This window comes from Adiantum capillus-veneris, chromosome 5 (assembly GCF_014529385.1).
Source record: "Adiantum capillus-veneris isolate H3 chromosome 5, ASM1452938v2, whole genome shotgun sequence".
Taxonomy (NCBI): domain Eukaryota; kingdom Viridiplantae; phylum Streptophyta; class Polypodiopsida; order Polypodiales; family Pteridaceae; genus Adiantum; species Adiantum capillus-veneris.
The window spans coordinates 81,653,992-81,726,080 of record NC_140935.1 but is presented as its reverse complement, the minus strand read 5'-3'; the positions used below and the strand labels follow the sequence as shown (position 1 = coordinate 81,726,080).

The 72,089-nt window shown below is 44.8% G+C and overlaps 2 protein-coding genes across 10 annotated transcripts; one reads left to right on the top strand and one right to left on the bottom strand.

The window, feature by feature from the left end:
* The first annotated feature begins 19,718 nt into the window (after window positions 1-19,718).
* LOC147457602 (pectinesterase inhibitor 3-like) lies at window positions 19,719-20,910 on the top strand. Its single transcript, XM_086512471.1, has one exon. The coding sequence runs from the start codon at window positions 20,018-20,020 to the stop codon at window positions 20,651-20,653; it is 636 nt and encodes a 211-aa protein (XP_086368597.1). The 5' UTR covers window positions 19,719-20,017; the 3' UTR covers window positions 20,654-20,910.
* Window positions 20,911-25,045: 4,135 nt separating this feature from the next.
* On the bottom strand, window positions 25,046-67,350 carry LOC147457601 (uncharacterized). 9 transcript variants are annotated; one of them, XM_086512467.1, is made up of 6 exons: window positions 67,245-67,350; window positions 66,918-67,019; window positions 65,116-66,840; window positions 50,231-51,063; window positions 49,589-49,723; window positions 25,046-25,324 (listed from the first exon to the last, which is right to left on the bottom strand). In XM_086512467.1, exons 3-6 carry the CDS (start codon window positions 66,778-66,780, stop codon window positions 25,186-25,188), a joined length of 2,772 nt encoding a protein of 923 aa, XP_086368593.1. In that variant the 5' UTR covers window positions 66,781-66,840; window positions 66,918-67,019; window positions 67,245-67,350; the 3' UTR covers window positions 25,046-25,185. The 9 variants fall into 9 exon arrangements, with proteins under 9 accessions (XP_086368593.1, XP_086368594.1, XP_086368595.1 ...); XM_086512468.1 differs by having other exon boundaries at window positions 65,116-66,828; XM_086512469.1 differs by having other exon boundaries at window positions 67,212-67,296.
* Between the last annotated feature and the right edge of the window lie 4,739 nt (window positions 67,351-72,089).

Sequence of the window (72,089 nt, the reverse complement as noted above, 5' to 3'; positions counted from 1 at the left end):
CATTAAGACTTCTAAAATGCTAAGGTTCCAAAATTCAAAGGTTGTGTCCAAAGGTCAAGCATGGGGGGAATTGGATGCTTTGTGTGTGTCCCAAAAGTCTTTATCAATCCCTACATAGCCCGGGGTGAGCCTTGAGAGTAGGGGATGAGAGAGAAACTCACACACACACACAAGCTCCCTTTACACAAAGGGAATGAGGGACACATATCAGCTCCCTAGCCCAGATGCCCACAAGGTGTACCCAATTCCTATTGGATGGCCTTGGAGGTGGACCAATGAGAATTAGGCTAGAGTAAATCTAGTTTAATTAATTTAAAAACACTTAATAAAAGAACCAATGAGAATTAAGCTCTCTAGAAGACTATTGGACAGTCTCCCAAGGGGTCCAATGAGCATTCAGCAGCCCAGTGGCTTGCCTGATTCCTATTGGCCAAGAGGCAAAGGGGTCCAATGAGAGTTTAGTTGCATTTATTATTTACATAAAGCTCTCACAAAGGGGAAAGGGGGACACATGTCAGAAGGCTATCACTTATACTGCTTAATTATCATTGGCTAGCTCTAGGCAGGTCCAATGAGAGTGGAGCATGAGCAAATAGCAAGAGGGGTCGACCAAGAGAGAGAGGGGGGCTGACTTTTGGAAGGCATTATCACACACACACTCACACAATCTCATGTGTGAAGTAAAGAAGACTCTCTCTCCTTCTCAAGCTTTAATGGAAAGCTTACCACCTACTCCAAGCTTGTGAGAAGGGAGGCCTACACCAACAACTCTTGGCTTTGTGATGCAAATCCAACCAAGAGCCAAGCTTCAATGCATGCTCATCTCCTCTACCATGCTAATTACTAAGCTAATCTATGCTAATATGAGTGATTATGTGAGGAGATGTACATCTTTCTCGTAAGACTACTCCTTCTTCCTCTCAATCTACTCTCATACCCCGCTAGCTCTCACCATCTTCGAAGGTGTGTGAGGTCTTGTGTCTGAGACCGGAGAGAATTGATGTTGTGTTTGATAAGTGTTTTGCTTAGTGCATGAAGCTTTCATCTTCATTGCACTAGCTAGTCTTGAAGGAACACAAAGAATTGTATTGTACAATGTCTCTCTTGATGGGAGAAACCATAATACAAAGCCTTTTGGAGGGGGGACCGGCTCCATGTAAATCCGGTCCTCAACTGTTGTCAATAGCTTAATTTCTCTCTCTTTTCAAAGTATTGTTCATGCTATCTAACTAGGTGTTATGCTTTTTGTTGCACTCTCCACCCAAGCACTCTTGTAGTTCTCATTAGGAATCTATTCTAATGAAATGCCCACTATGTTTATGCTAATTTTTGCTACACACAAGTTTTTAGGTCATTAAATGTTACATTGGTATCAGAGCACAAGGTTTCTCTTTTCTTGCTCAAGAAGGGAAGTCCTCAACCTAGCTATAAATGGTTGGTATTATTAATTTCCTGTGAGTAAGTAGAATAGGGATTTTTCATCCTTGAAGTGCGCCTGCCTTCGTGCAGCTAACGGGGCATCACCGTCGAGAGCTATGGTCTTAATAGTGGAGTCCTACGGGGCTTGCCTACAGCTTAACCACTATTGAGCTATTAGAAGCTTGACAGGAGTCGGTGTTGTTTTGGTGTTGAACGACCCTCTCTTCTATTCCTTGCAATTAATGGTATTCGAGCCACGGGTACAGTAGCTTGAGTGCTTTTTCTAAATGGGTAAAGAGGAGTAGCAACTAGGGCTTGAAGTGCCAAAGTACACCTAAAAAGTTTACACCTAAAAGTTGTTAGAATGGCTGACAATAGTAAAGAGAGTGAAATTAATATTGATAACTTTGATTTTGCTAATGAGCAAGTTACTAATGATGCCCCGATGCTTGTTAAATATCTTGTTTCTAGGCTTCAACAAGCCATGGGCAATCCATCTCTCCAAAGTGAAGTACAACGGCAGCTTCGTGCTCATGGGATTCTCCAAGCTCCCCACCATGACAAGAGAACACCTAGGAAGCATCCTTGTGAGACTTCCAAAAGAGGTCTCTCTCCGATTTGGGAAGAAGAAGAGAATCCATACGAAGGGCTCAAGAATTTACTTCTTGATGATGCATCTCCTTCTCAAAGGAGAACTCAAGAGCCTCCAATGAAGGAACGAGAAAGAAGTGAGTCTCCCACCACCTTGACGGAGATGCCTCACGAAGACAGTGGGCTAAACACTCTCCATCACCTCCAAAACGGAGAAGACCATCGCACCCTTCTCCACACCATAATTCAAAGAGGGATGACAAAAAGCAAGAGAAGAGAAAGGCGAGAAAGAGGACACCCTCTTCTCCATCTTCTTCATCCTCTTTCTCTTATGAAAGTGATGGTGAAGACGATGAAGATCAAGACAAGAAAAAGGCGAGAAAGAGGTCACCCTCTTCTCCACCTTCCTCAATTTCTTCACCTCCTAAAGAAAGTGATGGTGCAACCTTTGAACCATCAAAAAGAATAGGCCATAGGAAATCTTATGCCACATGGAAGAGGTCGTCCAAGTTGAAGAAGTTCAAAGAGGGAGGGAAGAGCATCTCTTCCCTTACCTATGATGGCACCTTTGGTGCTACAGACAAAGTCTTGGCCTTTATCCAACAATTTGATGCGGCGTTCGGAGATGAGGGCTTCACGGAGTCCTCTAAGCTACGCCATGTAGCTATGCACTTTCAAAAGTCCGCCAGGCAATGGTGGTCTAGCCTACGAGCCAACGGTGAAGCTCCACGAACCTGGACAGCTTTAAGAGCTTCCATTATGAAGCAATTTTTGGCCATCGATGCCAAACACAAAGTACTCACCGAATGGAGAAATTTAAAGCTCTCTCCCTATGAATCCATCCACAAATATGTAGACAAGTTTTGGGACCTACAACTCAAATCCACTGTCTTCAAAAAGTTGGATTTTGGAGAGCAAAAGCAAAAATTTTGTGCGGGCCGAAGAAATGGCGGAGTATGTCAACTCCCAAAGGCCACGTACCATATCGGCGGTAATACACCATACTATGGTGGCCTCTCAAATCAATTTCCAAACGGGGGCTAAAAGAAATAATAAGCCCACGGAAAACAAGGGTTCCAACGAGCCTAAGGGGAAGGACAATGTCCAAAAGTCTCCTAAGGGCAACTCCAACAAAGCTAAAGAGAAGGGATTTTACAAAGGTAAAAACAAACTCTCTCCTGAAGAGCTTGAGTGTTATCACAAGAATAACCGGTGTTTCAAGTGCGGCGAACAAGGGAATGCGTACCGCACTTGTCCCCAAAAGAACACCCGCCATGATCCTCCTAGAGCTACCTTGGTTGAAATCCAAGAGGAGGAGAATCACCAAACTCACCACAAAGGATCTCCTCTATGCCATGCTTGGGGAATGGTAAGAGAACATGATTAGTGCAAAAGAAAGACGGCACATATTGCATGTGTGTCGACTATAGAGCACAAAATAGGATCACTATCAAGAATAGGTTTCCCGTTCCTGGGGTAGAAGACCTATTTGATAAGCTACAAGGATCAACCTACTTCAGTAGGATTGATCCTAAAAAGTGGCTATCATCAAATAAGGATAGTTGATCAAGATAGTGTAAAGACCGCATTTCGCACCACATTTGGTCTTTACGAATACATTGTCATGCCTTTTGGCTTGACCAATGCACCAGACACATTCAACCGCTTGATGGAGAAGCTGTTCAAGCCTCATCGAACATTCACTGGAGTGTTCTTTGATGATATTATCATCTACTCTAATTCATTAGACGAACACAAGCAATACCTCCAGGTAATATTTCAAGTTTTAAGAGAGAATAAACTTTATGGAAATCGAAAGAAAAGTGAATTTTTCTTGCAAGAGATTCAGTATTTAGGTCACATTATCTCCCAAGATGGCATCCAAATGGATCCATCAAAGTTAGAGGTAATAAAAGGATGGCCTAAACCAAGGAATCTTCATGAATTAAGAAGCTTTATAGGTATGCATACTATAGACGCTTCATAGAAAAGTTCTCACAAATTGTGGGACCATTACATGACCTAACAAAGAAGAGCGTTAGGTATACATGGTCTGCTAAGGAGAACAATGCTTTTGAAAAGCTTAAAGAAAAGCTTATCTCTCAACCTCTCTTACATTACCGGATCTCTCAAAACCATTTGAGGTCCAATGTGATGCTTGTGGTGATTATCTTGGAGCTGTTTTGCTTCAAGAAGGGCACGCCATAGGCTATGAAAGTCGAAGGCTCGACCCTGTTGAGCAAGCTCTAGGCATATATGAAAAGGAACTCCTTGCAGTTCTACATGCCTTAGACTCATGGAAGCACTATTTGTTGGGGACTCCTTTCATTCTGCGAATGGATCACCAAAGTCTTAAGTACTTCATGACGCAGACCAAGCTCTACGACAAACAAATGAGGTGGGAAAATTTCCTTTCGCAACATTTTCATATTGCTCACATTGCTGGCAAGCATAATCAAGTAGCAGATGCACTCTCAAGACGGCCGAGAGTAAATGCGGTTTCCATAGCAACTCACAATATCTATCTTCAATGATAGATGAGTATGCTATTGATCCTGATTTTAGAGATGTGATTTCAGCCCTTGCATTAGGGAAGAAAGAAGAACCATTTAATTTACAAGATGGTTATCTTCTCTATAGAAATAGACTATGCGTTACTAACTCACTACGCGAGAAAGTAATGTATGAATCTCATGCTCCTCCTTATGCAGGGCATAGAGGGATTCAGTCTACCTTAAAGGGAATTGAAACATATTTCTACTGGCCTACCATGAAAATGAACATACAAGAGTATGTTTCTAAATGTGTGGTATGCCAAAAGACAAAATTTGATAGAGGGAAGCAACCTGGATTGCTTCAACCCTTGCCAATCCCTAATTCACCATGGGAGAGCATATCCATGGATTTTATCTTTGGATTTCCTAAGTCTATCCATGGGAATACAAGAATATGGACGATAGTAGACAGGTTCAGTAAACAAGCTCATTTTATACCTGTCAAAAAGACTATCAAAGCCCATCAAATGGCAACCCTCTTCATTAGTACTATGCTAAACTAGCAAAAAGGTACAATGGTCCCTTCGAGATTCTTAGGCCAATCAATGAGATGGCCTATCAACTCAAGTTGCCCAATCATTGGCTCATACACAATTCTTTCCATGTGAGCCTATTAAAGCCTTACAAAGGAGAGCCACCTCAAGAACCCCAACTACTGAAGACCCGCCGGAGATCGAGGACCAAGAAGAGGTGCTGCAGCCCGAGTCCATTCTCCGACATGAAGACAAGGTACTAAGAGGCGGTAAGACTATCCGACGATACCTTATTAAGTTTAAGAATTATCCTTTTGAAGATGCTAGATGGATGCAAGGCATACAATTAAAGGATAACCTAAACCTTGTCAATGCTTACAATGCTTCCCAAGAGTAAGCAAATGTACAAAATGTTAAAAATGAACAAAGTTTTTGTCTTATAAGACTCTCTTTTTCTTTATTGTGCACAAAAATGAAGTAGTATGCATGCTTAGATCAAGTTTGCGGAGACGACGTCTCCCAAACACCAAGTAGAGCTTGTCACTCTACTATGGAAGATTGATAGGACTAATGTGCAAACATGCTTGCGACAGCCTCAGGCTCTCAAGCGCCAAATGGACTAGTCATCCATTGTGGAATGATGTCATAGGGTAACATAGGGATCCTCTACCCGCTAAGAAAAGGACTAATGAATATGCTTTATCTTCTCTAGCCCATAATCGAGGACAACTATGATTTCAAGAGAGAGGTAATGTCATAATAATCAATATCTAATTCTCCTAAACGATATTCTCATGTTAAACTGATCATTTAATATGGGGAAGTGCCAGGGGAAAAAAAGCTAGAATATTGGTTAAGCTAGCAGACCGGCCACATTAGGGATCCAAAGGAGGGAAAATACGGATCCAAAGGGGGGGCCATCTGCAAAAGATCCATGTGCAATAATGGGCTTAAAAGACCCTAAGGTTCAGCCCATTAAGACTTCCAATAAGGTTCATCCCATTAAGACTTCCAAAATGGTAAGGTTCCAAAATTCAAAGGTTGTGTCCAAAAGCCAAGCATGGGGGGAATTGGATGCTTTGTGTGTGTCCCAAAAGTCTTTATCAATCCCTACATAGGAGGGGGCGAGCCTTGGGAGTAGGGGATGAGAGAGAAACTCACACACACACATACAAGCTCCCTTTACACAAAGGGAATGAGGGACACATGTCAGCTCCCTAGCCCAAATGCCCACAAGGTGTACCCAATTCCTATTGGATGGCCTTGGAGGTGGACCAATGAGAATTAGGCTAGAGTAAATCTAGTTTAATTAATTTAAAAACACTTAATAAAAGAACCAATGAGAATTAATCTCTCTAGAAGACTATTGGACAGTCTCCCAAAGGATCCAATGAGCATTCAGCAGCCCAATGGCTTGCCTGATTCCTATTGGCCAGGAGGCAAAGGGGTCCAATGAGAGTTTAGTTGCATTTATTAATTACATAAAGCTCTCACAAAAGGGGAAAGGGGAACACATGTCAGAAGGCTATCACTTATACTGCGTAATTATCATTGGCTAGCCCTAGGGAGGTCCAATGAGAGTGGAGCATGAGCAAATAGCAAGAGGGGTAGACCAAGAGATAGAGAGCGGCTAATTTTTGGAAGGCATTATCGCACACACACTCACACAATCTCATGTGTGAAGTAAAGAAGACTCTCTCTCCTTCTCAAGCTTTAATGGAAAGCTTACCACCTACTCCAAGCTTGTGAGAAGGGAGGCCTACACCAACAACTCTTGCTTTGTGATGCAAATCCAACCAAGAGCCAAGCTTCAATGCATGCTCATCTCCTCTACCATGATAATTACTAAGCTAAGCTATGCTAATATGAGTGATTATGTGAGGAGATGTACATCTTTCTCGTAAGACTACTTCTTCCTCCTCTCAATCTAATCTCATACCCAGCTAGCTCTCACCATCTTCGAAGGTGTGTGAGGTCTTGGATCTGAGACCGGAGAGAATTGATGTTGTGTTTGATAAGTGTTTTGCTTAGTGCATGAAGCTTTCATCTTCCTTGCACTAGCTAGTCTTGAAGGAACACAAAGAATTGTATTGTACAATGTCTCTCTTGATGGGAGAAACCATAATACAAAGCCTTTTGGAGGGGGGACCGGCTCCATGTAAATCCGGTCCTCAACTGTTGTCAATAGCTTAATTTCTCTCTCTTTTGAAAGTATTGTTCATGCTATCTAACTAGGTGTTGCTTTTTGTTGCTCTCTCCACCCAAGCACTCTTGTAATTCTCATTAGGAATCTATTCTAATGAAATGCCCACTATGTTCATGCTAATTTCCACTACACACAAGTTTTTAGGCCATTAAATGTTACAATATCCACATTTGAGAATCCCCTAGCTCAATAAAACCTTACGATGACCCTCAACAATACGCTTTGTATATTTCCATCACAGTACCACATAAGATCTTACATCAACCATAGAAACCCTTTTTTGTAACCGCCGCTACGGCGGTTTGTTTGATTTAGCAAACACTCAAGATCTTACATCACATATGCATGTAACAGAGATTGGAGAAAGAGTTTGTGCAATGAAAACCTGTACGCAAAAGAACTTACAAAAGTAGACCACCCTACTGTCTGAAGTAGATATCTCCCAAACCGTACGAAATTTGCAAAAATTTCCTTATGGAAAGTTGTAGAGCACGCAAAAACGGTTAGAAACAGGGAATCTACCTGAAACACTAATTTTAACCAAAAGAAATCTGATCTGCAAAATCTACAGGCTGTCCTACTGACCTGCAGGCAGTCTGAGTACCGTGTCTCAAAATCAGTAAAACTTTTTAGAAAACTTTCTTCTTCAAAGTTGAAGATCACAAAAAATCAATCATTTTTGGCGAGACTTGGCCTCAACAAAAACCTTTTGATAGACCAAAACAGATCTTCAAAAACGTGCTATAGTTTTTGATGCTTCACCGCCTGCTTCCCTACCAAGCTCCAATGGTGCTCTTCAATCCTCAAGCTCGGATACCAGTTGAAGTGCGTGAGTGAAAGCGTTTGTGTGTATGCAACAATGGAGAAGAGAGATGTTGGGTGGTAAAGCCCAATATGCCATGCCTAAGTGTTGGGAGGTCGAACACCAACCGAGAACTAACACTGACCATTCATTCTACATAAAACAATAAGGACTCATAACCCTGAACACTATTGTGTTTGGAGTCCACCCAAACTTGTGTCTCCTCTCTTATTCTCTCTTATCCATTGCTACACACACACACACTCTCTCTCACTCAGGCACTTCAACTGGTATCAGAGCGGTTTGCACATGGTCGGGCACTCATGGGCATTGGGTACATGATCATGGCCATTGTCTACCTGTATTGTATGTATGTATGCATTATCACCCTAGATTAAAGGCACATTGTCCTTTAAGTGGGAGGTTGTTGAAGTGTGCGAGAGAGAGAGAGAGAGAGAGAGAGAGAGAGAGAGAGAGAGAGAGAGAGAGAGAGAGAGAGAGAGAGAGAGAGAGAGTGCAGCAATGGAGAAGAGAGAAGAAGAGAGGAGACACATGTTTGGGTGGACTCCAAACACGATACTGTTTAGGGTTATGAGTCCTTATTGTTTTATGTAGAATGAATGGTCAATGTTAGTTCCCGATTAGTGTCCGACCACCCAACACTTAGGCATGGCACATTGGGCTTTACCACCCCAACAACCTCCCACTTAAATGACAATGGTGCTTTAAGCTAGAGTGACAATGTATATATACATACAATACAGGTAGACAATGACCATGATCATCTACCCAATGCCCATAAGTGCTCGACTATGTGCAAACCGCTCTGAAGGTAAGCCCTTTGTTAGAAGATTAATAGGATTAAAAGGGGTCTACCCAAACTTGTGTCTCCTCTCTTCTCCATTTTTGCACACACAAGCGCGCTCTCGCTCAGGAAATTCAACTGGTATTTGTTACCATATACATGTGGTAGTGATGTGTGTGAACACACTTAGGACCACCAGGTCATTTTTTCCCTCACTAGGAAGTTTGTTCCTCTGTGCATTGTATATACGCCCATCATTCTAGGGCTATCTATCTTTTCCCGTGCACACTCTCTGTTGTATGCCGTGAGCTTCCTTCATCTTCTCCAAGCTGTGTGTGTTTTTCTGCAAGCCTAATTCCAACAATCAGTATCTCAGCAGGTTGCATCCTCCCGATCTTAGTCGCCAGCAGCTCCTACACACGTCTGCTCACTTTCTCCAATTTCTGTGAGCTTTCGCGAGCGTTCACAGGTCGACAAATATTTTGGGTAAGCTTAAAGAGTTTAGTCTACTCAAATTTTTGATTCGGCCTCCGTTTCCACTACATACAGTACTGCACATGCTATTTCGTCATTTTGTACAGAATTTTTGTCAGTCCCGTTTTTTGCATAACAGATCTCTTGCAATCTTCTATGGTTTGTGCTATATAGCACGTGTTGTTCCCGCTTTGTTTCTCGTCTTTCCGGGCAATTTTCACATCAGGTGCAGGCAATCATCACCATGGTCGACAACAACACAGATGTGTCCAAGATGTTTACTGCTGAGGACAGATTGGATGGGGACAATTATCCTATGTGGGCTTACATGATGCAACATGTCCTTGTTTCAAAGAGCGTCTAGAATATTGTGCAGGGCATTGATGTACGTCCTGGTTCTGAGGATGTAGGTAATGTTGAGGATGTTGCAGGTCTTCCTGCAAGGATTGTTGTTGTTAGAGATGTTTTGCCTACGATTGAGCAAGCTTGTTGGGATATAAAAGATGCGCAGGCTCATGCATTGATTGTGTTGTCTGTAAAGTGCACTATTACTCTCCATGTTCGTTCAGTGAAATTTGCAAAATAGGCTTGGGATATTTTGGCTGGTCTTTATGCAAGTCGCAATGAGGCAAAAATTGCATTGTTGCCTAAAGAGCTGGAGTCGAAGATTATGCATGAGGAAGATGATATGGACACTTTCCTTGATGGTGTGAAGGATATCAATGAGCAACTTATTTCTACAAGCGAAGTCATTTCAGACAGTTCCCTTTTGCAAATTGTTCTTGATGCCTTGCCAAATTCTTACCAGACTTTTACTAGTACTTTGAGACTTAGGACCCAAGGAAATCCTTAAGTTGTCAAGTTTGATGCATTATGCACATTGTTGTTGCAAGAATCACATTTTAAGAAAAACAAGAGTAGACAGCGTGAAATTGAACAGTCCTTTATTGCTGCTCAAAGAAAAGGTGATAACAGTAATGCAGCCAAAATTACATGTTCCTAATGCTTCTGCCGGCAACAATTCGTCTGGAAATTTTGGTGATAAGGTCAAAAAGAATATGTGTTGCCATTATTGTAAAGCTAATGATCACTTGATTAAGCAGTGTCCTAAGTTGAAGGCCAAAGAGGCTAAAGAAGAAAGAGGCTAGTTCCACTACTAATGCTTGTTCCGCTACAAACGCAACTATCATCGAGTCTTCTGTGAAAGGAGACTGTGATGTTGATGTTGATGCAGAATGGGCTTTTAGTGCAGAGTGTACCTATAATTCTATTGCCCATGATGCATGCATATCAGTTGCTGCAAATTCACATGTGTGGTATTTTGACAGTGGTGCTACAAAGCACATTACCCCACATCATGATTTATTCACATCTCTTGAGTATGTGCCTCATGGGAAGTCAGTTACTTGTGCCAACAATGCCTCTTATCCGGTTCAGGGAGTTGGAAAGATTGTGCTTACTCTTGCAAATGGCAGTTCTTTCACACTTGTTGATGCACTTTATGTACCTGGGATCAAGAAGAATCTTTTGTCTATATTTGCACTTGCTAGACTTGGTCTTGTAGTCAAATTTGTGGATGATAGATGTACAGTACATGATCTCAGTTTCCATGATGAAATTGTTGCATCTGGCATTTTATGTCGTGAGCTGTATAAGCTCACTTTGTATGACAAGAGTGGGCAGTATTTTGCAAATACAGCTGTGGATTCTAAGGCTATTTCAGATGCCAAACTTGGGCATGCACGTTTTGGACATCTGAATTTTGTCAGTTTGCTGCGTTTGCAAATATCTGATATTGTTGCTTCTTTGCTGCCTCTTGAAGCAACTGTCAAACATGTTTGTGAAGGCTGTTATTTTGGGTAAGATGTAGCGCTCTAAGTTTCCAAAGGATGGTTCAGTTAGGGCCACATGCAGGTTGCAACTTGTGCATAGTCATGTTTGTGGGCCCATGTAAACTCCATCCTTGGGAAATTACCTTTACTTTGTGACTTTAATTGATGATTACTCCTGGCATGCATGGGTATATCCGCCTTAGTGAAGCCCGAAGTGTTCATGTGCTTCAAACAATTTATGGCTATGGCTGAAAATGTCTCGAAACATACCACGGGCACCCTCCGTTCCAATCAAGGGAGGGAGTATATGTCTCATGAATTTAATGCATTTCTGGTTAGTCGTGGGATAAAACACCTTTGTACATTGCCACATACAAAAATGGCACGATGTATGGTCAAAAGTCGAGCTTTGCCACATTTGTTTTGGCTGTGTGCCACTTATGTACTAAACATCTGTCCTACGAAAACTTTGCAGTCTATGACTCCATATGAAGCATGGCATGATAGAAAGCCTTCTATTGAGCACATGTGCGTTTTTGGTTGTTTGGCATATGCTTTGGTGCCACGAACGCAGCACAAAAAATTGGATGATAAGACTGCGAAATGTGTTTTTGTTGATTATAGTGCTGAAAGCAAAGGTTACATGTTGTATCATCCGCAAACAAAGTGTATCTTGGTCTCACGGGATGTTGTGTTTGTGGAAGATTCTGTTCTGCCCTTGCTGTCATGTACTAGAGACAGTAATGTAAGCTCACAGGACATTTATGACACTTTGTTGCCTCTTTCTAGTGGTGGAAGTTCGAATGTAAATTCTAATGAGGCAAATGAACAGCCTATGGGGGTTTTTCAAATTGTTACAGATCAACCTATTATAGATGCATATGTACATGATGTACTTGATGAGGAAAGGGTTGAGAATGACCAAGATAGAGGTATGCCTAAATGGCTTGTGCATACTTTGCGTGACAGTAAATTGGATGCACCTTTGTCTAGTTGTACTCGTTCAGGTTCTCGCCATGCATCTTATGCATCAGATTGTTATGCTTTGGTTGTGTCTAACTTACATGTTGTTGGGGAACCTCTATCTTTTGATGAAGCACATAACTCAAGAAATTGGATGGATGTCATGCAATCAAAATATGATGCACTTATAAAAAAAAGACATATGGACTTTATGTGATTTGCCTCCTGGCAAAAAGGCCATTGGTATAAAGTGCATTTACAAGTTGAAACGCAAGCCGGATTGTGAGATTGATCGCCATAAGGCTCGACTTATTGCAAAAGGTTATGCACAACAACAAGGCATAGATTATGAAGAAACTTTTACTCCCACTTGTCATATGACTGTTGTCCGTTTTCTATGTGCATTGGCAGCTCATTTTGGTTGGGATGTACATCAGTCAGACATTGCTATTGCTGCTTTCTTGAATGGTGACGTATTTGAGGAAGTTTAGGTAACGCAACCTTGCAAGCAATCTCCTCGTGCTTGTTATGGGAAAGCTGCCACTCATTTGGTCAAACGAGGCTTTCATAATAGTCCAACAGAAATCACATTGTATGTAAAGCGTGAGGGTGATGTACTTCTCATTGTGGTTCTTTATGTGGATGATTTGTTGATCACTGGACCAAATGAGACACATATTGCTGAATTTAAGGTTGATTTGAATGCTACTTTCAAGATGAAATATTTGGGGCTTTTACTCGGGTATACAGTTTAAGCAGTGTGATGGCGGTATTGCCTTCTGTGAGAAAAGTTACATAGAGAATTGCTATGTAAGTTTGGACTTGAGGATTGCAAACCTTTTGCCACTCCGATGGAGACATGTTTGAAATTGAGTCTTCATGATGCTGGTGATCTTGTAGATGTCACTCTTTACCAAATTGTTGTTGGATGCCTCATTTATGTATGCAACATGATGCCGGATATTCAGTTTGCAAACTCACAGGTCAACAGATTTATGCATAGCCCAGGGTCTAAGCATTGGCAAACTGTCAAGAGTATTTTTCGTTACTTGAGTGGCACTTTCCAGCTTGGCTTGTTTTATCCCAAGGGCGGATCATTGCCGCCAGACTTACATGCTTTTTCAGACTTTGATTAGGCTGGTTGTTTTGACACGCAAGTGTCCACAAGTGGTTTCTGTTTCATGCTTGGCAATTCATGTATATCATGGTTGAGCAAGAAGCAACCTATTGTGGCGCAGTCTTCACAGCTATGGTTGAGTGTATATGGCTTAAGACGCCTTATGGCTGTAATTTGGGTGTTGGACAGGACATTGCCAACACTATCTACATTGACAGTCAGAGCGTGTTGGCAGTTGCGACGAGGAACCCAATTTTTCATGCTCGCACAAAGCACATTGAGGTCTATTACCACTATGTCAGAGAGAGGCTCTCAGCACGAGATATCAGCTTGTCTTATGTGCCCACACAGGACAACCTTGAAGATCTTTTCACAAAGGCATTGTCTCATGAGAAGTTCAAAGCTTTCCACAAAGCTTTGGGCTTACTCGCCTTTGTGGATTGATTATGTCCTCAGGGCATGGCACTTCCCTTTACTCTATGTGCCAGCTCTCGTTCACCGCTATCTATCTTTTCCATTGCACGCTAAGTAAAACACTCTCTGTTGTGTGCCTTGAGCTTCCTTCGTCTTCTCCAAGCTGTGTGTGTTTTCTTGCAAACCTAATTCCAACAGTATCAGAGCGGTTTGTACATTGTCGCGCACTCATGGGCATTGGGTAGATGATCATGGACATTGTCTACCTGTATTATATGTATATATACATTTCACCCCATCTTAAAGGTAGGTTGTTGAAGTGCGCGAGTGAGAGCGTGTGTGTAAGGTCTCTGACCCCGACCAAAAAGAGCACCATTGTACCATGAAAAGATCATAATGGAAAAAGTTACTATTTTTAGCAGTTTTCCAAATTCTGTTAGTGCCATGATGTTTAGAAAGTTATAAAGCTTCCAAAAGTGAATTAAACTAATTTTTTTGAAATTTTTTTAAAAATAGTAAGTTTTTGGTCACCCGACCCGTCTAGTTTTGACCATCTCAAAAAACTCCACCCGTACCTCGAATTTGAAAAAATGCATTTTCGAACCCCGAGGGCTACTAAATATGGCAGATACTCGGACAGATACACCTTAGTTAGAGCTTAGTATAGCAATTTACAGCATTAAATTCCGACTCGTATTGCCCGTTTTTAGCTTAAAACCAAAATTTCCTAAGGTTGGGCGGGGAGACACCGGGACTCGCGGTTGTGTGGGAATAGGTTCCAGGCCACTCAGAGCTTGCTTTAGTAGCTAGGGGGTGCCCTCTCTTCTTTTGGGAGTTGTGGGAGAGTTACCATGCTTGAGAGTCAGTTAGACTAGCTAACTGGACACTTGGTAGGCATGTAACTGGACTTGCCATGCATGAAGTGAGTGCTCATTCAGATGCTTATAGCAGCATGGGTCGATTTTCAGCATGGAGGGTCCTATTTAAGAGTGTGCTCACACACACACATGCTCACACATCCACTGAGTACACACACACACACACTTACACACACACCTTGGGGAGGTGTTGCCAGCACACATAGTTTTTGGAGAAGAACCAAAGGAGGGAAGTGCTGCCCGATTCTCATCTTGAGAACTCCATTGGATTAGAATTTCGAGTAGAATTCAGCCCCTAATCACGTTCTTTTTCTCCAAGTTTGTCAATTAAGTAGTGAGTATAAAATGGCCCCGGTAAACAGAACTCGCTTCGGTGGTGTCCACGACCGCGAGGCGGGAACAAGCAACATGAATGGGAAAGGAAAAGCTCCCATGGACGGCCAAGTACCGGCCATCTCACGGGTCAATGACGAGGAAATGGAGGAGGTAGGTCACATTTTTATTCAAGTTTGTTTAATTTAACATTGCATACGATAAGTTAGAAAATGACATATCCCTAAACATGTTGGAGAGTCCAACCGAAACCTCGACATTTGAATTGAATTGTATATTAAATTCCAAGTAGGAAAGAATGAGTGTTGGATATACTATTTGAGATAGGAAAGAATGTTTGCTAGGGAAAATTTAGCTCGGCCTGTTCATTTCTATTTCCAATGTTGATACTAGTCCGAACCCCCTCTTGATCACATGGGACAGAGTTCCTGGTTAAGGGCTCTTGAATCCACATCTGCTGGTTAAGCGGTGGGAACCCACGTCTTGCTTTCTATGCGGTAGGAATGTCCATGTCGTGCTTTCTATGCGGTGGAAATACCTAGTTGTATGGGCAGCTAGGCGACAACGGGAGGAGTAAACTCTCCCTGGAGGGGGGATGTTGTACCTCCAGAACGTTGGAATTTTAATGAATAAGTTTGAGTAGAATTTTTACTAGAATTACTGTCTTTGTGCCACTTTGCAATACGGATTGAAGGGCTGTCTTAAGGAACCTTGTGAATCGGAATCTAATCAAGGAACTTATATGTTAAACAACCTCATGGTAGTAATTAGGACACACATGGAAGTGTGAGTGTGGGGGTGGAAAGTGGGGGCTTGGCTCAGGTTGCCAATGCCTATGAGAAGGGTGGTCCCGATTGGTCGGGAACTCTCCGTCCCCAACGTCCCCATAGTACTATAAATTGACGCTAATATTACTCATTGTCCCAAGAGCGGCGAAGTCTCAAGTGTACATGCCTCTAAAAACTATGGGGAAAAAGGCACTCTAGACTTCTCTCCTCTTGGAAGGTGGGTTTTAGGACCAATAATTGATTAGACACGCTTCCCTTGCGAGGTGGAACTAGATCTTGATGCTAGTAGGTTCGAACTCAATTCACTTGGTGATGAGAGATCGTCCGCTAGTTGAACCCAAAACCACGTTGTTTGTTTCCGCTGTAGATCTAGTGACCATCAGGTTTACCATCAGATCCATCGTTTGAGACGACAGGGTGGGGACCTCACAGTGTGCGTGTGTGTACAACAATGGAGAAGAGAGAAGAAGAGAGGCGACACAGGTATGGGTGGCTCCAAACACAATAGTGTTTAGGATTATGAGTCCTTATTTTTTAATGTAGAATGAATCGTCAATGTTAGTTTCCGGTTAGTGTCCGACTGCCGAACACTTAGGCGTGGCACATTGGATTTTACTGCCCCAACATAAGGTAGGATTGAGGTAGGCCAAGGGCCAAGATATAAATGTCGTTCAGGTGGGTATATTTAGTAGGCCAAAGGTCAATATATGGCATGGATGGGTGGAGAAGAGCATGCATCAATTCCCAGTCTCTTGCATTGGTATCAAAGGTCATGGAGAATCATGGCATGCATGCTTTCTCGCTCTCTCATTCTCTTTCTTCTTTCTCATACTCGAGCTCCTCTGATAGGCTGTCAAGGGAAGCAACCCCTACAGTGATGAAGGCTAGCAAGTAAGCTACGGGAAGGCCATGAAAAGGCCACGAGAAGGGTTGCTTATACAAAGGTTAACGCTCTTCCTCCTCCAACCTCATTCAAACGAGGCGGCAACCAACAGACTTGAAGAAAGCTTTTCTTCCTCCGAGCTTGTCTAGCCCCAACCTTAGACATGGACTTCCCCATTAGTATCTCTCATGTTTGTGTGTGTAAAATGTCAATTTTGCATAAGGTCAAGAGTCTATAGCATTGGAGCATTCTCCTAGGTTTAAATCTTCGTTACCCTTGGAGGCCTTTTCTCTAAATCTCTTTAAAAAATTAATATGGGAGTGATATTATGTTAATAATCTTTTTTCCTTCAACATTATATTTAAATCCTAATTAAAGAAAACACATATGTTCTAGTTGTTGCCCGAGGACCGAGGGTTAGCTCATCTAACGAGGGTTGAGTGTAGGCGGAGGTTACAGTCCTCAGGACTAAAGAATACAGGGTCTTAAATGAACCCCCAGCAATGGGATCCACGGAGAAGAAGTCTAGGCACAAAAGCAAAGACGCGCGACGCCGTCAAATTTGAAAAAAAATAAACTCGGACAGATTTTGTAAACTCAAAAATCTAGAGAGTAAACTCAGTCGAGCATAAATAAATGTAAACACACCCACTTTTCAACGAAACGCACACGTGCATCTAGAGTACCCATTTGAGTTCGAACATGGGGAGGGGATTTGCCGCCAAATTTTTGTTTGCCGTCGGATCTCGTCAAGATCCACGCCCTCAATTTTCTGTCTCAATCTCATGACAGGGTCTTCATTAAAGACCCCCTGCCATTTAGTCATGAGGGTCTTTATTAAAGGCCCCATGCCATTTAGTCATAAGGGGTTACAGTGTCCCTGAAGACACTCTCTCTCTCTCTCTCTCTCTCTCTCTCTCTCTCTCTCTCTCTCTCTCTCCTTCTTTCTAGTATGGTAGATGGTTATCCCACTTGCCTCTTGCATAACAAGAAGTCTTTTTTTTTTCCCCATAAAGGGCGCAGAGAATGAATATTAGAAAAGAAACAAGGTTACATTTCTCTGGTGGACCAAAGGAAGATGACAAAAGACAAAAGTTACATGGGGGAAATACTGCTATCGATGGGTGACTTAATTAAAAAAATTCTAGCTGCTCCTTTACATATACCATCACCAGTTGCTACCACTAGGCAGAGAGCTAAGCACTTCGTGGATGTGCGCTATGAGCCGCAGCCCATTGAAGTGTTGCCTTCTAAGCTTTTCTTCTTCAGACCTGCAGTCATCAATCATCCTCTGAAGGTGGGTGTACGAATCCGTCAAGCAAGATCTCCTGTTGTTTGTTTATGTTAGCACTGTTGTAGAATCCCATGCAGTCGTTCATCACTTTTCGATTAGCTTCGTAAATTCTGCATTGATCTAGCTTGAGCTAGTTGACCTAGAAGGAAAAATGAGTAAACAGTATCCTCAGACTTTTAGTTCGGTAAGAATTGTTAAATATGCTCTCGTTCCTTTCATGCCGGATTAGACAGAAAAACTCTCCTCTGGTCCTATTCCAAATAAATGAAAATACTAAGATTGAATCACCAAGCAAAAATTGTTTCCAGTTGGGGGTAGAGCCTAGAGCTCTGGTTAGGGGGAATAAAATATTGGCGTTAGCAGGACAATTCGTGAAGAGGTGGGGGATGTCCTCTTCCATTCGCGAGTATCTTTGGCAGGTTCCTGCACCCATGCCAGCAGCCTTTAGTTTGAAGCTTGTCCATATTGCCTTGTGGAGGATGAGCCACAACAAGACGGAGTGCTTTGCTGGGATCCCTCTGTTCCGTATGTGCTGGAACTTGAACGTCCATTGCTTCTTTGACATGTTCACATTCCATCTCTTATTGAGGGTGGTGTGCAGGGGGACCTGCATCTTGGGGGGAAGATTTAGAGGGTGGTGAAGTGCGCTACCACTTGCCCAATAAAGGGCTTTGGGGGATGTATCAAGTGTCACTGAAAGGGACCACTCTTGCCCTTTGGGGAAGAGTGATTTCCTTGTGTCCAAAAGTGTTAGCTCCCAAGGTTGCAGTTGGTAGTGCCTAAGAAGTTCAGAGTGTGTGAGCCACCTAGCTTCTATTGCATGCCACAGGTGCTTCCAAGAGGTTATGCCTTTATTGTGGATGTGTCTTCTAGTCTAGGGAGAGAGGGGGGATGGGGGGGAAAGACCACCATAATGATTCCTTAGCTCTTACGATGAGGCTATGTTTGGATTCCCAGTTGACCCTCAATCTTGAGTTCAAGAGTTGTCAAAAAGACCTTTAAGGTCTCTTGTCACTATAGCTATGATATTATTCTTCTTCTCACCCTCAGGACTAAGTAACACATAGCAATAAAGAGGCCCTCGTAAGGGGATTGAGGGCAGAGAAGTGCGCGCACAAAAATCGGGGAGATCGCAATCGGAGATATACACTTAAAAACTAAACCCGGTCATGAATTAAACCCGGCCACATACTAAACCCGGACAGCGCCTATGTTTTAATAATAAAACCCAATCAAAATGACCCGAGGTAACAATATGTGCGCACGGGTGAGATGGTTCGTCCATGCGTCTCAATCTAGGCAACGAGGCCATGGGTTCCAATCGAGTCAACATACGGCCCATTTTTTCGCGTTGACCTACTTCCATTTTGCCTTGATTCTCGCACGTCTGGGTTTAATCCGTCTCGAGCTTCCCACGTCCACTTCCGGGCCGTCGATCCCCCCCCCCCCCCCCCCCCCTTCTTTAATGCTATGTGTTACTTAGTGTTGTGGTCTTCAAGGCCTAAAATTGACAAGCATAGTAAAAATTTCTTTTGACAGGCAATTTTCAAAGCCCCCTTTCATCATATGCTTTGTGTAATATGATCAACTTACATAATTAACCATATGTAACGTAAATTTAAGGGTATAAACACAAAAAAATGACACAGAATTTCAGATTCGAGTATGTCAAATGACAGGAGGTTTTCTTGAAGCACCTGTAATGAAAGGTAAAATAGCCCTTGAGAGGAAAAACAGGTGTCAATTGGTATAGAGCATTGAGTATGTTCAAAACTCTCTCTCTCTCTCTCTCTCTCTCTCTCTGTGTGTGTGTGGGCCACGGTCAATATTTCATTACAACGATAAAAAAATCGTCACTCGTACTCAGCGTTGCAGGCTTTGGCTCTGTAGATGAGCGCCCCCCCGCTCTGCCTCGTGACCCTCCCCCTCTCACCTACTTGTCTGAATGCGCACCGCTGCACCATGTTGCCTTCGTCCCCTTTTCTTCGATTTTGCAGAAGAGAGGACTTCCATATCCAATTCAGCACAGACTTCTCGTCCTCTGCGTATGTAGGTCCGTAGCCCACCCGTTTTCTTCCTCACCATGTGCGTGTAGACTAGACAAAGAACTCCCGTCGCCAGTGTGAGTCTCTCTCTCTCTCTCTCTCTCTCTCTCTCTCTCTCTCTCTCTCTCACAAAAACTCCATAGCTATGGGTGCTAGCCATGCCCTGTTGAAGCTCCTCTGTTTCTTGTCTCTTCTAGCTCATGGAATGTCTGCCTCAGATAAATTTAGACAGCCCTCCCGGCATGCACGAAGGGGCGCAGCGCCAGGTCCCTTTGCCACTTGCAGAACTACACCATACCCACAATTGTGCTCTCACATTCTCCGCTCTTCATCAGCTTCGCCCACTTCTCCTCTCAATCGGCAGATAGCCACAGTTTCCTCATTTGCATTGAGCCTCACATCCTCATCATATCAGCTCGCACGGCATCTCGCGAGCATTCCGCCGCCCCGATCTGCTCCACACACATACAAAGGGGCACTTCAGGATTGCATTGACCTGATGAGTAACACCATGGATCAGCTTAGGCTGTCAATTTCACGGCTTTCTGACCTCAACTCGGCGCGCTCATCGCCATATGTGCTAAGGTCTCGAATCATGGATGCGCAAGTGTCACTCAGTGCGTCTTTCACATACCAGGATACTTGCTCTGATGAGCTCCACCAGCGCAATGTACCACCAGCAGTGGCAGCGCAACTTTTGAAGCAGGTGGGAGACACGTCCCGTGCAGTCACGGTTGCGCTCGCAATGGCGGATACCTTACACCACCGCATCTCACCTTGAGAAGCCATTCTCAGTGCTGTTGTACACCAGGATCACCACCTCTTGCTTTTGTGAAGTAGGTCCTGAATAGGATATAATGTACACAAGCTTCTTCATTTGCTCTTTCTCAGTCAGGCACATGTAGCTATGTGAGAAGTATCAAGTTTCTGATATTTCCATAGCTATGCCTTTTTTGCTCATTGTCGTGCGCACCTTAACTGTCGGTGCATCTCCTTCAAAGATGATGAACGTTAACTTTGAATGTACATTCACATCTAGACTGTCATTGACTGAGCTAGAGTGCGTGCGTGTGTGTGTGTGTGTGTGAGAGAGAGAGAGAGAGAGAGAGAGAGAGAAAGAACATCCGAGAGTGCGGATCAACGTATGGCTGGGACATACGGCTAATTGTATCTGGCGGCGATAGGCGCAATGCCCTCCGAGCTATATCCAACACGGGCATGTGAGATGGGATCAAAGGCTCCCATCAATCTAGGGTGCCGACATTAAGCGAGCGTTGTAGATATTGTTGTGAAAGTAATCTCGGGTACAAAAGTAAACCCGAGTTTACTTTCCCCCGTTGCATTGTGTTTACACATCAAAACACGAGGAAGACATCAGCATTCCATATACCATGTGTGTGAGCTACTCGGTTAGGGAACATGGCTCTCATCCCCCGAGTGGTGGGTTCTACCCTCCAAGGTATGTTGGGGACAAGGGAGGTGAAGTAAACTCGGATACCAGTCACCTTTTTCCTGAGTATACTTTGGCCAAGATCTATGGTATGGTGCTCAATCATCCCACCGTAGATCCCATCTCCTCCATGCTTGTGTGAGATATAACTGTGAAACCCCCCCCCCCCCCCCCCCCCCCCCCGCATGCAGAGATGCAGAGGCTACAACGCATTTGGTTGTTATGTTTAGTCCATTAATGGTTTATGTGGACATCCCATGGTTCAATTTTACACATACATCCTACTACACGTGCAATAGCCTAGAGATGGGTTTATCGTGTACTAGCAAGATGATCACTTTTGCGGACATGGCTACTAGATCGTTGGCCAAGCTTCCCTCTCAGTAGGCTTGCCTTGTAGCAAATCTCAACATATCAAAGATTCCTTTAACATTGTCAGAGGTGAAACCTCTTTGGCAACTACTCATGGGGATGGAGCTATACTACAAGGTCAAATGGGTATTGCTACCCAACCCCAATCAACTTTATTTATGATAGATGTTATAGAAGACTATGTGATCATCAAGGGATGCAGATGTTGATGGTTCACCTTGGACCGAATAGCTTCTACCAGTGGTATGCCCCTTGACTTGACCAAATATCTGTTGCCGGTAATTCCCTTTAGTCTCTTCATTTTCCTTTACCATCCTCCTATGTCAATTCCTTTTAACTCAAGGTGTTGCCAATCTTTTCTCGTGCTCACAAACCTTTCTCATTTAGTAAGAATTTTGTCTCAAGAGGTACCTCTTCTTAGCCTCATTTTGCTTCATCTTAGCCCATGTGCTATGATAAGCTCATTCTTGGCACTAGCCTTTCATCCTCTTCTGTAATGTGGTCCCTGTTTTTGCCATTTTCTTGAGGTTCCATGCGCAAGTTGAGTAGTCCAACCTCCACTTTTCTCATCACCACTTGTTTGGACAATCCGTCTTTTTTTTGCATTGAACTCATTTTGGTTCTTAACATTTGACATGACTTTTACATTTTTCTGAACAAATTCTGAGCATATGTCGTCTTTTTTTTTGGGTGAGGGGGGGATTATGTCCATCTTCCAAGAGCTTTTCCTCTTGCTTACAAGCTTTCACACATGCACTTAGGCCCTTTATTGTGGGTTGGCCACCCATTCAATCTCTTGCTAGGGATTCTAGGCACATATAGGGTTTACAATAGACATTTTGTCCATTTTCACCTATTTCTAGTTATGGAATTTTAGGTGGTGATTGTGTGTCTTCAGAGGTTCACATTTATATGTGTTACTAGGGCCCATTTTCTGGGTATGCATTGTATTGAATTGGCACCTCGAGTTATAGAATTACCAGCTTCTCCATCAATCTCTCGTGTCTCTTGCATGCCTCTCTCCCTCTCTCTCTCTCTCTCTGTCTCTCTCTCAGCATGTTGAAAATTATATAGAAGACTTGAAGTTTTCAGATTTCTCAAAGGCAATGGTTTGCAATGGTGGAGTGCCTTGATTACTCATCTCGAGACACCCTATTCTTAACAACAATTCATCATCAACTTTACGAAGAATAATCGTGCTCTCATGTTTGAGCTTTATAAGTCTTTCTACCTAGAACCAAAACACCATGTACCCAAAGAAGACATTGGATAACTACAACTAGAACTTGTGTGATGCTTATTGACCATCTTCGATTTTTCAAAGGTTGTACTTTAGCCAATCATCATGAGAAATATATCTCTAAATTACATTCTCACTACTTAGGTTTGCTTGTTGAAAACTGTACAAAACTTCCATCTCTACCTCCCGCCTCCGTGCTAACCACAAAATTACTATCAATGCCTAGCGAAAAATTTTGACAAGTTTTTCGACCTCTCAAAACTCTCTTCCCACTCTCACGCTTGACTAGCTCCCTTCCCGAGAAGGTTGTTCACGCTTAATCAACTTCCACATGATCAAGTTACCTCTTATCGATGTTCTCTTGGGGATGCCATGGTATTTCAAGAGCAATATTGTTTTGGATTCTGCAAGCCAATCATCACTTCACTGCATAGAGGGAATATTCCTGTGTTAAAGGTGAAGCTGAACAACATTTCTTTTTTCAACTAATGGCACTCCCTTGTATTGTATCTATTTAATCTTTTTCAAACTTAATCAAAAGGGATCATTGCGAATATTGATTGAGAGAATCCATGTACGTATATGGCACGAATATGAATCACAAGGTTTACTTCGTTTAAAAATCAAATGTCTGCAGCATTCTCTTATCCATTGATTGTGTTTGTATAATGCCTAATCAATGTTGCAATCGGTATGTACATTAATCTTCATTAAAAAATGCGGTCCTGACCGATCCTCAAAAGCTACCAATATTTAGATCCTTATACCACGGGAGTTAGAAACCCAAAACATGAAAAGGAGTGCCAGATATACAGAGTAGTATCTGCTGCAAAATGCCAGGCAACCGGAACTATGTCTGCAGCTCTAGAAAAGCTATCCACACTTGAAAACAGTTGTCCTCGTAGCCACAATTGTCAATATCCTCACAGGGCCCTAAGGAGATCAATTTTCTGCGCACAAAGAGAGGAGAGTCGGCGATCAGAGAGGAGGCACATTCGTCTGAAGATAAAACGATAGCGAATATGCCTCAACCCAAAAGAACAATGTCTACCATGCATTCATTATAGCTGATGATCAGGGAAGCCTGCAGCCAATTCCTGATCATTCCCTTGAAATAAGGGCATCCTCTCACCGAAGAGGCCCTACGGGGAGAGAGTATTAAACCGGCCTCCCCTTTGATTCTCTTCTTGCAATTTCTCCAAAACAGTGTGAGGTAATCCCAATGTGGACTAGAGGGAGCTCCTTTTACGATGTAGATTGTCCAATTTCTCAGAAAGTTTTCACCCTTCAAAAACACTGATTTGTCCCAACCTAGATTCAAGCTCTCCACAGTAACAAATAAAGTAGCAGCATCGGCTATGCAGTGGAAGGTACTCAGCAAAGATAACAGCCATGCTCAGAAACAGTCTGCGAGCAGCAAATGAGCAGCTAGTGTGGTTGCTAGGGAATTGGGCAACAGGCGCGGCGTTACAGACAGGCAAGGACAGGGAGGGAGCTGCGGATGGACGGTTCAATGTTGAAACTCACTCTATAGGAATTGTTCCTACGATGTTAAAACTTCTTCTTCTTCTTCTTCTTCTCTCTCTCTCTCTCTCTCTCTCTCTCTCTCTCTCTCTATATATATATATATATATATAGTGTGTGTGTGTGTATAATATGTATGTACATGTATATATGTCAATCCAACCAGCCTAACTACTCTCAGCTGTAATGTGACGTTAAAACAGATTTTCCTGTCCATTTCTTTCCAGTAAGACAACTTGATTATGAAGTCTGCAACACGCTTCAGAAACTCAACCATTGGCTTCACCATCTCCACGTAGCTTAATCATGGTAGTTAACAATTTTCATCTACAAATCTGCCTACAACGATTCGATAAAAACCTGACTTTCACAACGGAACTTCCTCTCTCGTATTTGACATAAAGAGCTTCAAACCTAGCAATGCTGGCCTTCTTAAAAGCTTCAGAAAAGTGCACCCATACTCTCGTGATCACGGCTAACGACCGTTTAGCAAAGAATGGACAACAAAATGTCGTTCAGAAGAAGGCCACACAGCAACATACATATATTTGGTAGTTTAATGCACGCAAATTATCTTCACTCATTGATGGAAGAATAGCACGTTGAAATAATTAGCATATCAGCATAGCGAAGTTGTAAAATACACTATATCAAGAATACAGTCCATGGCTCTCTTCTCACATACAAGACAAAAATTATTATCTGCAGCACTCCTTGGATGAGGTTATCATTCTCCAAAAACATCATGAGACCAGACAGCCTGAACAGGGAGGAGATTGTTTGAAAGAGAGTGGCCTGGAAAACTGTTAAGGCCATCACTTTCAGGTCCATGACTTGGCGTCATAAGTCCAGCACGTGTCCCATACCTGTTTTTTTTAAAAAGACTCTCTCTCTCTCTCTCTCTCTCTCTCTCTCTCTCTCTCTCTCTCACATTTCCCGCTGCGGGAGGTTTTACATGCTTTCCACACAGACACGGAGCCAGCACAGTGGATTATGTCATGGCACAGCTGAGCTTCATTTCTAGTATCCAAGAACTCACGGTTGGACCCAAACCTATTGGTGTGGCAGTACATCATGCCTATCAAAAAGACTCTCTCTCTCTCTCTCTCTCTCTCTCTCTCTCTCTCTCTCTCTCTCTCTCTCTCTCTCTCTCTCTCTCTCTCTCTCTCTCTCTCTCTCTCTCTCTCATTCATTTCCCACTGCGGGAGGTTTTACATGCTTTCCACACAGACACGGAGCCAGCACAGTGGATTATGTCATGGCACAGCTGAGCTTCATTTCTAGTATCCAAGAACTCACAGTTGGACCCAAACCTATTGGTGTGGCAGTAGATCATGCCCTTATGTCGATGACCATCTCTTTCGAGTTGAGTGTAGCACACAGGCCACGGGTAGCAGCCCCTACTCATTACACCTTCATGCGGGAGACGGACTCTGTATCCATAGATGGAATCTACGGGCGCCTGTGCACTGAGGAGCCAGGGCGACCTCTGGAGGAGCTTACTACTATACTGACAAAGACATTGCATGATGCTGCAGTAGAGGCATACCCACAGACCCAGCCTGAGCAGAGATGACGTTCTGAGAGCATGCCCCAGAAGAGCTGGTATGATGAGGAATGCCGCGGGACAAGAGCCAGACTTTAGAGGGAGGTGCTTTTGGGGGGGACACTCAGTCAGTCACGGGTTGACTTCCAATGCCTAGTGCGGCAGAAGAAGAGGGCTTTTTTGGTTCGACTAGAGCAGGATCTGTACCAACTATTCTTGAGTCAAGACTCACGTGAGGCATGGCGACTCTTTCATGAGCACTCCCCACCCCCTGCCATTACCTCTACAGAGGCCTGGGGCTAGTACGCATCATCTTTGTACACAGTCCTTGGACAGCCGCCCCTTCCCGACCTCCCGATCCATGCCCACACACATGTGCTTTTTTCACCACTGAGATGGTGAAGAAGGCCAATGATAGGATGAGGACTGGGAGAGCATATGATCATGATGGCTTGCTTGCCTGATACTTGGAGCTTATCTACTATTGTACCTATCTTCAAGTCAGGAGATCCTATGGAGCTTGGGAATTATCACACTATCATGATTGGACACACATTGGCACGATTGTAAGCATCCATTCTTGAGCAGCAGCTGAGTAGATGGGCAAAGAGGGAGGGTATACAGACAGCCGGGCAAGCAGGGTTCAGGAGAGGTCTCTCTACTCTTGACCACATCCTGACACTCAAAGCCATTATTGAGGAGGGCAGATCACATGGGAGACGGATGTATTGTAGCTTTGTGGACTTCCGCAAAGCATTTGACACAGTACCCAGAGCTAGATTGATGCGCAGACTACAGGAGATGGGAGTACCCACAAGAGTACCCACAAAGCTGATCTGGGGGATCATGGCATTATACCAGTAGTGGGGCATGTACGCACTTCAGAGGGGCTATCTACATTAGTTCCCTCCACTATCGGAGTGAAGCAGGGCTGCCCGCTCTCTCCTACTATATTTGGTATGTATGTGGATGAGGTTTCTGACTATTTTGAGAGAGATGGTCATAGAGGTGCACAGCTGGCAGGGACATGGATTCCCCTATTGTTATATGAGGATGATATTCTGTTGATCTCCGACTCTCCGGAGGGGATCGCCAGGACCTGAATCAGCTAGACACCAGGAGGACATGGATACAGCCGGCATAGGAGCTGGGCACGAAGATGGCATTCTATAGAGAGCATTACAAAGGACTGCTTTGTCACAAGACCCAGATACATGGACAACCACTTGTCTCATGGGATACGATGTGCTATTGTCCAGATACGCACATCTTCACACCAGCTTCGGGTCAAAACTGGGAGATACAGCGGAGTGCCATTAGAGGCCAGGACATGCCCCCTTGTGTCACATGGAGCCTGAAACAGAGTTGCACTACACATGCCACTGCCCAGTCTACTATGAGATACGAGGCCGATTCCACTGCTTGTTCAGAGGGGGCTTGGGACTAATCTCTAAAGTCATGGGGTACGAGGACCAAAGATGCCTGGGATTGCTTTTGCTCGAGTTGCGCAGACATAGAGAGAGCCTGATAAAGAGAGAGGCTAGCTAGTCTCAGAGACGGATCATAGACTTCTTTAGAGCAGACACTGGACACCCGTAGGAGCTACTACCACAACAGAGCCCACTTTCTTCTCACACCAGAGGCATGCTGATCGACCGAGCGATCAAGCTAGGGAGATCCAGACGCCCACAACTGAGGAGGACTACACAGCATCAACAGAGGCTATATCAGAGGATTCGAATCACTTTGGAAGACATGCACTGTGAGAGTGTGCATGTGCGGAAGAGAGAGAGAGAGAGAGAGAGAGAGAGAGAGAGAGAGAGAGAGAGAGACCAAAATGCTATGTGTAGGAAGAGGGGGCGATCAGCCCCCCCATGACTACCATGAGCAGAAGATCATGTCTATAAAATCACGTGTGTGGAAGTGGGTACCCCCCTGGCCCCATAAATAGGTGCCCAAGGGGAGGTAGGGCAATGCCTCGAAAAATCCCCCACAACCCAAGAAGAAAATGATACATAGAAATATATGAGGGCGCCCGGACAAAGTGGACGGTCGGGCCCCAACTCGGGCAGTCGGACCAGGTACAACCTAGACTATGGGTGGCCAACCCGGAGACATACTAGTTGTACAAGTATGCCCTAGACATATGAAGCAGCAGAGTGGTGTAAGTCTAACACCCCCTCTCAGCACCTGATGTTGAACAAACTGCATGAAGCCGAAGATGTGAGGCAAATGATAAAGATGTTTGCTACCAGTCCACTGAAGGATACTCCATGAGTGTAGCAGCAGTCTGGGGTGTTCCGACCGCCAAGAAATCTCCATGGTAAAGTGCCGTCACGAGCAGTGTAGCAAATTGTTGTACTCCGCTAATGCAGTGTAAAGGTACTGCGTGAAGGTCCCGAACTAAGTGTGAAAACAACTTCTTGTCGTGAAAGAAGTGCCCATAGACCTGCAAGTGTCCTTCCCAATAAGATCTATGGTGTTTGTAGTCAAACCGTCTGGAGAAAATGGAGAAGCCCAGGAAGCGTCATGAGAACGACTGGAAGCCTGTCAATGCATGCACCTGTAACCCAGTGTGGCCAGGTGGCTAAGCTGTGTAAAACTCCAGAAAGGCCAGATGTAGCAATCTACATCGTAAACGTCCTCCGAAACAAGGAAAGCCAAACTAAACAGTCTGCATTGTAGAAGCTACCGTAAGCTGCAGCAGTCACCGAGAGACCACACGACCACCACCAAATGGTATCCTTTCAATAGGTACGGTAATCTAAGATAAGGGGAAAGTCAGACTCTAACAATCTGCCCTGTGAAGGGCCTGTGAGAAGAGGTGTGGTCAGACCAAATTGTCTGCACCGTGATCATCCTGTAGAAATAGGGAAGCCAGAGTGAGCAGTCTGCGCTCTGAAGATCCTCTGAGAAGAGGGAAGTCCAGACCAATCTGTCTACGCCGTCTTGCCTGTATCTCCTACCTCCAATCCTCCGATGTCAACCAAAACAGAATCCGCGCCAACAACGCCACCAAACCGCATCTCGGTGTGGCTCTCAATGTGAATGAGCTCGGAGTGGCCTACTGTCCAAGTCGAGGGAAAAGTCTGTTGTAAGGTTACCGAGGGTGAGTGTAAGCAACTCTGAAGGTAGCAATCCAAATGATCAGGAGTGTAGAAGAGCAATTGCACTACCATCCAAGCCAAGCTCTGGGTGACTCTAGATGTAGTCGCGTAATGATGCCTGATCTCTGGCATCTCGCGGCTAAACTCTCCAAGAGAGTCCAAAGCACTGAAATCCCACTCCAGCCTGTAGATCCAAGCAATGAACCTGTCCAAGAAAAGATCTAAGATCATCTCTCTAAGTCCATGTAGATGCTCCTGTGTAAGCAAGCGATCTGACAAGCGATCTGACATGTTGAGGTCAAGTGGTAAGTGTCTGTCCACCCAAGATGGTGGTGTCTTCTTCAGGAAATCCCGTATGCCATGAGCATGGCCATATCTCGTGTGAACTCCTCTGATGAGTGCATAGGTGTGTCCACAACAAACCACAAGTCACCACCCCTCTGGAGCGCGCAACCGCCGAATGATGGCTGGAATGAATGGATCTCCCAAGGATCAAGGAATAGGATCTCACATCGCCGTAGAAGGTACCGTCTCCAAAGCTGTAGCAGTCCACAATAACCGCTCAAACAACCACCGGATGGTGTCCTGACGAGCAATGGAGTGATGAACCACGCAATAGGCAAAAAATCAGTCTGCTGTCCGCCCATAAAACGCTGCAAAGGGTGCTGAAAACACTGCTGTAACACAGATTTCAGCGTGATTGTACGCCATTGATCGGTACGGGAGCGTCGCAGAGGTTCAGATGAGAGGGTTCTTGCACTTCTCAGCCATCGACGGGCTGGAAACAGAGATAATCCAGCAAGTAATCAATGCCAAAATGGTGCTGATTTCGGGGGATACCTGAAAATGGCGTAGATCTGCAAATTCCAGGCAGTGTAGAAGACTCCCGTGAGTGCCTTGACCGCTCCCATGTATGCAAGAGGCTTAGTGTTCGCGGAAAACGCAGCGAGTGCCTAAAAACGCCAGCTGATCCAAAAACGCAAATCTGGATCAAAAATCGCAGGGCAGATCTGGGGCGTTTTTGGTGCGTTTTGTTGCAGAGAGGGGGCGCCAAGAGTGGGAGGATGAGATCTTGGCCTGGGAATGCAAACACGCAAGGGTGAACTGCAAAAACACATAGCAGTGCAAAAACGCTAGGCTGAATTTAAGCACTTCTCGCGATGAAAAGCTGCAAAAATGCTAGCGCTAGCCTTGGTTGTTGAGATCGATGGTGATTCTCAAAAAACGCTGGCTGTTGTGATCCCTTGGGAGGAGTACCTGTTGCGGATGAAGCGCCCGGACCATGGACAGCCTGAAGCTTCTGATACCATGTGAGTGCGCGTGTGTGGAAGAGAGAGAGAGAGAGAGAGAGAGAGAGAGAGAGAGAGAGAGAGAGAGAGAGGACACCAAAACACTATGTGTAGGAAGAGGGGGCGATCAGCCCCCCATGACTACCATGAGATGAAGACCCTGTCTATACAATCAGATGTGTGTGGAAGTGGGTACCCCCTGGCCTCATAAATAGGTGCCCAAGGGGAGGTAGGGCAATGCCTCGAAAAATCCCCCACAACCCAACAAGAAAATGATATATGGAAATATATGAGGGCGCCCAGACAAAGTGGGCGATCGGCCCAAACTCGGGCAGCCGGCGAACCAGGTACAACTTAGACTATGGGTGGCCAGCCCAGAGACATACTAGATGTACAAGTATGCCCTAGACCTATGAAGCAGTAGAATGGTGTAAGTCTTAACATGCACGACGCTCGGTCAGACTGCTGACCATGGAGGAGATTGATGAGATCCGCCAACGATCGATGTTGGATCTCTTGTGATTTAGCTCTTTCTAAGGATACACTCACACTGTGTTGTCTTAGCCCCCCACTCACTTCACTCCCTACCCATATCCTACACCAGCCTAGCTAGCTGCTTAGCTCACATCTAGCAGCTTAGGATTCTATAGTATTTTTATTTTGTTACTCAGACTTTGTATCAGATCCACCACATTGTAACTTTCTGGCCTTTGGCCTTTTGAAGACGTTAATATAACATTTCATTTCATTTCATATCTCTCTCTCTCTCTCTCTCTCTCTCTCTCTCTCTCTCTCTCTCTCTCTCTCTTTTTGGAAAAAGTCAAGGCTGTATATTACTGAGTACAAAATAATCCCAGCGGATGCCAAAATAGCCTATCACGTGGGGTGTACAAGCTGAATGAAAGGAGGAGAGCCACTATAGTGACTACTCGACTAGAACAATCTCATGGTGGTCGGTGTGAGGAGTGGAGGAGAAACCACTGAGGAGGGGCATAATGCCAAGTAATCTGACCACCTGTAGTGTAAAGAAGAGTGGGGATTGTGCCCAACGCCGAAGGAAGGCAAGTCGACGAGCCTCGGCTGCTCTAGATGTACCGGAGGAGGAATCCCACTGCCAAATCAGGGTGTGAATGGTGTCTAGCCAAATGGCAGTGAGGATATCCTGAAGCAGCTGTGGAGCCGCACTGAGAATGTGAAGACAACGAGCTCTTCAAATATTCCATAGTGTAATACTAGTAATGACTGAGAAAACTGCATCACGTGTCTGCGTATCTCCCTACCAAGCAATCTGTGGTAGCATAGCCAAAGTCCCTCGTTGATAACCAGTGGAGGTAAGCATGAAGGCTCGATCTGTGGCTGAGCCCTCGTAGAAAAGATGCGGGCCGGGCATCGACATCAACCATGAGACACATCCCCAAGTAAGAAATCCATGCTGAACACCTGATCTGCTGAGTAGAGAGCAAACTGCAAGCCACACTACATGGGAAGCTGAGCATGACCAAAGACAGTGAGCAGGTGACTCAAGTTGGCGCAAAGGGCAACGAGTACATAACGGATCATGACCCATAGTAGCTAGCCAAGTCCCAATTGGTAGTCCCGCATGAGCAATCATCCACATGAAAAAGGAAATACGATGAGCAACATGTAAATCCCAGATCGCGAACCAAAACTGCTGCAGATAGGCATGAGAGAGGCCTGAATGTAACCAGAAACGCATTTGAGTGGGCTGTTGTGGTTGTTGTCTCATCAATGCTAATCTTCCAATCCGTACAGTATACTCAAAGAAGGATACAGGTGCACCTGTGGGATCTAAGTGAGGCCAATGCCACTCTCCTGGGTCCCAGTAAAGCTGCGATAGGGCACGGCCCTCCCACACCCAAAGCCTCCAAAGTGCAGCATCAGCGGAAGCAAAACGGGGGTCAACACAACGACGCTTCCCGCGTGAGCCAACTACTCGTATGGCCTCCCATCGGGCGCCGAAGGAGATAAGTAGTGGAGAAGTGGCAGCGTATGTCAATCAAGCATGAATCCCCGGAGAGTTGTCAATATCAACTGTGAATAGCATGGTGTCCAAACGAACTAATAAGAGAGTGTTGTGGTCAAAGAGGCCTTCCCAGCCACAATGAGGAGGCATCTGAACCGTGCCGCGTATGACTGCATCCCACTGTGAAGGAACGGCAGAATCGATCTCAAGAATCGATCTCAAGCAGTCTGTCTGGCACCCTGCGACCAATGTCATAATGTTTTGCCACAAAATCTGCATCCAGCATACGTGTCTCATAAAACAACCGCATAGAGGCAGCAAGGCCAGAGTCCCAAGCAGCCCAATCAATGTGAGTCCTCTCTCCAAGCTGACGAGGTGGATTAACCGAAGAATCAAGAATTGTAGCATTCCAAATGAGAGGCTGGCGGTCAATCTCCTCACGACATGAGGGAGGTGAGCGTACGATAGTCCGTCTCATGGAAACCCAAATCTGAAGGAGCGATCGGAGAAAGGGTGAGAGGGTGGAAGTGGACAAGGGAGCATCCGTAAAGAGAAAACGATACCCTGAATGCCAAGTATGACCGTCTCTAGTGCCGAGTCGTGGAGTCACTGTGCAAAGAGCAGCCTGAAGAAGCATCTTCCAAGGTTCTTGGCCGGGAAAAAGACCCAGAACAATAAGCTTGGTAAGAAGTGCGCAGCTCTATAACTCTGGATCAATGATGCCAAGGCCTCCCTCTGACCTAGGACGAATGATCCTAGACCAGCGAACTCTAGCACGAGTATCCATAGTCCCATCTGTGCCACTCCATAAAAAGTTCCTTACTAGTCGGCGGAGCTGAGCTATCACACCAGAATGTAACATCCAACAAGAAGCCGTATACCATACTGTAGCCAGAATGACTTGGTTGGCGACCAATGCACGGCCAGCCAACGATAGATGACGTGAAGACCAATGGCATAGCTTCCTGCGAATAGACTGTAGTACGGGTGCAAACTGCTACTGTGAGGAAACATCAAATCCAACCTGGAAGCCTAGGTATCTGCATGTCTGACCCGGCTGTAGCCATGTGAAACCATTAGTTGCCCCCCAAGTAGGTATGTCATCATTGCCAACCAATAACCCAAAGGATTTATGCCAGTTAATGCGTGCACCACTGGCAATGCAAAAAACCTGTAGGGCCTCCCGCATTGCATCAAGAGCGGGTAGCAAATAGCGCAACATGAGCATAGTGTCATCAGCAAACTCTTGATCGATGAGGTCTGGAGCTGTAGGTACTGGCATGGTCAATCCCAGAAATGCATGACTCTGAGCACGAAGAAAGTCAGACATAGTCTCTCCCACAAAAAGATACAGATATGCTACTAAAGGACATCCCTGATGAACAGATCAAAAAAGCTCAAAACTGCGACCTTTCACTTCAGCATGGCATGCCTCATGATTGGAGTGCAAATTGGATCAAACCTTTGCACAAAGGAGGAGATGTAAACAATGTGAACAACTATCGCACTATAATGGTTGGTTCTTTGATGGCAAAGTTATTTGGATGTATCATGGAGATGAAGATAAGTAATTGGACTGAAAAGAACGGCAAACATGCGCTTGGCCAAGCATGTTTTCGAAAGCATCATAGCACTATTGATTACCTTGTCACTCTTAGAGTTCTTATGGAAGCGTTTCGATTGAAAGGAAAAAAGTCGTATTGTTGCTTTGTGGGTTTCAAGAAAGCTTTTGACATGGTACCGCGAGGAAATTTTTGGAGACGTATGCAAAGCCTTCAAGTGCCGAGAGAATTTATGCATGCAGTCTTTCGCATCTACCAAAAAGTGATATGTCGACTACATATGAAAGATGGAATTTCAGAATTTTTTGCAAGCACCATTGGTGTCGAACAAGGATGCCCACTTTCCCCAACCCTCTTTGGGCTACTCATTGATGAATTGGATTGCATGGTTCTTGATTTTATGCAACAAGAAGGCATAGAATTGGTTAAGATCGGAAATGCAGTGATCATGCTTTTGCTTTATGCCGATGATGTAGTGCTCTTGGCACATACCTTAGAAGATGCACAAAAGCTTATGAGTGTCTTGAAACGCTTTTGCCTACATAGCGGGCTGATCGTGAATGGATCCAAAACCAAGGTTATGCTTGTAAAGACCCTCAATGACGAAAATCCATGCATTGTATACAACAATGAGCAACTTGAAGTGGTAGATAGCTTCAAGTACCTTGCTTTGCGATTCCATCCAATCATAAATAGAAGGACTGCGTAATGCGTCGCTTGGAAGCCGTAAAGAGGGCTTATTATGCATTTGAGAACATGTGCAATGCTGGAGAGATCAAGTGTTGGGCTCTCAAAAAGTACCTCTTTGACACATTGGTGACACCGGTGCTTCTTTATGGAGTGAAGGTGTGGGGTGGTAGCATCGAAAAAAAGAGTTTAAGAATGTCCAAAAGCGTTTTCTCATTAACTTTCTCCAAGTCAAGACACAAACACCCTACATGCTCTTACTTCTGGAGTCCGGATCGCTTTCCATTGAGGTCTTGGGCATGCAAAGGGTTTTGGAGTACATGCTTAAGACACAACGTAGCCCTTTGTATCGACTTCCTAGAATCGCATATGAAGCAAGTCAAAAGGTCCAAAAGACATGCAAGAGCAAAATACTAAGTTCAGGGTGAATGCTCGACATCAAGAAATGGTTTGGAAGATGGGATGCATGTCACTTGGTCAAGGATGCGTCGATCGACTCCCAAGTTAATGAGGCCTTCTTACAACGCCAATGTATCACAGCTTGGGAGAAATCCGGAGTTTCTCACTTCAGCCATTACACCACACATTGCCCCAAACTACAAAACTCTCTTCTTCTCCGAACGAGGTAACCGAACCCATCCCTACATCCTTGAGCCCATGCCGTTGAGTGCGATCCGCACCATTGCCTCCATTCATCTTAGCTCCCATTCTCTACGCTGCGAGACAGGACGTTGGGGCACTGGCGAGGAGTCTCATCGACTTTGCACCTTATGCCCTCCTCAAGTGCGAGAGAGTGAGTACCACACACTACTTGAGTGCTCATCTTTTGACCACATTAGGTCCTCTTTTCCCCATATATACAACCATGAGCTCTCCCTACATACCTTCCTCTCCCAACCACGATGTGGACTCTCTATTGTGACGCTCATTTCAACCATTTTTGAGCATCGAGTCACTTAAGAACTCCACTCACACCACGTGACATGATCATTTGGTCCCATAGGTCATTTGACCTCTGAGGACGATCATAGATGTCACCAGGAGGTGTATTTTTCCTGTTGCCTTCCGTAAATAAGTATTAGATATATTTATTTTATTTTTACTTGTTTGTCCCGGAACCCTTGAAAAGGTGCAAGTGGACATTGCATGGCCAGTGTGAAACGGCTGCAGCCAAATGGGTTTCTCACATCGGGGATCTAGGTCGGTCAGACAGGGACTGCCCGAGCCAGTTAGCACTGAATTCTGATGAGTATGGAAGCCTGTGTGCGCCAAACTGGAATTTGGGCCACTCGTCAAGTCACTGCAACTTTATAAGTTGAAAGGGGCCAATAAATTAACCCACATTGTAGATGTTGGTCAAATGGTAGTCTTCAATGATGGTCAAGAGACCGATAGGAACGCCATGGAAGCATCTCCTAAAATTTAGGGAACTACTATTTTTGACCGGAAAATGTGTTCGCGTCATTAGCTCTGGAATGACAAGGGGAACATTTTATTGCTCTGCTTCCAAGTCAACTGACACACCAGTTGAGATATTTTTAGCAGGGAAAGCCCAAACTCAGAAACTGGGCGACGTGTCAGCCTGTGAGCGATTCTGCCACTCTGGGAGGCAAAAACGAGCTGCATATCAACAAAGGGGGCGCCATTTTCAGCCTCAGGTGGATTGTAGCAGGTACAGAAGCTATGGAATGCTTACCTTGCCCTCTATGCACAGTATGGTGACGGGAGTGATGCCCCGCACGCTACATACTGCTCTCTTTCTCCCCTACGTACATTATGTTATGCCCCACTAGTGGGCTTCTCATTTGACCTATGTAAAGCTGTGGGGAAATATGCTTTCATGCCGAGGCAAGAGCCTCTTTGCACAAGAGCCGGTGTAGCTAGCTGTTGCACCAAAGCAGGTCCACGAGAGGGTGATAACCTCTCGATTGCGCAGTAAATTCAGCACTGTCTGTTGCTGTTTTTACTCTGTTTTGAGACTGTTTTGTGCCCGGAATGTTTCCAGAATCAAGGGGCACCAAGCCCAAGGTGCAGGGAACAGTGTAGGGACCGTCGTGTGCCCAAATCAGGTCAAAAACAGGACTGAACCAGAAATTACAGCGACCTGAAATTTACTGTTTTGTGCTCCCGACTGAGGGATAACGCCAGTGGGATAGAGTCCTGAGCTTGGAAACTGATTCGGATTAATTTCGGTACCGTTATGCTGTCGAAATTTTGCCAAATCTGGAGCGTACTAGCTGGATGAAGGTGTTATCTTCCAGGGACTCTCTTGTTCTAATTCCCTCTCTCTAAATTAAAGAAATACCGAAAGGGGCGGGCGCCAGTCTTTGGGGCCTACAGGGTGTCGGTCTCGTGTGCGCAGTGACATTCTAGTCGCTGGACGCAACTGTGTTCTCTTCCCTTTTCAGTGCTCTGTGTAAAGTTAATAGGTAATTGAAATAGTACCGCCCTATACGTTGTACGGGCCGGTTATAATAGAACTCTCTCTCTCTCTCTCTCTCTCTCTCTCTCTCTCTCTCTCTCTCTCTCTCTCTCTCTCTCTCTCTCTCTCTCTCTCTCTCTCTCTCTCTCTCTCTCTTTGGAAAAATCAGAGCTGTATATTACTGAGTACAATATGATCCCCAACGGATGCCAAAATAGCCTGTCACATGGGGTGTACAAGCTGAATGTAAGGGTGAGAGCCACTATAGTGACAACTCGGCTAGTACAATCTCATGGTGGTCTGTGTGATGAGTGGAGTAGAAACCACTGAGGGGGGGCATAATGCCATATAATCTGACCACCTGTAAGTGTGAAAAAGAGTGGAGCTCGGACCCAACGCCGAAGAAAGGCAAATCGTCGAGCCTCGGCTGCTCTAGATGTACCTGAGGAAGAATCCCACTGCCAAATCAGGGTGTGAATGATGTCCAACCAAATGGCAGTAAGGATATCCTGAAGGAGCTGTGGAGCCGCACTGAGAATGCGAAGACAACGAGCTCTCCAAATATTACATAGTGTAATGCTAGTGATGACTGAAAAAACTTCATCACGTGTCTGAGGATCCCCCTGCCATGCGATCTGTGGTAACATAGCCAAAGTTCCTCGCCGATAACCAGTCGAGGTAAGCATAAGAGCTGGATCTGTGTCTGAACCCTCATAGAAAAGATGCGGTCCGGGCATTGGCATCAACCATGAGACAGAGCCCCAAGTGAGAAATCCATCCTGAACACCTGCTCTGCTAAGTAAAAAGCAAACTGGTAGCCACACTGTATGAGAAGAGGAGCATGACCAAAGACAGTGGGCTGGTGACTCATGTAGTCGCGAAGGACATCGAGTGCATAACGGATCATGACCCATAGTAGCTAGCCAAGTCCCTACTGGAAGTCCTGCATGTGTAATCATCCACATGAAAAAAGAAATACGACGAGCCGCATGTAAATCCCAGATGGCTGACCAAAATTGTTGTAGATAGGCATGGGAGAGACCTGAATGTAACCAGAAACGCATACGAGTGGGCTGCTCTGGGTGCTGTCTCATCAATGCTAATCTTCCAATTCTAACAGTGTACTCAAAAAATGATACATGTGCACCGGTGGAGTTAGAGTGAGGCCAATGCCACTCTCCTGGGTCCCAATAAAGTTGAGATAAGGCACGACCCTCCCACACCCAAAGCCTCCAAAGGGCGGCATCAGCGGATGCGAAACGGGGGTCAACACAACGACGCTTTCCGCGAGAGCCAACTACTCGTATGGCCTCCCATCGAGCCCCGGTGTAGACAAGGTGCGGAGAGGTGGGAGCAAATGTCAATCTAGCATGAATCCCCTGAGAGGAGTCTGAATCAACTGTGAACAACATGGTGTCTAAACGAACTAATAAGAGAGTGCTCTGAGCAAAGAGACCTTCCCAGCCACTATGTGGAGGCATCTGAACCGTGCCTCGCATGACTGCGTCCCACTGTGAAGGAATGGCAGAGTCAATCTCAAGAATTCTGTCTGTCACCCCGCGACCAATGTCATAATGTTCTGCTACAAAATCTGCATCCAGCATACGCATCTCATGAAACAACCGCATAGAGGCAGCAGGGCCAGTGTCCCAAGCAGCCAAATCAATGTGAGTCCTCTCTCCAAGCTGACGTGGTGGGTTAACCGAAGAATCAAGAACTGCATCATTCCAAATGAGAGGCTGGCGCTCAATCTCCTCACGACATGAGGGAGGTGAGCGTATGAGAGCTCGTCGCATGGAAACCCAAATCTAAAGGAGTGATCGGATGAAGGGTGAGAGAGTGCTGGTGGACAAGGGGGCATCCGTAAAGAGAAAATGATACCCTGTACGCCAAGTATGACCATCTCTAGTGCCGAGGCGTGGAGTTGCTGTGCAAATAGCGGCATGAAGAAGCATCTTCCAAGGTTCTTGGCCGGGAAAAAGGCCCCGAACAATAAGCTTGGTAAGAAGGGCGTGACTCTGTAATTCTGGATCAATAATGCCAAGGCCACCCTCTGACCGAGTTCGAATAATCGTGGACCAGCGAACCCGAGCACGAGTATCAGTAGTCCCATCTATGCCACTCCATAAAAAGTTCCGTACTAGTCTGCGGAGCTGAGCTATCACTCCTGAATGTAGCATCCAACAAGAGGCCGTATACCATACTGTAGCCAGAATGACCTGGTTGACGACCAATGCACAGCCAGCCAACGACAGATGACGTGAAGACCAATGACAGAGTTTCCTACATATAGACTGTAGAACGGGTGCAAACTGTTGCTGTGAGGAAACATCAAATCCAACCTAAAAGCCCAGATATCTGCATGTCTGACCCGGCTGTAGCCATGTGAAACCATTAGTTGCCCCCCAAGTAGGTATGTCATCACTGCCAACCAATAACCCAAAGGATTTATGCCAGTTAATGCGTGCACCACTGGCAATGCAAAAAACCTGTAGGGCCTCCCGCATTGCATCAAGAGCGGGTAGCAAATAGCGCAACATGAGCATAGTGTCATCAGCAAACTCTTGATCGATGAGGTTTGGAGCTGTAGGTACTGGCATGGTCAAGCCACGAAATGCATGACTTTGAGCACGAAGAAAATCTGACATAGTCTCTCCAACAAACAGATATAGATATGCTGCTAAAGGACATCCCTATCGGACAGATCGAGAGAGCTCAAAACTGCGACTGACACGACCACCAATAGTAATAGCACTGCTGGCAGTCCTGAAAAGAGCGGAAATGCCTGCGATCCATCGCGAGGGGAAACCCATCCTGGCTAATGATTCTTCGAGAAAGTCCCACTCAACACGGTCGTATGCTTTCTCAAAGTCAAGAATGAAAAAAGCAAGAGGTTCAGAAGATGATCTGGCCCACTCTACTGCCTCATAAAAAGTGAAGATATTATCCAGTATGCATCGATCCATGACAAAGCCTGTCTGAGAAGTATGAATAATATCTGGTAAGAACGGTCGCAAGCGATGACTCAGCAGTAACGCTAATATCTTATAGACCGAAGGGAGTAGGGTAATAGGTCTCCACTGGCGGAGCTGAGTTGTGTCACCCCCTTTCGGAATAAGAGATATGAGACCTGAGCAAAGATCCGGATGCATATATCCTGATGCAAAGATGTCCTGACAACCGCGAAGCAATGGTATATGCAATACATCCCAATAAGTCAAAAAGAAAGCTCTAGTGAGGCCATCCTCTCCTGGGTAGGAGGATGGATCTAGACTCTCAATAGCAGCATGAAGCTCTGCAAGTGTGAAGGGTGCCAACAAGATCTTGGCCATAGTTTCTGTACAACGGCGTCAAGTGTGATGCCAGATCTGCTCACGGGCCAGTAAAACCTCAGTAGTGCATACATCAGCAGTGAACAATGCCTCAAAATAATCTGCAGACATATCGAGAATAACATCAGGATGCATATGAAGTGTCCCTTGAGCATCGCACAAAGTCCGAAGGGTGGTGCCAGGAGGGCGCTCTTTATGCGCAGCGAAGAAGGCTTTATTCATTCGATCAGCTTTAGCTATCCAATGAGATACTGAAGCATGATGAGTGAACTCAGACCTAGCCTCCTGTACGCGACGAATTTCCTCTGTGAGCTCTGTCTGTCTAGCAGCGAGATAAGCATCCTGAGGCCACTCCTCAAGCAAGCGCTGTGTGGAACCAAGAGGAATGTGAAGATCAGACTCACGTACTCTCAACTGTCGATGAATAATAGCAGTCTGATCCCGGCAGTAAATACTAGACTGAGTAATGCAATGAGCAAGGAACTCTCCAGGGGGACCACAATAAGAAGCACCCGTGGACCATAAGTCACGAATCTGTTGCTGCAAAACTTCAGTGGTGAGAACACTGTCAGGGATGCGGCAGCCCCGTCTCTATGCAGAGGATCTACTGAAGGAGATAAACAATGAGATGGGTAAGTGATCTGAGAGGCTGGTCCCTCTCCAAATAGTAGTAAATCCACCTAGAGCTGCTGCCCAAGGGCCAATGTAAAAACGATCAAGTCGCTCTAATAATCTCCCCTGCTGTCTCTGAAACCCCCATGAGTAATGAAGTGTAGCAGGGTGATGACCAAAAGAGGGTATGTGCCATGCATCAACACCTTGAATAGCTAGAAGAAATCGATCCCAATCTGACTGCTCATCGGGAGAGATGGATGATAGAACAGGAGGAGTGATTTGATCCATGTTGCTCTTGATTAGTTATGAACATTAAGGTGTTCTCATCCATGGAGTAACGATTTCTCGGGGGTTGTGGCATATACTCAGCTGATTGAGTGTAGTTGGGTAGTTGGCTACTACTCAACCATCATTCAGAGGAGGTGGTTGTTGTCCTAGCATATGTTGTGGTCTCAATTGGATGCTACACCATCGAGTGGGATGATTCCCTCCACATGTGTCACATCTCCTCATTTGTTGTTGTTGTGTGTTTGGGTACTGTCTGTAACCTTGGTTTATTCTCATCATCACTTCTTCAACCACTTGATCAATGCTCGACACGGTAGAAGTTTGAACATCCCTCTTTGTTGTGCGCCAATCAGAGTCGCTTTCGACATTGTTGAAGTCGCCTCCTACAACCCAAGAGTCTACAGCAAGTAGAACAGTAGCCAGAGAGGCCCAAAAAGTAGCCCTCTCCCGAGGAGTAGTGGGTGCGTAGACTGACATAAAACCAATGATAGAGTCCTGAATCCGAAGAGACACATAGATTGCTATGCCAGCGACAAGGGTGCCATGCTGCTGAACTGAGGCCAAGTAACGTGGCCCCACTGAAATGCATACACCGCAACTCTGTCCATGAATGCCTAGAGCAGGCTCCCAAAAAGTGTGGGCGCCGGAGGGAATGAGATTGCCAAAGGGAGTGGCAATCTTATGCTCCTGTACTAGTAATATATCCACAGTGCCTACTACATGAGCGTGCAAATCTCTGCGAAGTAAAAGCTTGCGGGAACCTCTTACTCGAGAAGTCTGTAAACCATTAGCATTCCAAGAAACTACATGTAAATCCATAGTCTGCATGAAAGAATTGGTAAAGCATCTGACTAACTGCGTGTCTTCTTGGAGGCAGCTGGACCATCCAAGGGGTGTGCTTCGGGCGGTAGGAAAGCAACCCGCAAGCCTTCTCTAAAATATGGCGTCTCATTGCACCAACTACGGACCTCAGCTTGTTTACATTGCATTATTGATGCTGCAACTTTGACACCCCAAATGCGCATAGACATAGGAAGCACCACATCTGAGGATACATGAATGACCATAGGCAATGAATAGCAAGCATAAACATCACTCCATTCCATAGCACCAATACAGGAAGGGAAGTGTGGAGACAGTGCATCCGGAGCGGAAGTAGACAACCATGAATGAAGCAGAGCCATAGATTGGGCATGCACAAAATGTAGAACCTGATCCTCAGACCATTCCTGAGCGGCATGGAATGGAAGGAAAAAGGAATGGGTGGGCTGAGAGCGACTGCCTATTAAAGAGGGAACACAACCTGGCTTGTGATGCATAAGGTAGAGTTGTACCTGCAGTGGTCCTTCTGAGTCACCACACATTTCAGCCCGATGAGAGCCCCAGGAAAGAGGACAGGAGCTGAGAAAACTGCGTGGGACGTAGGTATGAGCGGCTGAAGGAGGGGGAGGAACAGAAGGTGGAGGGGGGGGAGCAAGGGCGAGAGGGGGAGGAGGAACAGGGAGAGGTAATAGCGGGGGATGATCCATCTGCATGGGAATAGGGATCTCGGGAAGAGGAGGAGGAGCGGGTGGGAGAACGGCAAGAGAAGGAGGAGCTGGTAGTAGAGGTAAGTGATCCTGTGCTAAAGAGGAAGAATGGCGAGGAGAAGCAGGGGGTAATGGGGTGGTGGAAACTTGAGAGGGAGCAAGAGAGGTAACTGTGGGGGCTGCATGCGGTGAAGGTTGCTGACGAGGACGGAATGAATGGTTACGACCCACTGTCTGCCATGCATTCTCAGTAGGAACTGAAGCAGAGGGAGGGACATGGGGGGTCGAAGCTCGAGGAGCACCTGCAGGCTGTCGAGGTGCTCGAGTAGTAGTAGGAGGAACCGATTGTTGACGCTAACCACGTGACTGAGCATGAGTGCCAGGAGCTGCCTGTTGTTGTCGCCGATGGCGGGGTAGAGTGGGGCAATCTCGTGCCAAGTGTCCCATCTCGTGACAACGTAAGCACTGCCCTGGGCGACCAGTGACTACCATTCGGCAAGAGTAGTCTCGATCACGCACAGCCACAGTAACTGTATCTGGTAATGAAGTATCCCCAAACACCAGGACCTGAATGCGAGGTGGACCAGAGGAAAAGATGCAGGATCCTGGAACAACTGTGCCAAAATGAGCAGCAATCATCTGAAGGAGATGCTCATCAATAAAATGGAGAGGCATATCCAGGAAGGAGAGCGTCAAAGGGAATCTGGGAATAAGGTGTCGACTGTCAAACTCCTCAGTAGTAAACTCGGGATACCACCTCGTCAAGTATATCATCCTGCGATCAGAGAGTATTGGAGACCGAGCCAGGAGAGCTGAGGCAGTGGCGGGATCTAAAAGACGTACCATGAATATGCCTCTGCTAAGAAGCGTAAGCTCCGAGACCCGTCCCTGAGTAGTGCCCAATGCAGTCTGACACCAATCACGTATGGAAGAGCGAGGTGGAGATTGTCCAATCATCCGACCGACCAAGGCATGCTGTGCCAAGTGTTGTATTTTGGAGTCAATGCGTGTCAACAAGTCGCCAGTACAGTCCACGCGACAGGCAAGTGGTGATGGAGCGCCGTGGGTAGCACTCGAGACCGGCAAAGCCGCCATGAAGAAATGGCTAGACTGACGAACGGGAAAAAAGGAAACCCGATAGGAATCTTGGACGTTTTCTCTCTCTCTCTCTCTCTCTCTCTCTCTCTCTCTCTCTCTCTCTCTCTCTCTCTCTCTCGTTTTCTTTCTTTCTCTCTTTCTCTTGCAGGTGGTAGTCAGGGTTTGATGCTGAGGCAAGTATGGTGTAGGGGAGTAGGGTTTCTGGGAATTAGGTTATCGGGATTAGGGTTTGCAGCGGAATTAGGGTTAGCAGAGGTAATTAGGGTTTGCGGAAATTAGGACGCGCAGCAGGCAGCAACACGTTTCGCGCGAAGCAGGCAACAGGGCGTGTGACAGGGGGGCTGATGTTGCAACGGCTTCGCACAGGCAGCAGGGTTAGGGTTCGCGCAGTAGCAGCAGGTTTCGCCACGCACGTGCAGCAGGGTTAGGGTTTGCGGCGCAGGCAGCAGGGTTAGGGTTCCGCTCAGGCACAGGATTCACGCGCAGGCAGGGTATTTGCGCGCAGGCAGGGTTCCTCTCTCTCTCTCTCTCTCTCTCTCTCTCTCTCTCTCTCTCTCTCTCTCTCTCTCTCTCTCTCTCTCTCTCTCTCTCTCTCTCTCTCTCTGTGGGTGGGGCTTTTACCCTCTATATTGCATAAAATTTGATCATAGGTCAATATCCGAGAGATATGGGAAAAACTCTGAAAGAAATAAAATGACATTATAGGATGCGATCAATCATGAGGATAATATAGAAGCTTAAACCGGCCTTGGGAAGCCTACACAAATCTGACGAAATCTTTGTCCACCTCTGGTAGGGTAGCGAAACCGTCTAGTCCAATGCTAGTGTCCAAAACTATATGAAGTATCTAATGTGTAAGAACCCTCCTCTAGCCATGGGACGGGAAGCCCCTGTGTTGTGCCTCCACAATCACCCGCATCCACTCCCAATATCTCTTACTGTGGTAGCCCAAGATAGGATGCAGATCTTCTACACAGCCAAGTTGTAAGAGAGGTAGGCAAAATCCACTCGTCCTCCACTACGAAAGCCAAGGGAAGGTACCATGATGATCATCTCTATGACAAACCAGCTTTCCACTAATGGACTCACATACAAATGTGAGAACTGTCCAAAATTGTTGGTCTCCATCATCTACTTCAGTAAGGTATCAAAGATAGTCTCCTCCATCCAAGAGAACTCATGAAGCGTCTGCAATCTAAATCTAATCATAGGAGCTCTCTCTTAGAGGTCGGGCCCTGCCTTGCAAAAAACTATAGAATGAAAATATCAACACATAGTGGCCCAACCCTCAAGGGTGCATCAAGAAATCTCCACAGATGTAAGGTGCAGCGGAATGAATGTTTGAACTTTGCTCAAGGTGAGTGCTCCGAACTGTGCTCAAGGTTCCTTTTTCTTATGGAAGGGAGAGCCTTCCGTTCTTAATGAGAGAGTGCAATGGACACAAACAAAGTGAATGAACACTGTGAATGAAGGTACATGAGACTGAGAGATAGAGAGGAGAATACGACACCAGAGACGTCGTAAAACCCTTCTCCGAAGGCCCCACTCTCTATGGCGAGAGCGGTGATTGCACAAATCTCTACAATGCTTGGACTTGCCGACGATGTCGATGACGACGAGACAGGCTGAAATCTGAAAACTCTAAGGGCTAAAATCTGCAAATCTTTCTCTCCTGAATTTTGACTCTATGTCAGTGACGATGTCGATGACGACGATGCAATGACGACGCGCTGAAAACGCAGATGCTGAAATCTGTGTTTTTCGGCTGAATCTGCAAACTTCGCGGGATCTGACCGTGCGGCGAGGATCTGCTGCGGGAAGGTGAGATATGCGAGGTTCAGGGACTCTACTGCGGTATCTGACTGCTGAAAACTGAAAACGCTGGTCCTATGGCTGATTCTGTCGCGATGAATTACAAAAACGCTGAGGTTGTGCTGCAAACCAAAAACGCTAGGGCTGAATTCTGTTGTCTTGTGAAATCTGCTACGGTATGCTGGTGCAACTGCTAACGCTAGGGGATCTATTGTCTTGCGGTCGTCGAGGCTACTCTGCCATGCAAAAACGCCAAGGCTGATCTGGTGCTTCTGTTGAGAGAAAACGCTAGCCTGTTGGGGGTCCTGCTGAGAAGGTGCCTGTTGAACTGAGTTCCTGCTGCCTCTTCTGCCAGAAAGTGCTAGCCCTGGTTTGCTTATATATTATCTTAGCAAAATTGCCCTACCTACTTTCCAACAAAAGTCACTTAAAAATAATAAGTGAAAAATGTCAAAAATAGGGAAAAATAGGTCTATGCACTGTAAAAATGCTCTTGATGGGATCTGATGGGAATCTGATGGTCATGCTGTGTGCAACCAGAGGATATGCATCTAATCTAAGTGTCTGGACATGCACGGTCTGCGAACAGACTCACAAAAGTGCCAGATCATTTCCTATTCTAGACTGACTTGAGTGAACTGAACCCTAGTCATGTTGTAGCTTGTCCATGGACACATAGGGTTGGATGCGTCACGTGACAACAGACAACGAGCGTAGAAATTGGCTATGATTCTCATGTATAATGGAACATCTAATAGTGAAGCAAAGCCTATTGAATAATCAAACTCCCCGCCTGAACGAGGAGACTCAATATCTTGCTATCTTCCGATAGTTCCTATCAACATCAACACCGGATCAATGTCAGAACTCTCATAAAACAAATGCTCTCTAGGGAGGTGCATGAGCCAAGATACTGCACCCCAAGTGAAAAATCCAAATTGTACGCCAGATCACCTCAGCAATAGTGCACACGCTCTCCAAATGACATAGGAGGTAGGGAAGTTCCATAAGCACTGACTAGGGCACTCAACAATCCAAAGAATATATTTGATGATGTGGAATCATGTCCCATGGAAGTAACCCACGTCCCAACAAGTAATCCACGATGAGCTAGCGACCATATGAAATAAGAGATCCGCCTACCTCTATGCAGTCCCAGAGCCAGTATTGTCTTAGATACCCATGTGAATTTTGAAAGACCTTCCTGTAACCAACTATACAACCGAGTAGGACCCTCTCTCTACAGCCTCACTAAAGCAATGCATTGCGCCCAATCCTGGTTGTATACTCAAAAAAAGACAATAGAGCCCAACAATGCACCGTCGAAGGCCACTCCCACTCCGCTGGGTCCCAATAAAGCTGAGAAAACGGTCTACCCTCCCATTTCCGTAACTGCCAGGATGAGGCCACCTCTGCCGGAAAATAAGGGTCTACACAATGTCTCTTTCTCTTGGTACCAACTACTCTAAATGGCTGCCAAGGAAAATGCTATAATTGGGGTCCCTCAATCTGCGCACTAAAAAGGATGCGAGTATGACTAGAGCCATCCTATTTGGCAGCTCCAGCCTACAATTAAAAGGAATTAAAGTGCTTAACTCTTCTCATCAAAGTAAGCCCACCAACCCACATGCTCAGGCATAGTAGCAGCACCTCGAATTACCTAGTCCCAATGCACAGATAAGTTCGCCTCTATAACAACTGTCATCTGGCTCACTCCCCTTCCGATATCAAAATATGTTGGTAAGAGTCTGGCCTCACACCAAGAAAGCATACATTGCGCTGGTCCCAAATTGCAAATGGCCAACCAATGAACTTCCACTCCCCCAATTGTGTGCACTCGGAATCCAATACACGAAAGTTAATGTCCCATGGAAGCAGCTCAAGTCTCTACTAGTGATCCCAATCCCCTGGATCCCAACAAAGCTGAAAGATCGGTCTCCCCTCCCATATCATAACTGCAAGGATGAAGCCTCCTCTGCAGGTAAAGAAAGATGGTAGATCATCCAACACATGCTCTAATATCACGAATGCCCATCTAAACCTCCCCAAAGGAAGTTCCTAACCAAGCATCTAAGATGTGGCATCACTCTTGCATAAAGCATCCAACATGAAGCAATGAACCAGACCGAAGCAAGGAGGACTTGGTACACAAAACCAGCTAAAGATAAAAGATGAGAAGCCCACTGACAGAGCTTCCTCCTCATAGACTTGCAACACACGAGCAAACTGCTGCTGAGGAGTGACTCTACTCCAACCTGAAAGCCCAAATATCAACATGTTTGGCCAGGGAGCAACCAAGTAAAGCCCTCTAAAATCCCCCATGTAGGCATATTATCACAGCCCACTAAGATGCCATACGACTTGTGCCAGTTAATGCAGGCACCACTGACCAAGCAATAAACATCCAAAACTCTACGGGTCGCATCCAATATACCAATCATATACAGAAAAAACACAAGGTGTCATACGCACACTCCTGATCTACCAAATCTAGCTCCTCTACTAATGGCATAGCCAAAACTCTGAGGGCAGGCTGCTGGTCTCTCAGAGAAAAACTGACATGGTCTCTGCCAGAAATGCGAACAAGTATGGGACTAGAGGGAAGTCGTGTCTCACAAATATAGAAAGCACAAATCTGTGACCTATGAAACTCAACTGGTCACTACACTCGTCGCTGAGCAGTACAATGTGGAAACACCTCTGCCCAAAGGCTGTGGAAACCCCATCCAGCATAATGTACCCTCCAAGAAGCGCCCATCAACTGTGTCATATGCCACCTCAAAATCCAGTAGTAGTACAACAAAATCTTTTGATAGCCATGAATAACATTAGAAAGGAAGGTTGCAATCTAGCACTGATCATCTTGACCAAAATCTTATAAACTGAAGGGAGAAGGGTGATCGGTCCCTTATTGCCATATATAATTGGTGTCTCCTCCCTTTAGAATAAGAGATGTAAGGCCATAACACATAAACTCAGATGTGAGAATATATTGACCAACATCCCAGTACGTCAAAAAGAAGCCTCTAGTAAGCCCATCCTCCCCCAGGCATCTAGATGGATCCAAACTGCATACTAGTTCAGATAATTCCGTATAAGAGAAAGATACCATAGCAGATGGCTGTATGTGAGACCAAATCTGCTCTCTAGCCTGCAAATCTTCTAGGGCAACTGGATCTGCAGCGAATAACCTCTCCATAAAAACCAGAGGCAATATCCAATACTCTATCTGAACGAGTCTGCACGGTTTCCTGAGAATCTCTAATGGCACTCATGGTGTGCCATAGGGTGAGAGTTTTTGCATTTCTATACGAACACAAACAAAAAAAGTTCTCTTCAAAAGTAGCTCATTTGTAGCTAGTTTAAGTGCAATTATCAGCCTTCGTGGCATACCCAACCTTGTCCACATTACGTTATCCCCAAAATCTTGAGATCATCATTTATTTGCTACTAACTAAACCAAGCTTTCTCCGAGTCATACAAAAGACAAAGATCTCCCCTGCCAATTTATTCTCTTGTGGAAAGACATCTTACATGGCCTGGCACACATCATCCCTGTCCAGCCAAAGCTACAACCAAACAGAAGGTCCACAAAATCTTGAGGTCCACTCTTACGTACTCTCTAAACCAGCGACTAGAGTTAGAGCAGCTACACAGTCTGTATGAAAGTAGCCTATTCTGAATTTTGCAAAAAAAGGGCATCTCAACAGGTCAGCAGCCCAACTTCAAACTTCAAAAGAAAGCACTAAATATAAAAACTTTCAGTCTTTAGCAAGTAGATTAATGATAAATAACATGTTTACTATCACAGATCCATCTCAAAAATCCATATGATCCAAAAATAGAATGATTAACTCACCTTTGCAATAAACGCTCCCTAAATTCTATAATTTGACAACGTAAGATGTGATTTGGTCGCAACGTTTTATCAACACCCTCGCCTCCTGGAGGTGGTGGCAGAACTTCTCCAGTTTTAGGACTCGTATCATGCGATCTGAAAGGATTCAAGCAGTGCATTAGTCTGAAAAGAAGAAGAAAGGCCTACAAGAACAACCTCTTCAAGCAGTACCTGCACTGATGTAAGCATGCACTTGACCACTCAGACCAAATGCAAGAAATTAGAGAAACAAAGAAAACAGCACTTCCATAACAGTTTGAGCAGTAAAAAACACATCTACAATCCTTCAGTCCTAAGATTTTTTCTAGACTGCATCTAAATCTGACACAAGACAGTACAATGTTTCAAAAAAGTTAAGCCACAAATATAATATATCGACTCTAACTGTGAGTTGCATCCAACCCCAAGTCAGCCTACTTTCCAATCACCACCCTCGCACATCTAATAAGATTACCGCAAAACTGCTGTTTAAACTGTCACATCTTTTTATTAGTCCAAGCTGGAATTTACAAACTTGCTACTACACGATTCAATTTTCTAACTTTCTTGATAGATAATAGAGCACAGACACAAACATAAAGTATTAAGCGTGTTTTTCCTTACTTGAGCCAATCTTCTATTGCAGATCGTTCATAGGAATGACCATCAGCAGTAATCACAGGATCCTGCATAAGTGAGTGTGTAATACAATCCACAAACTCTGGAGGAATCTTATAGTGGACATCCAAGTCCTCCCAAGCAGAAATCGGCGGTCTAGGCAGACGGTCTTCACAACAACACTCCCGAATCTCACTCTCTTCAACAGAAAATAGACTAGATGGGAGATAGAACTCTGGATTAAAAGTTGTTTGTTGATAAAAATCATCTCTCTGCTGCAATGATGTGTCAACAGGTAAAGTGTTCATCTGTGATGGATAAATACCAGGATGCCACTTCTCTTGAGGGAGTAGACCACCACTATTATTAACTGAAATACTCCATGGTTCCCAAATTTGGCAAGAATTGCACCTGTTCATACTTTCTGACAAGGGCAGACATTCTTCAATCAAGGGTTGAAGAGCATTTTTTCCTGATTCGTGCATCATCACTGCTGAAGACCCTGTCGGCCTCACAAAAATAGGATTGTCAGCCTGCTTGCCTGCAAAATCGCTCAAGAGGGATGGACCAGCAACTCTTGGCAGGGAATCAGTATTAACCATTTCTGACGGACCAGAGTATGTACTAGACACTGAGTATTGCATAGGCTCCAAAATCGATGATCTTCGATTGCAAAGGGAAGAAGGATCAGTATTTGCATTCATGTGATCGTCGCTTTCAAAATTGAAAATTGTGCTTTCTGTGAACTGACAGGCAGGTTGAGAACATTCTCCACCAAAATTTTGAATGTTACCAAATGTTGAAGCACTAGTCTCAAACTGTGTTTGTGATATGTCACCCTGTGAAACAAGCAAAGTGAGGGACTGAGGGGGACTCTCTCTCTCTCTCTCTCTCTCTCTCTCTCTCTCTCTCTCTCTCTCTCTCTCTCTCTCTCTCTCTCTCTCTCTATATATATATATATATATATATATATATGGGTGCAAATGCTAGTGACAATCTTATTGAGAGCCCTATAGTCAATACAAACTCTCCAAGATTCCTCTTTCTTCTGTACAAGTAATATTGAAGAGCAAAAAGGTGAGGTATTGTGCTAGATCAAACCACTTTCAAAGGTCCTGTACTTGGCTCATAATTTCTTCTTGTTGGGCTCGGCTCACTCCATAAGGGGGTTTGTTCAAAGTAGTACTGCCAAGGATCAATTCTATGGTGTGATCCTCTGGTCTATCCCGATGTAACTAGCCATGCAAACACTCGGAGAAACAGTCGGCATAAGCTTAAAGGAAACTTTGTCATTCTGGCTATTCCTTATCTTCTTCCATGCTATTGAGAAAGATCGTGTAAACAAGAAGATTTCATTTCATTAATTTTGAAATGGCCAAAGCCGATACAAGGCGCCTTTTAACTTTACATCAAGAAGATTTGTCATTCTAGCTATTCCTTATCTTCTTCCATGCTATTGAGAAAGATCGTGTAAACAAGAAGATTTCATTTCATTAATTTTGAAATGGCCAAAGCCAATACAAGGCGCCTTTTAGCTTTACATCGATAACCACATCTCGACAATTACTATTCAACTAAAACTACTTAGCCCGATAATCGACAACGTTGTTCTTATGGTGCCAAGGCATTCCTAGAAGTACATCACAACCTTCCAATGGCATAATATTGAAGTCCACATGCCCTACATAACCATGACAATGCAACCCAAGTTTACCTATGACAGGCGTTACGCTGACTTCATGCCATGGTGCCGCTAGCACTGCATCCATTTGTGGTCCAATATCTTAATGCTTGATTCCTAAGCGAGCCACCATTTCTATTGAAATGAAGTTGGCCTTGGTGCCGCTATCAAAGAAAATTAGGGCTCCCTGAGCTTGTGTTGCCAAATTGGCTTTATCTGACAGAAAAATAATTCTAAATGAATTATTGGATTTATAAGTGAGAGGGTTTTCTCGCTTGGAACACCAAGGAAAAATAATTCTAAATGAATTATTGGAATTTTAAGTGAGAGGGTTTTTCTCACTGGAGACATCCGAGTACAGAATATTCCTAGTGCGTCATTTAGAGTAATGACGGGAGCACTATGAAAGGGAATATCTGTAAGGCTACCAGGAACGGGTACTTCTGATGCGTCACATCGGATGGGTGACAGGGAGCATCAGAAAGAAGTATCCGACCATCCGGGAACGGACATCTGTGATGTGTCATAGGATGGGTGACATAGAGCATCGTGAAGGAGATTGTACCGTAAGTTCGGTAGGAAAGGACTAGGTGATGGGTATTCCTGATGCGTCACAAGGTGGGTGACGGGTGCATCGGAAAGGGAATATCCATAGTCGGGAGGAAATTCCGAACTGTGTTAGAATTGTGCACAAGGAAAAGCAAGCACTTGAATGAAGATGGGTTCAGAGGAAACTTTGAGGAAAAACAGATGCTTTCTGAGAAAGCGGGATTGCTTTTCGGGAAAGCAGATGCTTTCCCGTGAGGAAGTCTATGTTTGCATTGCAACTGTGCATGTGATTGCATCCAGGGACGCCTGGGAAGTGCTGTGAAAGCATTGTTTTTAACTTATAAGGTTTTATTGAGTTTTTGGGCAGGTTTAGACTATTTTTAAAATACGCCGGCCGCCCACTTAATAAGTGGGCAGCCATCTGATAAATAAGGCAACAGATCAGCCAGCGTTTTCTCTCTCTCTTTTTCTGGCAGAACGGGAAAAAAAAATGGAAAAAAAAAATTAATTAAAAAAAAAAAAAAAAAACGGCCGCGATCTCTACGCGAGCAGCTATTCGTGCCCGTGGCTAGGAGCTATAAAAGCATCACATGCCCTCACTCAGAGAGGAGGACCAATCTTTGCAAGGAGGAGATGCTACTGCAGATTTCAGCCGTAAAGAAGACGTTGCCAGTGATGCCCATGGCTGCCCCAAGTGTACCAGATGTCGCCAAGACCCAGTGCGCGAGTTCCCTCGCGAAGAAGTGCCTACGAAGCGTGTTTCCATCGCGGCAAGTTGCTGTTTTTCTCTGTTTTCAGCCCATAAACGTCGTAGACGGGGCTGATTTACGAGAAGGAACCCAAGAACACACCTCTTTTGTGTGTAGGATTGGAAGAGAGGATTTTTCTATGTAAAGATCTCTTCCGGGGAATTGCTTTTCGAGAACGGAGTTGCGTTTCGAGCGTCGAGACTTTGAAGGTAACGTTTTTCATGTTATGATCTTTGAGTATTTGATTGCAGGTGTACTTCCTCTTCGTGAGGGAGTAGGAGCAGAGGAAGGCATGAGCCTCTGCAGGAGAAAAGCGCTCTGAGGAACTAGAGCCAGATCAGCCCAAGGGTTTCGTACCCGAGTTTGGGAAGAAGATCCACGGATCGGAGAGAGGTAGTCTCTCAAGTTGCGATCCGGAAGTTGGGATTCCCAAGTAAGGACTTCGTGTCTGGGAAAGCAGAGTTGTTCTGTGGGAAGAGGACTCTGGAAAGAGAGTTAGAAAGAGTTGCAGGGATGTCATGCCCTGAGTCTGAAAGGTGAGATCCAGAGGCGAGAACCTTGGTTCTCAAGGATTTGGAATAAGGAACGAAGGTTCCTTGGAATAGGGTTTTGCCCTAGGAATCGGAAGCTGAGGCTTCCGGGAACCATCAAGTCTTATTCTAGAACGAACGCGGTAATACGTTCGGTTCAAGTGCTTGTATAGACTTCTCCTCAGTAATAAAGATACTATTACGGGGGGGGGACCAGCCCATCTTCTGGTCCCCAGTACTGTGTCGATCTTCTCACTCTCTATCTCTCTCTCTATTTATTTCTCTCTATATCCTCTGGCTTCAGTAATAAGTGATAAATCCTATTTACCCGAATGTATTTTATATTGTTATGCGCTCCCGTTTGTGACAGTGGTATCAGAGCATGGTCTCCTCTCTTTCTCTGTAAAGGAGGACGACTCTGGGAAGATACGGGAAGAAGCCATGACAAGCCAAGAGAGAAGTAAGCACGCGGAACCCTAAGTCCTGCAAGGAAAAGCTCGCAGAGTTGGAAATTTTTTTCTCTCTGCAAGAAGTCGACACAAGGCTTGGGATTCTTTGAGAAGGGGACAAGAGCATGATGCTCAAGAACCTAGAGAATCCAAGGAGCGGAATGCTCGAGATTCTTCAAAATCCAGAAAATATCCATGAATATCAATCCAGAACTATAGCCATGAAATCCCGTCATTTCGGGAAGGATATGAAGAAGGTCTCTAGACCTAGGAACACTTCCAGTCAAGTTTGACACTTTTGACAGAAGGGAAGATGCCCCGAAAGCCCGCTTACAGTCGACAGTTTGAAGTTGCCTTTGCATACGGCAATTTCTGAGAAGCGTCGAAGATGAGGCATGTGATTAAACACCTCAAGGGGATTGCAATTACTTGGTGGTATACCGAAGCTCTGCAAGGAACTTATAACGAGACTTCGATTCAATTCAAGGCTGAATTTTCCGACAAATTTTTTTTCCTCTACGCTTTGAGGAAGGCATTCAAGAAGATTGGGATTGGTTTGCCCAATAGGAACACGAGCGAGTCAAAGCAAGTAGTGGTTCACTCTTGCCAAGGTAGGTCCATTCTTGATCCTCTCTGAGGAAGGAGAGATGAACAAATTTAACGAAGGACTTTTTGCCCGAATTTTGTAAACCCATCTGCAAGATACTTTGCAGCAGATGGTGGAGTCAACAATAATAGCTGAAAGTGTACACCTTAGTGTACATAGAATCCAATCCCCGTAGTGGGACGGGAATCATTGAACACAGAAAGTTTAGAGTAAGGGAATTCAATCTAACTCCTGAGTTCTTGAATAGAAGACCCTCGAACTTTAAGTGAGAGGGCCGGTTTTCAATCAAAGTTACATCTTTGAGGAAATCATAAAGTGCATTGTGCTTGTTTGCTCTTTTGCACAAGATATGGTTATGTCTAACCTGGACTACCACTCTCGAGTGTTTATGAGAGCAGGATCAAACTGAACCATTGTTTTGTGTTCTGAGATGAATTGGTTTGCTTAACTAGCCGGAAGGTCAACTATTGATCTGGTATCCAGTAATTCTCGAACAGATTACCTGCTACTGCGGGTAGGAAATTATGAAGGAACCATTCTGAGCTTTCAAGCAAAGAAAAGTTTTCATGAAGCTTGAGTACTCTTTAAGCCCACACCCCCTACACGGTAAGGGAAGATATGGTAGTGCTTTTTGCACAAGTGAATGAACACTCTCTTTAGGAGGGAAGGAACAAGCGACGACTACGGCCTATGCTAGAGGAATCCAAGGATTAAAATCCTAGATTATTTGATGAGCGGGTTTTGCTCTAAGATCGAGCCAAGTGATCGTCAAGTTGAGCGTCTTCGCTCTAAGGATTTTACGCAGGGAAGGTAATTTCCCAGGTTCACCGAAACTCTAACACAGCTTAAGAATTATGTACACTTTTGAGTACATGGATAACACACGAAGATGCAGACCTATGTCAAGGAACTGGACAAGAGTTTGTTATACTCTCTTCAGCGCCTTTTTGAGCGCAAGAATATTCCGACACGAGAATCTCTATTTGAGATGTGTTTGGTAGAAGGAATTTGAGTTTCTCTACGGAGAAGAGGTTTTCCGATGGTCGTTGATCATTGAGTACGCTATGTGCCTTTACCATTACAGTAGCAACTTTTGGTTGCGGTATATGTTTCTCCATGAGAAGGTCAAGTAGCATTTACACGCTGCTAGAATAAATTCGAACTATTATGTTCGTAAGAATATAGCTCGCCAACCGTTTCAAAATGGTAAGAATTACATATGGGAGAACATCCCTGAGAATCAAAGAAGGTTCGCTCTATTGTGAACCGGGTTTGAACGTACGTTCAAAAAATGCTATGGCTAGAATCCTATCTGCCTGAGATTTTGCAAGTTGTCATTGATGCTCACAAGGTGAATCATTTTTTATGATTTTGCAAGAAAGAGACGCTAATGGGTGTCGGGAAAACATTGCTAGTGGTAATAACTCACAGGAGAATAAAATTGGAAGGAAGTGCCGCCGTGCACAAGGAATCTTCGGATTGGAACCATCCGCCTACGTTGAGCGACGGCCCGGAACAAGAACCTTCTTTAAGGTGATCGTAAATTGTGAAAGAAAGACATCGAGCTTAATGCTCTATGACTTGGGCATTCCCTATGTGGGAGGACACAAGAGGTTTAATATCCTCAGGACTAATAGTGCAAGGTTATGTGCAAGGACAAAGACCTAGATTGATTTCTAGGAGGATTATTCTTCTCGGATTGAGAAGGTGGATTTGAGTTAACAGACTCTCGAATGAGGAAACGTTCGATCTGTTGGAAAGACGCGAATGACGAGTTCTTCCACGGCTCGTAAGTTTGATGATTGGTGAAGGATGTCCTCGAGGTACTAGAGGAAGGACATGAATCGGTAAGCTAAGTATTGAATTATTAAATTTTTGAATTTTTGTTTAATTTAATTTTTAAGTTCTCTTTTGAGAAGGACTAGCTCAACTCACCATTAAGCAAGATTTGGAATCTTTCCGGTTTCTCCCCGGCAGTTCAGTTGGACCTCTACAGTTGAGGACAGTTGTTTATAAGTGAGAGGGATGTTGCCAAATTGGCTTTATCTGACAGAAAAATAATTCTAAATGAATTATTGGATTTATAAGTGAGAGGGTTTTCTCGCTTGGAACACCAAGGAAAAATAATTCTAAATGAATTATTGGAATTTTAAGTGAGAGGGTTTTTCTCACTGGAGACATCCGAGTACAGAATATTCCTAGTGCGTCATTCAGAGTAATGACGGGAGCACTATGAAAGGGAATATCTGTACGGCCACCAGGAACGGGTACTTCTGATGCGTCACATCGGATGGGTGACAGGGAGCATAGGAAAGAAGTATCCGACCATCCGCGAACGGACATCTGTGATGTGTCATAGGATGGGTGACATAGAGCATCGTGAAGGAGATTGTACCGTAAGTTCGGTAGGAAAGGACTAGGTGATGGGTATTCCTGATGCGTCACAAGGTGGGTGACGGGTGCATCGGAAAGGGAATATCCATAGTCGGGAGGAAATTCCGAACTATGTTAGAATTGTGCACAAGGAAAAGCAAGCACTTGAATGAAGATGGGTTCAGAGGAAACTTTGAGGAAAAACAGATGCTTTCTGAGAAAGCGGGATTGCTTTTCGGGAAAGCAGATGCTTTCCCGCGAGGAAGTCTATGTTTGCATTGCAACTGTGCATGTGATTGCATCCAGGGACGCCTGGGAAGTGCTGTGAAAGCATTGTTTTTAACTTATAAGGTTTTATTGAGTTTTTGGGCAGGTTCATACTATTTTTAAAATACGCCGGCCGCCCACTTAATAAGTGGGCAGCCATCTGATAAATAAGGCAACAGATCAGCCAGCGTTTTCTCTCTCTTTTTCTGGCAGAACGGGAAAAAAAAAATGGAAAAAAAAATTAATTTAAAAAAAAAAAAAAAAAACCGCCGCGATCTCTACGCGAGCAGCTATTCGTGCCCGTGGCTAGGAGCTATAAAAGCATCACATGCCCTCACTCAGAGAGGAGGACCAATCTTTGCAAGGAGGAGATGCTACTGCAGATTTCAGCCGTAAAGAAGACGTTGCCAGTGATGCCCATGGCTGCCCCAAGTGTACCAGATGTCGCCAAGACCCAGTGCGCGAGTTCCTGTTGGGTTAAAGGCCTGTGTGCCCGGCTGCCCGTTGTTCAGCCGCCCATGTACAGCCATTCATTTACTCATTCATAATAACTATACTCATAACTACACATTGTAGTGTGAGTACCGCCCCGCCACACACTGTGTCTATCTCCTTCTTCGTGTTGGCTCTCTGTGTGTGTGCTCTCCGATCCCAACAAGTGGTATCAGAGCTTGGTAGTGAGAGCATTGAGAGTTTCATCATCATTGTTGAGTGTGTTGAAACTTGCTGCTGTTTCATTGCCGTTTTTCGGTTTCGCGCACGCGCGCATTTCTAAAGAGCAGAAGGTTTTTCTGAGCTTGGCATTGGAAGGTTCAGCACACCGCGAGTATTTTCACCAAGCGTCTTGAGGTTTAACCCCCCTTTCGGAGCCATTCGTGCCATTAGAAATCCCATCCAAGCTACAGACTAGGAGCTGCGTTTTTCAGCTCTCTTTGGTAGTTTTCTGCTGCCAGAGCTTCAATAGCCATTACAGGTGCCATTGTTGTAGTGTCTTCCACTTACGTGAGCCCACAGCTCATTTGAGAGTGTGTAGCCTCTTCTTGGAGTGGCCTCATACACAGATAGAGTGGGAGTTTTGGCGACATTGTCTTCTTCGACTACAGGTACAGGTACAGGTGCAGGTACAGGTATAGGTGCAGGTACAGGTATAGGTGCAGGTACAGGTACGGGTACAGGTTACAGGGAGCTTTGGATACAGGTTTCTTCTGTGGTTACAAAACATGTATTTTGACTGTGGGACAGCCATGTATATGGTTGTGGTTTGAGTGGGAGCTTCTACTCTTCTGGGCAGTCTGTTTATGCGTGTTCTTGAGCTACAGGTTTACATCATCTATGTATGTTGATGGATGTGGATATGGCAATTTGACAGACACTCTTTATGCATGATATTGTGGAGATTTGGTTCACTTATACATAGAGCGGGTTTGCTCTTGCTTGCAGTGTTGTGGTTTGAGTACGGATAGGTACTTGGTTGACAGTAGAGATTGGACTTCGTTGAGCTTGTGCATTGGTTATATGCTCACTTGGATCCATTTATGCTCACGGATTTGTGTGAGCTTGGTCAGCTTATGTCTCTATTGTGGTTATTCAGACATGGAGTATGTTTATGCCTCTATGACAGCTCATTGTTGATGCATTTTGTGGCACAGTTTGCCTAGGCCGGTTGAGTTACAGGTGTCACGGGTTTATGCATTTGTTTGTGGATTTCTACGTACGTTTTTTTGACCATATTATGGGCTGATTTATACTCTATGTGTTTGCTCTTTGATTGAGCAGCAGGTGTTGTCAGATTTGCAACACTACTTTGTTGTGGCAGTTTGTTGGTTGGTTACAGGTTTCTCATTGTTGCATTCTTGTTGTAATGGGCACTAAAGAGGACACAGTTTTCAATATTGAGAAGTTGGATGGTGCTAACTTCTCATATTGGAAAGATCAGATTTGGGATGTCTTGGTGCAGAAGAAACAGATTCGACCTCTAAAGTTGCAGGGGGTTAAGCCAGAGAACATGGAGAGGGATGATTGGGAGGAGTTGGATGAGATGTGCAGGTCTACCATTAGGCTTTCCCTTTCAAAGTCTGTTTATTACAATGTGAAAGATGCACAGGGTGGAGCTTATGAGCTATGGCAGCGGATTTGCGATATGTATGATAAGCATTCGGCTGCTTCTATGGTGTATTGGATTAAAAAGCTTATTGATTTGCGAATGGAGGAAGGTGCTTCCATGAATGCGCATTTGAATGAGTTCAATACACTTTTCAGCTAACTTGCTACGCAGAAAATTACGTTTGAGGACAATGTAAAAGCTATGTTTTTACTTGTCACGTTGCCTGAGTCATGGGACACATTTAGGACAGCCATAAGTAACTCGGTTCCTGCGGATGAGTTGACAAGTACTAATGTGGAGTCTAGTCTTCTCACGGAAGAGATTAATCGAAAGAATAATGCAGGTAGTAAGTCTTCTAGTGCAATGGTTGTCAGAGGCAGGACTATGGACAAGTATAAGTCCAACAAGGGTAAATCTAGAAGCAAGTTCCGTGCAGGCACAAGTAAAAAGGATGTGGAATGTTTTCATTGTGGTAGAAAAGGCCATTTCAAAAAGGATTGCTACAAGTGGAAAAGGGGAGATGGTAAGAAGAAAGACCATGATGCTAAGGACAAGCCTAAATCCAATGTCAAGATTGAGGAGTTAAATGCAACACAGGGAGAGTGTAGCTCTCAAGATGACCATGTATGTGCTCCGACTAGTGCTACTAGTGAAGAGCTTGGTGATGTGTTGCTTGCATCCTATTTTGATGACGCTTTTCTTCTCACTCATGAGCGTAGTATGCCTATGGATTGGGTCATTGACAGTGGTGCTTCTTTTCACGTTACGCCTCATAGGTCGTGGTTTCATGACTATGATGCTTCGAGCACAGGTACTGTCAGGATTGCCGATGGGCGTTCTATGCAGATTCATGGCATTGGGGATATTCATTTGGCTATGCCAAACTCTACTACGTTTGTCTTGCAGCGTGTGCGTCATGTGCCGGCTCTTGCAAAAAGCTTGATTAGTGTGGGTCAGTTGGATTCACTTGGTTTCAATGTATCTTTTGGTGATGGAGGTTGGAAGATCACTAAGGGCAGCCTTGTTTTGGTTAAAGGTGCTAAGAGGAATACGTTGTATTCCCTTTGTGTAGCTAGTGTGGCTGATCACATTGTGGGGATCACTGAGCAACCTCCTGCTTCTTTATGGCATCAGCGTTTGGGGCATATGTCACTAAAAGGTTTGAAGTTGTTGGCACGTGCGGATTACATTCCCGTTTCAGATTTTGGTGGTTTTGAGTTTTGTGAGCATTGCCTTTATGGTCGACATGCTCGGTCTTCTCATAAGAAAAGTGTTCCACACAGATCTTTGGAAAAGCTAGCTTTGGTGCATAGTGATGTATGTGGGCCGATGCCCAATGCTTCTCTTGGAGGTGCTATGTACTTTGTTACGTTCATTGATGATGCTAGCAGGAAGGTATGGGCATACCCCATTCGTAAGAAGGATATGGTGTTTGATATATTTAAGCAATGGTTGGCTCTTGTTGAGAACCAATCAGGTTGTAAGTTGAAGTGCTTACGTACGGACAATGGGGGTGAATTTATGTCTCATGCTTTCACAACATTATGTGTTGAGAAGGGTATACGGCGCGAGCTTAGTGCTCCCTATACACCTCCTCAAAATGGTGTGGCAGAGCGCATGAACAGGACTATACAGGAAAAAGTCCGTAGTATGCTTTCTATGGCTGGTTTGTCAAATGGATTTTGGGCTGAAGCTGTTGCCACTTCTGTGCATTTGATAAATCGTTCACCTAGTGTTCCTTTGGGCTTCAAAGTGCCCTATGCGTCAGCTGTTGGTTCCTTGATGTATGCCATGGTGGCTACGCGTCCAGATCTTGCTCATGCAGTTGGTGTGGTTAGCAGGTACATGTCTAACCCGGGCAAGCGTCATTGGGATGCAGTGAGAGGTATTCTCAGATACTTGAGAGGGACTTCAGAGTTGTCCCTATGTTATGGTGAGAAGGATATGTATGTTTGCGGATATACAGATTCAGACTATGCAAGGTCAGTGGACTCGAGGAAGTCTACTAGCGGCTATGTGTTCACAGTTGCAGGTGGACCGGTTTCGTGGGCATCACGTTTACAGCCATGCGTTGTTTTGAGCACTACAGAGGCTGAATATATGGTTGCCACTGAGGCTGCCAAGGAGGCCGTATGGCTCTCACGACTAGTGGGAGATCTTGGTATGGCTAGTGATGCTCCGATTCTACATTGTGATAGCCAGAGTGCCATAGCGTTGGCACGGAATCCTGTCTTCCATGCAAAGACAAAGCACATTGAGGTGAGGTATCACTTCATACGAGAGGTGCTAGAGGACAAGCACATAGAGCTTGTCAAGGTACACACTGACGATAACCCTGCTGATCTACTCACGAAGTCGTTACCCTCACAGCGGTTTGCACACTGTAGATCGTTGATGGGTATGGCTTGACTTCTTTTGCTGTACTTTGGCCACTTTAAAGGCACACTGCCTTTAAGTGGGAGATTGTTGGGTTAAAGGCCCGTGTGCCCGGCTGCCCGTTGTTCAGCCGCCCATGTACAGCCATTCATTTACTCATTCATAATAACTATACTCATAACTACACATTGTAGTGTGAGTACCGCCCCGCCACACACTGTGTCTATCTCCTTCTTCGTGTTGGCTCTCTGTGTGTGTGCTCTCCGATCCCAACAGTTCCCTCGCGAAGAAGTCGCGAAGAAGTGCCTACGAAGCGTGTTTCCATCGCGGCAAGTTGCTGTTTTTCTCTGTTTTCAGCCCATAAACGTCGTAGACGGGGCTGATTTACGAGAAGGAACCCGAGAACACACCTCTTTTGTGTGTAGGATTGGAAGAGAGGATTTTTCTATGTAAAGATCTCTTCCGGGGAATTGCTTTTCGAGAACGGAGTTGCGTTTCAAGCGTCAAGACTCTGAAGGTAACGTTTTTCATGTTATGATCTTTGAGTATTTGATTGCAGGTGTACTTCCTCTTCGTGAGGGAGTAGGAGCAGAGGAAGGCATGAGCCTCTGCAGGAGAAAAGCGCTCTGAGGAACTAGAGCCAGATCAGCCCAAGGGTTTCGTACCCGAGTTTGGGAAGAAGATCCACGGATCGGAGAGAGGTAGTCTCTCAAGTTGCGATCCGGAAGTTGGGATTCCCAAGTAAGGACTTCGTGTCTGGGAAAGCAGAGTTGTTCTGCGGGAAGAGGACTCTGGAAAGAGAGTTAGAAAGAGTTGCAAGGATGTCATGCCCTGAGTCTGAAAGGTGAGATCCAGAGGCGAGAACCTTGGTTCTCAAGGATTTGGAATAAGGAACAGAAGTTCCTTGGAATAGGGTTTTGCCCTAGGAATCGGAAGCCTCAGCTTCCGGGAACCATCAAGTCTTATTCTAGAACGAACGTGGTAATACGTTCGGTTCAAGTGCTTGTATAGACTTCTCCTCAGTAATAAAGATACTATTACGGGGGGGGACCAGCCCATCTTCTGGTCCCCATTACTGTGTCGATCTTCTCACTCTCTATCTCTCTCTCTATATCCTCTGGCTTCAGTAATAAGTGATAAATCCTATTTACCCGAATGTATTTTATATTGTTATGCGCTCCCGTTTGTGACAGCTTGCAAGGTTTGTTTCATGCCCACCTGAAGCAAGACTAAGAAGTCCCTCCAAGTGGTGTCCACTACACTGCTGGTGTCCACTACACTGCCGGAGGAGGCCATCGATGCAACCTACTTCTTTGAAGGTCCACATTAAACAAGAGGACACGTTGCGGGGCTTGAGCCACCGGATAAGGAAAAAAACACATGAAGGCTGAAGATAATAGGTGGCTAGAGACAGAGGAAGGACCGAGCATTCGATTGACAACTGAAGCGGTGGAAGACGAAGTTAAGAAGCAAGGACAAGGCAAACGGGGAAGCCGATGCGCCAAATCAGAGCAACACGAGATGAGGCCAGCTGACGCGAACAGAAAAAGACCTTGCCGACGTACTATGACCGTGGTTGTGCAGCATATGACAGTAGCAAAAAGGATTGTCGGTTAGCGCAAAGCCGTGGACAGCACAAGACGAGACTGTCGACAAGAACTAAAACGCGCAACAGATAGAGGGCATGCGCAAGACAAAGGTTGTAGCGGCGACAAAGCTGGCAACAAACAGCAGGGATAGGTCGTGAGCAATGGACAGAGGTAATGCGCGACAGAGATACAGAAACAACAGGTAAAGGGGGTTGTCGTTGGGTAGCGGGAGCAAAAAAAAGAAACCCGTTAAAGTTCGCACTTCGCACAGGGGCAACGCTCAGTAGGGTTTGGCCATGCCGTTCTCTCTCTCTCTCTCTCTCTCTCTCTCTCTCTCTCTCTCTCTCTCTCTCTCTCTCACACACACACACACAACACACACACACAATCTTCTATTAATACAAACATCTCAAGGGCAGAGCCTGAAGATAAAATTTACCAAATCCAATCACCACAGCGGTGTGATCCTCAAACTATCCATAAATATACACTAAACGACCAAGACTATTTCTTATTTTTCAAAAAAAATCTCTCATTCATCCTTACAAATACACTCTTCTAAGATCCAAGAGCGGGAAAGTTCTCTTCATACCGTGTCATACTCACAACAAGAGGAACATCATCGTTGTCAAAGTTGCACGACGGTGCAATGAATTTCCTTGTAACCCTAATGGGTTCAAGCGTCTCTGCCAAAGACACCCTTAGCTCGCACATTAGAATCCCCACATACCCTATTGGGTTCAGTAGATGTAGGTAGATCCCTACCTCCATATAGTACATACGAGTGTGACTTGAGGCATCTATGTCTACCTCTGCCGCCGCCTTCTAATCTTTTTTGCTTCTTGATCTCCCGTCCCTCCTACAACACCATCTGAAGTCTTTGCTCTGAACGCTCTATCCTCCTAGTGCATCCAACTACCCTGTGACCTGTTCTACCACCATCTACCGCTACACTTATGGAGTTTTGTCCTGTTGTGGACATAGCAGCAGGCATCTTCATTGTAGGCCTCACATCTTTGAAAGGGGAAGCAAGAAGCTTGTCAATGTGCACCACAAAAATAGAAGTATTTGTGCGACAGAAGATGGTGATCTAAAATTTTAGTATAAGAGAAGTCAAAAAGATCTGTCAAGGATTTAGTGAGTTTGGCAAGGTTGTTATTGACATAAACTAAGTTTTACAAGGACTACAGACAAAAGAATTTAGCAAAGCTTAACATGGGGTTAAGGCTTCCAGAATTCACCTAAGCCACATCTATATCTGCCTAAAAAAGGTTCAATGTGTGTAAAGCTTCTCTCATGAATCCTTCAAGGGATCCTTGATCACAGCAATTTGGTACAATCTTTGAAACCGAAAGATTCAAAATTCCTTATAATCCCTTCAAAACCCAAATTGGTTGTACGGTTTCCATTTGCAATGTATCGAAATTTGACACCTCATTTACATCCCAACAAGGGCTTTGCCATCCGCGATAAAATTTCACACAGCAATAATCCAATAATTCAAGCATTTGAAGATAACCTGGTGTTCAGACGATGAGAACTATTCCATGTGCCACAATAATAATGCATCCATGCAATAAAAAACCGAACACAGCAGATTGATAAAGGAAAGTTTACCATGAGGTTTGATACACTTTTGTCCAGGCTTGATGACATACTTCCGACATTCTTGTTAGAGTTCTCTTGTTTATGAGGACTTTGTATTATACCTGTATCTTCTAAAGTATCAACAGGGCTGTCCAATGCTCCACGGCTCAAGACCTTGGCCCATGGTGTGTCAGTCCATGCTGAACCAGAAGCAGTACCACAAGGTTCACTCAGTTTTGTGTTCCAGCTTGAGATTGATGGAGAGGAACCGGTGCCACCAAGCACAGAATTTTTGCAAGGCTTTGGTGGACAAGCTACATCAGTCAACAAGGGTGCTGCGCTTTTTGTGGAAACTGCTACATTTCTTGAATGGGCAAACAGCCTGCTCTTTGCAGGTACTTGAGATTTGAACTTTGACCATTTGGAGAAAAATGTTGATGGAGCTTTCACATTTGCCTCCTTATCTTTCACACCTGTATTTCTGGACGGCTTCGTAACTTTTGCAGCTGGAAAACTAGTCTTTCTTGTCAGCTCTTCTGTGTCTCGGCCATTGATATTTTCCATGTCTTGAAACTTCTCTTGCCTCCTCTCACGCTTTCTTTCTACTTCAATTTCTTTTCGAGAGCTTGTGTCTATAGTCTCATTCAACTGAAGTTTCTTGACCCTTTGACGCCTTCTCTCTTCCACCAGCGTGGCTACCTCCTCTCTTTGATTCTTTTCCTCAGCCTCCTGGCGTTCTCTTTCAACCCTAGCTAGCCTTTTCTCTTCTGCCTTACGACGTGCCTTTCTATCCTTTGCTTCAAATGAAGAAGCTCCAACCACATCTCCTGGATGAAAATCTTCATGTTCTCCATCGATCCCATTCTCTTCAACATACTCTGTCCTTGACAACTTTCGCCATATCCACACGGTAAAAACTAAGAGTTGAGAAAAGGCTCGTACAACAAAACAGACAACTCCAGAATATGAATCTCCTGCAAACCATCTCTCACCTCCAAATACACCGTCTCCCAGAAGGTTCCCCCCTGATCCTGGCCAGCCAAAACCTGTGTTTCCAAAATAAAGAGCACTACTAGGCCAAGAACCTCCAAACCACAATGTACTCATACCCCAACTAGCACCATCTATCCATGGTCCTACTCCAATCCAACTTCTTCCAGATCCCCAGCTTGGCCTAACAAATGATGCTCTGTCATACCAATACTTTGGGCTTACAGATACAGAAAAGAACCCACTACCACTTAAAAACTCCACTGCAGATTCAGACAAAGAAAATGAGCTCCTTGCACTTGCAGCTCCTACTGGTAAATCCAAGACAGGCCTTTTTGAAATATGACCACAGAAAGTACACATGAACCTGCCACTTGCTGGTGTCTGATCCTTGTATGCAGTATAGCAGTTCCTGCATCTGCGAGTGGCTTTCTTACGACGCTTTGCCGCTTCCTGTGCTTCCACACGTTTCCTTTCCTTCTGGGCAGAAATTCTCCTGGCACGCCAAGCTGAGAGCCGGGGCATCACAAGCTCAAACCAGCTTAAACTGACAAAAAGCACACCAACACATGCTAGCTTTGGGGAGTTGATTTCGAAACGGAAGCCTTGAGGTAGAAACTGTGAAAGTGCCCACAGGGTAACCATGGGCATGACCATAGCTGCTATGTGTCGCGACCATCTTGAAGCTATGCATAAAATGCACATTCTCAAAACTTAGACCGCCCAATTAATGGCCACGAAATTTCTTCCAGCCTGAATGCCAACCTGAACCTTGGCTTAATCGAATGCACAACAGCATGCCAATTTCAAAAATACGAGGAGGAAAGGAAAATAAAAGAAACCTTGGAGCTCACAGACTGGCAGTTGCTGTGCGCTATGACGGGCAAACATCCAAATTGCTCAGAGGTCACCAACAGTGCATCTATTGTGGGGCATTGAAACACCTGGATCGTCACTATCACGTCCGTTAGAAGTGGGTATGGGAAAGAACGATGGTTTGTGAGACATATTTGCGCGCAGATATGCGTCACAAAGAATGCAAGCAGAGGAATGAAGTGGAATGAAGATCAAATGAACGAAACAAACGGACAAGCAGGCGCTCCCCCGCCGCCGCCCCCTCTCTCTCTCACGCTTACAATGCAGGGAGGCCTTTGCGGAGATGCTCTCACCAGAAACGCGATCTCGCAGCCACAGCGACAGCAACGAAGTTCGGCTGTTGTTTCGAGAAGAGACACAATCATTAAGTTAGTCAGTACCCATTTAGTGCCAATATAGCTACTTTAAGATTCATACCGGAGAAGAAGAATAGAATTTTAACGTACGTCGTAGGAAACGAGAGTGCTTCATTAGCTACATTGACACAATTTTACGACCATTTGATTTAAGAACATAAGTGAATTGAGAATGGAACTATATATATTAATGAAAGTGTTCCATGTTTATAATACAAATATTGATGTAGAATGAGAAAGATTTAATAAAATTTAAAAACCAAGGACAAATTTAAACATGTTGCTCTCTAATCTGTTTAGCTTGTTGTCAATATGATAGAAATGCAATTAACGAGGCAATCTAGTTGTTGTTTGAGAGAAATAATAGATTATATTGGACAAATGGTTAGTAGTTTTGGTTTCTCAGGAAGGGGAGAGAGAGAGAGAGAGAGAAGAGAAGAAGAAGAAGATAATTTTTACGTTGTAGGAAAGTATTCCAAGAGACCTTAAGATCTATCTGACGAGGAGAGTTGAACAAGATTTTAGAAATTGGATAGAGATATATATATCTATATATATATATATATATATATATATATATATATATATATATATATATAGAGAGAGAGAGAGAGAGAGAGAGAGAGTAGGAAAGAGAAAGAGAGAAAGTTTGTTACCCGTCAATAAAGCATGTTTCCATGTTTTTTAATTGGTATCCCCTCTAGTATGCTATGATCGCGATGACCATTTTTTATCCGTCAACCTCGAAAAAGAACCATAAGAAGAATTAGAATTTATAGAGATTGATAATATGGATCATTGAAATATATTTACTTTAAGATGTTGTTTCCTTTTTATGTTTGGGAAAAAAAAGAAAACATGCAAGTCTCCTTGCATGGGGGAGTTTGCACAGTCCTTCCCAATTCTTATAATACGAGGGAACGTGCCATTCCCACGGAAGCATGTAAATTTCAGTGCATTCATTTCACAGCATTCTCAGCAATCAAGAGTAAAATGTGGTAGTTTTTACTTACCGTACACTCAAATATCTCATGTTTGTAAATGTACAAGAGTTTTGTCGAGGCTTCTTTATACGTTGACTACAATGAAACATAATAACATCAAGGAGGTCTCATAAGTAGGATGCATGAAACATTTTTCTAACTTTGAATACTTTACAATTAAAATAAGAATGAAAACAATTTGTGAGTATTTCCGCCAATCCAAATACAATGCTATTTCACAACAAAGCTTTGGCATTTTCCATAACGATTGAAATGTCAACAGAAAAATTCTAACTCTTTATCGGAGCTTGCTTGCAATAATGGAGTTGGATATATCTTGGAATTTTGGTTGTCTTGTTTTGAGTCCAACACTACTCATTTGCAACAGCCATGGAGAAGGTGTGGGATACCGAGTAGCCATTTGGGATGCATGAGGTCCATCGCATAGGTGATTTCATCTGGAGTGATACCCTTGCTTTGTATTTCGAGGGCTTGCTAGCCCTGCCACATTTGTCATACATGTCGACTAAGTCAATGTCAAGCATAAAGATTTTTTTGACAGTTCTTGACTAACAGTACGATCGTAAGTTCTTTTGCCTATCTTAGCGTCTTCCAAATTGCCACATGGCTTTAAAATGCAAGAATAGGTAATTGCATATATAGAGACTCGTTTCACATAAGCTGAAAAGTGTCTAGAGCTTCCTTGCCTTGCTCATGTTCAGCACATCATGCAATCAGTGCAATCTGAAAGAGCGACGCAAGTGAACAGTTGTGAGATGTATGTTTTGAGCTAGAGAGCTCTTGATTATGCATAGTACCACATGCCTCCAAGATGCAAGCATATGTGATTGCATATAGAGAGATGTGCTCACTTCGCATCAGTTGAAAATAGTCTAGAGCTTCTTGGTCTCGCCCCTGTTCGGTACATCTCACTATCAATGCAATCTGAGAGAGGGATACGTGTAAAAGATTGTGGGATGTACGTTTTGAGCTAGAGAGCTCTTTATTATGCATCTTCTTGTATTTTGAGCCATAGCCGGCTCTGCGAGTTGAGGCTTGGTGTTCCTCCCTTGCTCGTCCAACTAGGTGGATTGCACTCGTGGGCTATTTTGATAGATGACCCCAATCTCATCAGTACAAGAGCAAGTCTTCTCTTTGTTGTCGATGACTACTCGATAAGCAGCAGGTTGATTGCTAGAGGGTGTTCTCCTTTCATGTAAAGGGTTGAAGGAAATATTTTTTGAGCTTTTTGTGTTGAGCATATCCCGCGATCAATGTGTTCCAAGAGACCACATTCCAGACAGAAAGCTGCTCAAGCATGTTTTGTGCTTTCTCAAGAGCCCCACATCTTGTATATGTGATTGTTTCTCCTACGTAGTGCCACATGCTCTCAAGATGCAAGCATAGGTGATTACATCAGGAGAAATATCCTTGCTTCGCATGTTGGAAACAGCTAGCCAGAGCTTCGTCGCTGTCGGGCATACCTCGCAATCAATGCACTTGAGGAGACGACATTCCGAACATGAATGCAGTGCCACATGCATTCGAGGCAAAATCATAGGTGATTGCATCTGGAGAGATGCCTTGGCTTTGCATCTGTTGAAAACAGACCAAGGCTTTTGCCCATCTTAGCATCTTCCAAATTTCCAGATACCTTCAAGATGCAAGCATAGGTGACTGCAGCTAGAGAGATGCACCGCATCTTCCAAACTTTGCCCTTGGCTCGCATATCCCGCAATCAATGCCTTCCAGGAGGTGACATTCCGTACAAGAAGCTCTTTAAGCAACTTTTGTGCTTTTGAAGAACACCATATTTCGCATACATGTCGTCCCAGGCAATGCAAAGCACAATTTTTCAGAAGCCCCTAAGTAACAATATCATCGTGCATTTTGTTGCCCATGAGTGTTAGCGTCCTTTGAATTGCCACACGCCTTCAAGATGCAAGCATAGGTGATTACATCAGGAGAAATTTCCTCATTTCGCATGTTGGAAGCAGCCAGCCAGAGCTTCTTGGCCTCGTCTTAGTCGGGCATATCCCGCAATCAATGCACTTGAAGAGACGACATTCTGACAACCAACAGAGCTTCTTGGCCTTGTCCCTATTATCAATGCACTTGGAGAGACGACATTCCGGACATCAATGCAGTGCCACATGCCTTCAAAACGAAATCATAGGTGATTGCATCTCGAGAGATGCCCTGGCTTTGCATCTGTTGAAAATAGCCCGGGGCTTTTCCCCATCTTAGCATCTTTCAAATTGCCAGATGCCTTCAAGAAGCAAGCATAGGTGATTGCATCTATAGAGATGCGCTCGCTTTAGCCCCTCAAGAACTCACTGTGCTTTGTGAAGATGGCTTTCCACAACCATGTTGTTCGCACCTAGCATCCATACAAGAAGCTCCTTGAGCGCTTTTCGTGCATTTTGAAGAGCACCATATTTGGCATATACATCTTCCGAGGCAAAGTCAAGCACAACTTCTTTCCTGTATAGCTCATTGGCCTTGCTCTTGTTGCACACATCCCACAATGAGTGATTTCCCATTCAACATTCCGCATAGAAAGCTGAAAACAGCCTAGAGCTTTCTGGCCCTGCTCCTGCGATGCGTATCCCATGACCAATGCATTGAAAGAGACGCCATTCCCATCGTTGAATGCATTTGACAAGTAATATTTCTGGCAAAATGGTCATGAATAACATGCCCATGTCGCATTGCATCTTAGAAAAATAATTCAAAGCTTCCTCACATACCCTTGCTTCGCATATCTGGATATAAAAGCACTCCAAGGGACTTCGTCCAGAGAGAGGTCCTCGCTTCGCATCTGTTGAAAATAGACGATCTTTCTCCTGTGGGGCAAATCCTGCAATCAATGAATTCCAAGAGTCCACACTTTGGATAGCCTCACCTTGTATCTGTTCAAAAAAGCCGAGGGCTTTTGCCCATCTCTGTATCTTCCAAAATGCAACATGCCTTCAAGATGCAAGCTTAGGTGATTGCAGCTAGAGAGATGTGCTCGTTTCATATACAAAGAAGTTCTTGCTTCGCATCAGCTGAAAATACTCTAGAGCTTGCTTGCTTCGCTGATGGTCAGCGCATCCCACAACCAGTGCATTCCAAGAGTCGACATTCCTGTTAGGAAGCTGAAAACGGCATGAAGCTTTCACATCAACTGAAAATATTCTAGAGCTCGCTTGCTTCCCTCATGTTCGGCACATCTCGCAATCAGTGCTTTCCAAGAGTCAACACTCCGGATAGGAAGTGAAAACAGCACAAGGCTTTCTCGCCCTACTCCTGCGGTGTATATTCCATGACCAGTGCATTCCAAGTGATGCCATTCCCATCAGTCAATGCACCTGACAGGCAATATCTCGGTCATCAAGAACATGCCTGGGTCGTATTGGCATTTTTGCGTATAAAAAAGCACTTCGGGAGACTTCGTCCATTGGGAAACCCTCGCTTTTCATGAAAGCGTAGGTGATTGCATCCGGAGAGATGTCATCACTTTGCATCTATTGAAAACAGCAAGTGTCATAAACTGCTGACGTGTCAAAGCCTTGAAGAATGGATCCAACTTGCAGATGCCGACTGAGGGGCCTAAACCCTAAGAAGAACAAGTAAGAGAGGAAGAAGTCCTACCAACTTATGGGGACCCAGTCCGATGGGGCCCCAAAAACATAAAGGAATTAAAATAAAGCAGAACCCACCCACACACACGGAAAAGGTGATGATGTGGCATCTATATGGACGCTCCGAATTTTGCAGTGACAGTGCTGACGTGGCAGATTTCCACAAAATGCAC

What these genes read in the sequence shown, in the direction of transcription:
- LOC147457602 (XM_086512471.1), top strand. Translation starts at nt 20,018, where the DNA reads ATGGGTGCTAGCCATGCCCTGTTGAAGCTCCTCTGTTTCTTGTCTCTT.
- LOC147457601 (XM_086512465.1), bottom strand. Translation starts at nt 66,780, where the DNA reads ATGTGCATTTTATGCATAGCTTCAAGATGGTCGCGACACATAGCAGCT. An exon ending in GCAATAGAAGATTGGCTCAA is followed by an intron (nt 49,724 to 50,230) that starts GTAAGGAAAAAC and finishes GAATCCTTTCAG; the next exon opens with ATCGCATGATACGAGTCCTA. An exon ending in AGGGAGCGTTTATTGCAAAG is followed by an intron (nt 25,325 to 49,588) that starts GTGAGTTAATCA and finishes TAAAAAAAACAG; the next exon opens with GTATGGGACACGTGCTGGAC.